This window comes from Ammospiza caudacuta, chromosome 16 (assembly GCF_027887145.1).
Source record: "Ammospiza caudacuta isolate bAmmCau1 chromosome 16, bAmmCau1.pri, whole genome shotgun sequence".
NCBI classification, from domain to species: Eukaryota; Metazoa; Chordata; class Aves; order Passeriformes; family Passerellidae; genus Ammospiza; species Ammospiza caudacuta.
The window spans coordinates 7,738,458-7,807,615 of NC_080608.1; the positions used below are offsets into that span (position 1 = coordinate 7,738,458).

General features: G+C 48.2%; 4 protein-coding genes across 6 annotated transcripts in view; 2 read left to right on the plus strand and 2 right to left on the minus strand.

Annotated features, from left to right (window-relative positions):
* Positions 1-320: 320 nt before the first annotated feature.
* SOWAHA (sosondowah ankyrin repeat domain family member A) lies at positions 321-3,383 on the minus strand. The gene is made up of 2 exons (XM_058815462.1): positions 3,135-3,383; positions 321-3,071 (listed from the first exon to the last, which is right to left on the minus strand). Exons 1-2 carry the CDS (start codon positions 3,381-3,383, stop codon positions 2,028-2,030), a joined length of 1,293 nt encoding a protein of 430 aa, XP_058671445.1. The 3' UTR covers positions 321-2,027.
* Positions 3,384-12,939: 9,556 nt separating this feature from the next.
* SEPTIN8 (septin 8) lies at positions 12,940-47,817 on the plus strand. Of its 3 annotated transcripts, none has more exons than XM_058815616.1 (10): positions 12,940-13,058; positions 29,292-29,406; positions 30,692-30,887; positions 31,534-31,720; positions 37,177-37,338; positions 38,726-38,822; positions 39,119-39,287; positions 39,538-39,670; positions 40,331-40,521; positions 46,817-47,817. In XM_058815616.1, exons 1-10 carry the CDS (start codon positions 13,029-13,031, stop codon positions 46,869-46,871), a joined length of 1,335 nt encoding a protein of 444 aa, XP_058671599.1. In that variant the 5' UTR covers positions 12,940-13,028; the 3' UTR covers positions 46,872-47,817. The 3 variants fall into 3 exon arrangements, with proteins under 3 accessions (XP_058671599.1, XP_058671600.1, XP_058671601.1); XM_058815617.1 differs by lacking the exon at positions 46,817-47,817 and adding an exon at positions 42,364-45,185; XM_058815618.1 differs by lacking the exon at positions 46,817-47,817 and having other exon boundaries at positions 31,540-31,720; positions 40,331-40,525.
* Positions 47,818-51,999: 4,182 nt separating this feature from the next.
* CCNI2 (cyclin I family member 2) lies at positions 52,000-58,574 on the minus strand. Its single transcript, XM_058815591.1, is given in 9 exon segments — positions 52,000-52,120; positions 52,823-52,875; positions 53,698-53,928; positions 54,950-55,090; positions 56,186-56,257; positions 57,196-57,239; positions 57,242-57,301; positions 57,304-57,328; positions 58,458-58,574. Coding segments are annotated over 9 exon segments (864 nt in total).
* Positions 58,575-62,271: 3,697 nt separating this feature from the next.
* The window catches only part of KIF3A (kinesin family member 3A), an 18,953-nt gene continuing 12,066 nt past the window's right edge, over positions 62,272-69,158 (plus strand). The window contains exons 1-9 of the mRNA XM_058815659.1: positions 62,272-62,299; positions 63,524-63,806; positions 64,451-64,595; positions 64,850-64,934; positions 65,401-65,506; positions 66,260-66,399; positions 67,098-67,295; positions 67,662-67,836; positions 68,825-68,914. Of these exons, the coding sequence (XP_058671642.1) occupies positions 62,294-62,299; positions 63,524-63,806; positions 64,451-64,595; positions 64,850-64,934; positions 65,401-65,506; positions 66,260-66,399; positions 67,098-67,295; positions 67,662-67,836; positions 68,825-68,914 (1,228 nt within the window). The 5' untranslated portion in view covers positions 62,272-62,293. The remainder of the gene's footprint in view (positions 62,300-63,523; positions 63,807-64,450; positions 64,596-64,849; positions 64,935-65,400; positions 65,507-66,259; positions 66,400-67,097; positions 67,296-67,661; positions 67,837-68,824; positions 68,915-69,158) is intronic.

A 69,158-nucleotide genomic window follows, 5' to 3' on the forward strand; every position in this document is an offset into this window, starting at 1 on the left:
CAAACTGGAGTGTTTGCAATTCCCACAGAAACAGAACGCTTTCACCAGGCAGTGTCAGTGCCTCAGAGGTAACCTGAATGTACACACACACTTCTGTGGTTTCAGGGGAGAAAAAAACATGTTCTATGTCTGTACACTTGGAAAGACTCTTTAGAACAGAGCCCTGTTTTTCCCAGAACTCTGCAAGCTGGCAGAGTGCAGCACAAATCACAGCTTCAAAGGACCACGCTGGTCAATGGTTACCAACAGCTAGAGAGCAAATTGGATTTTATTTTTTTAAACCCTACTCCAGATATAGAAGTCATGAGGTGCTTGATCATTAACCTCTGCTTAACAACTTAATTAGTTCAATCCAGAAGCAGACCGGTGCAGAATAATCCAGCCTCCTCCCAGAACAGGTGCATCAGAGCTGGCTGCAACCTCTGATCACACCCCCAACGAAGGTCACCAACTCCAGGAACTTCAGGGAGAGTGTTCTGAAGGGAAGAGGGCAGTGCCTTCATCTTCAGTCCTGCAGCATTCCTTGTGGGTGTTTAGGACAAGCCAATTAGAACCAATTACAAGTACTGGGTTTAATGCAAGGCAGAAAAAAACAAACATTCCTCAAGTCACTGACCTGGAACGAAAGGCAAAGCATGCAAACTGGTGTTTCAGTGCAGAAACCCAAAGAGAGCCAGTGCAGCATTGCTCTCACCTTCAGCACCTCTCAATGATACAGGTTTTTATCACAGTTTTAGAGAAAACATGCTGGTTTTGCAGACTTGCTCCAGAAGTCAGACATTCTGTTCACAGCTCTGCCTCTTGGCATTAACTTTAACCAAGCAGTAATTAAAACAATAATAATCTCACTGCAAACCTAACATGCAGTTAGCATGCTTTTTGAGCTATGTGTAGTTCTATATATAGAACAATTATGTTTATCATTTAAAAGAAGAAGAGTTCATTTTAGGTCAATGATTCTGTTGAGATAAACACTGCTTCAAGAGGTCATGCAGAGGTTCTATCATGAAACACCTAACATTACATATAGCCCCATGTTTATAAATATTTATTGTAAATAGGTCAAAATGGGCCAAGTTTTAAACAATCAGACATACAAGCCTAACTTTGTTTCCAGTTGGCTACTCAGAAACTCTGACAGATCCAATTTCCAGGTTTTCAGTTCAATTTTTCACTATCAATAAGGTTCTTTATTCAGCTAAAGTTGATTGAACAACAGTGAAGTTTAAATGTTCACAGTATCATCCAGACATGGTAAGTACCACCTGGTAAAAAAGTCCTTCAGGAAGAGAGAAAATCTTCAGCCACTAGCCAAGCTGTCAAACTGAGGTAGACAAGTCATGGTGACGTGAGTGATGAAGGTCAGGGTCTATCTTTTTAAGTAATTTATCTAATAAAATGCATCAGGCAACAATTGAGATTGTTATGTTAGTATTTCTGATGCGAAATACTGAGTGAGAAGCTCTCAAAGTGAGAAACTGTTTTGAAAAAGTATACCATTTTTGTAAATAGAAATATCCTTCTTCTACTACCAAAATAATCAGAAACATCATAGAAAACTATGCATCTTTCCTCTGTTCATTTAATCCCATTAGATAACAAGCCTTGTTAAAGTAGCCAGCTACCAGCTTGCTGTTCACAGTGTACAATATGCAATCCTTCATCTTGCTTCTGCTCTCCAGCTGAAGAACACAGATCAAGAAGGCTGTACCTCAGGCATTTTGACCTGTCCACACACACATATACTGTTTCAGTTTTTTAACCATTAAGTATAAAGTTTGTGGTCTCCAGCAAGAGATTGGCATGATGGTACATACAGCATGGATAGCACCTTCTGGCAGCTCCCTTTCCACAGGCACCTGGGGCTGGGTTTCATGCTGTGGCCTTTGGATGTGGACCCTATCACTGATTCAGCTAAAAATCCAAAAAGACAGACACAGAGACAAAAATATCCAAACTGCTTCTGCAAGAGAAAGCTGAGACAGCAGCCGTGCTGTTAAACCATTTTGATCACAGTAAGGCAGAGGCTAGTGGCCAAAGAACAGCTCAGAAACGGGTCTGCGTTTCACGACAACCTCTTCCTCCTCCTCTGCTACCTCAGAGAGTGAGGAATACGAAGGGAAGCCCCCTCTGATCTTTGGCTTCCTCCTCGGGCCCGTAGTGGCAGTCAGAAGCTTGTTTAAAGTTGAGGGCCTCCTCAAACCTTTGGTGAGATCATAGAAAGCCATGTCATCGGATATGACTCCCAGGAAAGTGCTCGTGGAGCTCAAGATTGAAGCCGCAAGCTTTGTAGATTTCTTGATGGGCACGGAGTGTTCCGTGTTTTGGGAAAGGCTGGGGTCCCCCAGCAAACGTCTAATTGTAAGGGATGTCCCTTCCTTTAGGTACTGGTGCGGCTTCTTCCCACTGTAGTCCCTCAGGTCAATCTTGGCATGGTAGCTGTAGACGAGCATGTTGATGATCTTCTCCTGGCCGTGAATGGCAGCCAGGTGCAGCGCCGTGTAGCCACCATGCGACCTGGCATCCACATTGACACGGGCGCCGCCCTTCTCGGCCGCTCGGATGATGTTGGTCACCATGTCGCAGTTGCCGTTCTTGGCGGCCCAGTGCAGGGCGGTGAAGCCGGAGATGAAGTCCCTGCGAGCCGCCAGGCTGGCGTCGCCCAGCAGCAGCCCGTGGAGCTGCTGCGTCCACTGCCCGTCGGCCGCCAGCACCAGCCACTGGTGCTCCGCCTGCTCCAGGGGCACCACGGTCTCCTCGCTGGCCCGGTGGTTCTTGGGCCCCCTCCGCAGCCCCGGCGAGCGGGACCCGGCCTCCTCGTCCAGCGGCGGCGGGGACAGCGGGCTGGCGGCCGGCTCGGGCGGCCCCGGGGCGGCGGGGGTCGGCACGCAGCGCACGGGCAGCATGCAGGGCTTGGGCGGCGGCTCCCGCCGGGCCCCCGCCGCGCCCCCGGGCAGGGGCACCCCGCCGCCGCCGCCCTGGAACAGGCCCCGCAGCTCGGCCACGGCCCGCGGCCCCGGCGGCTCCTCGGGGGGCGTCCCGGCGGGGTCCGGCTCGGGGACGGGAACCGGCTCGGGGACGGGAACCGGCTCGGGGATGGCAACGGGAACAGGGGCGCCGGCATCGCCCCCCGCCGGCGGGGCAGCGCGGAACTGCCGCTTCAGCACCACGAACTTGACGCCGTCGGTCTCCTTCACGATGGCCACGGCGTTCACCGCCGCCTTGAAGCGCTCCCGCCGCGCCGCCCGCCCCTCCGCCTCCCCGGCCCCGGCGGCCTCCAGCAGCGGCCGGAAGGCGCTCACCAGCTCGGTGTTGCGCACCCGCCCGCCGCGCTCCCTCAGGAAGCCCATCACTGCCTCCTCGCTGATGTCGAGCTCCTCCATCCCGCCGCCACAGGTGGTGGTGGCGGAGCCGCCTCCGCTCCCGCCGCCTCCGCGCGGTTCGGATGCCGGGAGCCCGCGGGGGTGGCCGGACTGGCGGGCCGGCGGCACCTGCTGCGGGCAGCGCGTCCCGCGGCCGCTCCCACGGAGGTGCTCCGGCTCCCGCCCCGCCCCGCACACCGAGCGCAGCGCCCCGGGCCCGGCCCGCCCCGCCCGCGGGGCGGCGCTGCCGGGAGAGCCCGGCCCGGCCCTGCCCGGCCCGGCGGTGGGAGCGGCGGCGCTGCCGGGAGAGCCCGGCCCGGCCCGGCCCGGCGGTGGGAGCGGCGGCGCCGCGCGGGGCCACGGGCGGGCGGCGGCGGATGCGGTCCGAGAGTCGGTGCGGGCACGAGGGCATCGAAGGCTCCTCGGGCACGACGAACGCTTCATCCATTTACTCGTCTTCCAGCTTCCTAAAACGATTTGTTGTTGTTGTTGTTGTTTGGGGGTTTTTGTTTGGTTGCTTTTGGGGTTTTTTTCAGTAGCAAATAGGTGGAGCAGCATTGGGTAGAAATCACTCTGCAGAGTTTGGTCTCCATCCCTAGAATAGCCTCAGGTGTTCTGTTGGGACATTGAGGACATTGAGCTCCTGCTGGGCAAGAGGCTGATGCCTCAAAATTAGCCAGAAGATGGTTGGATGGCTCAGTCTTTTGAAATATACTCACCTCTATGTGATACTATATGTTATCATATATACATACATAATCATATTATCTGTGTCTTTTACCTATATTGCATCTAAAATGTAGACCTATGTGTCTTTTTAAACAATTAAAGATTTACAGTATGGCTGCATCTGTTCATGTCCACCAGGAGAAGAGAGAGCTTCTCTTTTTATAGAGAAGCTGCCTCTGCCTCTTATCAATTACTTGTGCCTAAGCATTTAACATTACTGTTCTCTGTTCTACAGGAGAAAAGAAATCCCAGAAAAATGCTTTTCTCCAGGCAAGGTAGGAGGACTGAGGACCTCTTGGAGGGATGTTCAGCCTGCAAAATTGTTTCTCCTCTGAATGCTGCAGTTAAGATCACTAAATTGGTGCCTGAACAGTTTGTCTAGGAGAAGAGCAGGAGCAACTGAGAACAGAATGAACAGTCAGTGTGGTTTGAAGACAAATAAAAGTAACTGTATGAGGATGGGTAAGAAAATGCAAATAGATCTGGAGTTGTTTTCAGTGTGAGAACTTAATAAAATGGAATATCCTTTTATGACCAAGTGACTGCCTAGTAGGGAAGTCTGTGCATGTAGTCTGCCTGGACTTCAGCAAAGCCTTCAATACTGTCTCCCACAGCGTTCTCCTGGAGATGCTGGCAGCCCATGGCTTGGAGCCCACTCTTCTCTAAAAGGTTAAAACTGCCAGGATGGCTGAGCCCAGAGAGTGGTGGTGAGTGGTGCCACATTCAGCGATGATTGGTCGCTAGTGGGGCTCCCCAGGGCTCAGCATTGGGCCCAGTCCTGTTTAAGATCTTTATTAATTATCTGGACGAGGGGCTGGAGAGCACCCTGAGTAAGGTCACAGGTGACACCAAGCTGGGTGGGAGTGTTCATCTGCTGGAGGGTTAGAATGCTCTGCAGAGGGATCTGGACAGGCTGGATCAATGGGCTGAGGCAGGTGCCCAGCACTGGTGAGGCCACACCTCGAGTGCTGTGTTCAGTTCTGGGCCCCTCAATTCAGGAAAGAGTTTGAGCTGCTGGAGATTTTTAGCCTGGGAAGACCTTATCACTCTACAGCTACCTGCAAATAGGCTGTACAAAGGTGGGGTTTGGCCATTTCCCCGAGGTAACCATGACAGGACAAGAGGAAATGGGTCAAGCTGCACCAGGGGAGGTTGAGATTGTGCATCAGAAGGAATTCCTTTACAGTAAAATTTCAAACTCTGGAATGGTCTGCCCAGGGAGGTGGTGGGTGGCCATCCCTGAAGTGTTCAAGGAATGACTGGACACAGCACTTAGTGCTATGGTTTAGTAGACAAGGTGGTGTTTAGTCAAAGACTGGACTTGGTGATCTTGGAGGTCTTTTCCAACTTTAATGATTCTCTGATCAGTCTGTGTCAAAGTCTCTATTTTGAAGGCAATGTGAGGTGTGCCCTCCTTGCTGATGCTGACTTCCCTTCTGCCTCTTTCTTACCTTTACTGAGGATAGAAGGGCCTTTTCCCACAGATGGCATTTGGCATTCTTTCCCCTTCTCTCTCCATCTTTGTGCAAATGTCTGTAAAACTATTTCATGTTTTGCTAACGAGCTGGCACTGAACCAGCTCCTCAAAATAATTTTGCTGCTCTAATGCTCTTTCACATAATAATAGTGTGCAATCTTGTATTAGTTCTGTGTTTTTATGAGAATTGCACACCTCCCATTACTGCCTTTTCACATGGCCTGAACAGCAGCCTTGCCCTTGCTGAGGCAGCCACTTGAGCAGTGCTCTGCAATGCTCTATAGCTCATGGCATTGCCTGCCCTATGTAGAGAGCTAAAAATGACCCTGCATCCAAATACTAATTGCTGTGTCTTGTTTTCACTGTTTAGATCCTTACCAGAATCCCTTGCAGGCATAAGAAAATCTCAGCAGTCTGTGATTTTTGCATTGCAAACTTTCAGCTGTACCCTGGGATTATAGTTCATATCTGCAAATGAGAGCGAGGAGGAGGGAAAATGATTCAGAAGAACAGGCACTTATAAAAAACATTTTATGTTACAAATGTTAAAGGGAGAAGTTGCTCCAGTTGCTGAATTGGCTCAAGCACGGGGGTGGGGGAGAGAGGAGAATCTCAGGCTCACTGCAGTCTGTCCCTGTGTGCACAGCATCACACCCCTGCCTCCCTGTATCCTTTGAGACCCACAAGGCTGCTGTCACATCCCACCTGTGTTATCCCCAGCCAGAACCATTCCTGCAGAGGGATCTCCCTGCACCAGCCTCCCAGGACACCTCACTGCTCCACAGCCACACAGCCAAGCCTCTCTGAGCACTTGCAATGGGTCAAGGTCCAAAAAAAGGGGAGTTACTGAGGCTGTTCCCTCTGCAGATCCTGGCAATCCCCATTGCTGCAAAGCAGAAGAACACATAGCCAGGAGGTCTCAGAAGAGGAGACAGGATGTTTGCACATGCACCTGGTGCCAAGCAAGTCTGAACTGGCTGCTCTGGTTTAACACAATGACCTCATTGCCCAGGTAATGCCTCCAGCCACCTCTTCCACATATAGTCTCTTCATGGGCAACCCATGGAATGTGGTTGTGCTCCTTTTCACAATCTCAGTGGGTTTTAGTAACCTAGCACATTAACACATTTTTAGTAACCTAACACATTAACGTGGTTGTCCTCCTATTCACAATTTGTCAGTGGGTTTTAGTAACCTAACACATTAACCTCCTATATTATTTGTAATAAAGAAGAAAATAACACTTCTGGCTAATCACCCATACCAGTTCTGACCACAAACATCCTGTTTGCCAGTCTTTCTCTTTATCTGTTGATGCCTTTTGGTTGCCCACCATTAAGGATGGTGGTTCCAGAGCACCAGCTCCCAGTGAGCTCCTTTTAGTCTGCTGAGTGCCGGTCACACCGATCACATTGTGGAGCAGAAATTAAACCCTTTGAATGAATTTTATTAATATAGATAATAAAATCCTGGAACATTATGGGTGTTATATTCATCAGTCATCCAAAATTTCCAGCCTTAAAAAAACATGAGAAGTTTTGCCTCTTTCTGTGTCACCAAAAACCTACAAAGCAAGTATTTCTTGTTGGGCTATTTACAGAACACTGTGGGCTGCTTCTTAGGAGATCTCAAGCCAACTGTCTTGATATTTTTCATTATTGCCTGAGACAAAAACAATATACATGAGCCCATGATTAGATTAATTTACTACTACTTTTTTAAACACAAATATTGCAGTATGTTATTCCTGCATCATAGGCTGTAGGGAGCTGGCCTCTATAACCATGTGACTGATGAGAGTTAGTTACCTTTCCTGGAAGAAGTATCCTCAAATTATTACTATTATTATTATTATTATTGTTATTGTTATTGTTATTATGGTGAAGTAAACTGCACAGTGAGCCTGGGAGCTTTTCCCACCCCATCAGAGGAGGAAGGTGAAGGTTTTATCACTGCAATTATCCACACCACACAAAACCAGGAAATAAAGTGGGAGATCAAGCACAGTATCTAGTCAAAGCAAAGAAGTTTCTACTGCCCAAAACCGAAGCAAATGGTCCCCTAGGTCTCACTCTTTCCCACATGATATTCTCAGAGCCACAGGGAAGGTGAGATGCCAGGCTGGAAGCAAAAGGGGAAGAAAAGGGAATGTGAAGGATAGTCCCAGTCGGGATGCTGCTGCTTTGTAGAAAGGCAAAGCTTAGCTGCTAATGACTACAGATGGGACTTTTACCTCAAGGAAAACTTATTTTCCTCCAAAATAAATCAGGATTCCCAGAATAAATAGGATGACAAAGCCAATGATTTCCTACTTTTCTTGTTAATATATTCATGTGAAACAAAGAGGGCACATTGTGCGGGAAAATAGCTGTTTCTTTGTTCCATGGAGAAATGCAGTAACCTTCCACAGATAAACAATTGAGCAAAAGTCTGTGAAGGGGGAGGGGGGAAGGAAGGCGGGGGGGGAAGGGGAGTGGAGATTATTTACAGATAAAAGGCATTTTCTTATAAATGAGAAGGATTCAGCTCTAACTCAAGGACCTCAGTAACCAGTTCAGATGTTTCTTAACAGCAGCCATTCAAACACAGTTTTCTGTGTATCTCAGACTCTGTATTTATTAAATACTACTTGTTCTCACAGATGAGGCAAGAATTCATCCCAAGCATCCTCTGGTTTTCAGATGATGCCTGTGAACTTGATGGGATTTTAGCAGGATAATGCAAACCTGTGTGAGGTTCAGTGTGGTAAAAGAATCATCAGCTCACAGAATTATTTGGGTTGGAAGGGACCTTAAGGCTCCAGCCATGAGCAGGGACACCTTCCACTATCCCAGGTTGTTCCAAGGCCCATCCAGCCTGGCCTTGAGCACTTCCAGGGGTGGGGCAGCCACAGCTTCTCTGGACAGCCTGTGCCAGGGCCTCACACCCTAATGGGGAGGAGTTTGCTTCTAACAGTTAATCTAAATCTGCCCTCTGCTGCACTTTAGCATTAGGTGGCAGGGAAATTTTGGGTCTCTTTCTGTAAAGAAATGAATTTACAGCTCCTATTGATGTCCAGCTTAGAAAGATAGCACTTCTGTAGAAATACCTTATAAGCTCCATATATTGTCAATATAACCAATGAAAGTTTATAAAGTGCTTGGTGGTGTTGATGCTAAAAGAATAGCTATAAACCATTTGATTTCTAGTAATCCTTAGGACACGTAGTGAAAAATGTACAGTCATCCAAAAGCTGCTTTGTCTGGCCTGTGTTGAAAACCCTGAAGGAGATCTGTTTATATGCACCACCTGGATTTAAAAATCAAGGATTTTATTTAGCCCTCAAAAGGCCTTGGTCTTGTTTCTGTACTCATGTGGCAGGTGGGATGATCTCTTTCTCTCTGTGTCTGCCTAGGAAGCCAAAGGGGCTGTGTGATAGCATTTATTTCCACTTTCATTGCCTATAGCTGTGCTCACAATGTGAAGAAGTAAAGCACCTCCTGCTGATGTCCCCAGCCATCAGAACTGTGCTGCTGCAATGCCACCATCCATGCAGACAGGGGCATTTCCCCTGCTCTCCTCAGGACAAAGAGATTCCAGGGACACATCTGTGCCTCTCCAGCCCTTTGTGCTCTTTGGCCCTTTTTCACCTGTAAAAAGCCCATAGCTCATTTTAAATTCACTGGGGTTTTAGCAGGTACAAATATTCCATGAAATTTAAAGTCCTTGCAGGAGCATCCAGCACTATAATATAAATTTAATTACGGAGCCATTAAGAATAATTTGCATAACAATTAGCAATTAAAGGAGTCACCAAATCCAAGTCACTTCTCTTGAAGCAGTTTTTGTGCAACTGAACCTTTTGAAAACGGCAGGGTTTCTCTTGATTTGCCATTAGAAACAGTGTGCCTTTTGAAATAACAAGGTGATTAAAAATAACTGTGAGCTTTTGTACAGTGCTCTGTTGTCACAGAGACCTGCCCCATGATGGTGGCAGCGCTGCTGGACAGAGGGACAGAGGACTCCAGCTCCAGGAGGTGTGAGCAGCACAGCTCAGAGCCAGGAGGCAGCAGTGCTGCTCTTGATCTGTTCCAATGTCTCACAATTTCCTTTGTGTTGTGAATCTTTGCAGCTGACCTGCAGCTCACAGAAACCAGCAACTGTTTGGGAATGAAAGGAACAAGAAGGAGATGTCTTAACAAACAAACTGTGGGCCTGATGGGACATAAGGCCAGATACAGAGAGGTGAAATTAGCGATGGGGGAACCATAAATTCCATAGGAATTCCACTAATTGACACAGACTGTTATTCACTCGAAACTGTGCAAAATCTCTGGATTTAGAGAAAAGAACAGAGATATGAGGAAAAAGAAAAATGGGGGATGTACATTAGAAGGGGTCTCAGGCATTTCGGGAAGTTTGTACCTCTCAAGTACTTCAGCCAATGGGGAAAGAGAGAGGGAAATGAGGCTGGGAAATTAGGATAAAAAGGAGACTGTGTCCTCTAAAAATTTTGAGAGATCCCAGGGGAAATGCCCCATGGCCTCTCCTTTTTTTCAAATAAAGTTACAGGACTCCTCTGTCTCCTTTTTGGACATAAACTTCTGGTAGATTAATTTTCCTGACAGGAATCAGCTTTTGTAACCATTGTCTTGTTACACTGTGCACTTTATTGTAACAGAATAGAGCTCTGAATGAATCAAAACCAATTGCTTCTCCAGAAGTACCTGGCATTATGGCATTCAGGTGTGTGTTAAGCAAGAATTTTACGTTGTCTTAAATAAGGACTCACAAAGCTGATTGTAAAGTAAAACAAACAAACAAACAAACAAAGTTTGTGCCTTCAAGACTGGCTCTGAAGAGTGAAAGTTTTGTTTTGGTTTTGCTATCAGCCGCTCCCCCACAGCTGGTGGGACACAGAAACAGGGCAGTACATGATGCTGCTTTTGCTTTTCGCTTGGCTTTTCACTTTGCTCTTGCTCTTGCTTCTGCTTGCTCTTGTTTTTTTGCTTCTGCTCATTAGGTAGTTGCTCTTAGCAGTCCAAATTTTTCCTCGACTGTTTCTCCTTTCCCTTTTTTGGACCTACTCGAGCCTGCTCCGGACTGGGACCTGGGAACACCGAGATTTTGCACCTTGTGGCTGCAGCAGCTGCCCCGGCGGCGGAGGGACTGATAACAGAGCGGTCACCCCCAAGAGAGACTTTCTGAATTTGTCATCTTGTTCAGAGCAGTGACAGAGTGCTGTCATCCGGTATTGTTCATTTTGTGTGCTGGGGGGTGCTGTGCCTGTTAAATAAACAGGTTCTTTCCACTTCTCTCCGAGGAATCCTTCCCAAACCGGTGGGGTGGAGAGACTGTGTGGGTTTGCTTTCTGGAGGGGTCCCTTTTGGAGGTTTTCTCCCAGATTTGCCCTAAACAAGAACAACTGTTTGATTTGCATCTGTACACCAGAAATACCAGATTTTAGCTTCCACTTTTTTTCTGAGGGAGCCAGGGAGCTGCCCGGGCACAGCCGTACCTAACTGCGACCCCACCGGCCTCTGCCGTAGCACCAGCCCGAAGGGAACGACCTGTCACCGCCGCAGCCGCGCCCCTGCCCCGCGAACCTGCAGCTGCTCGGGAGTGTGCCCGTGGCCAGGGCAGCCCGTTCCCGGCTGATGGAGGCACACTCAGCCTGCAGCTGCTCGGGAGTGTGCCCGTGGCCAGGGCAGCCCGTTCCCCGCTGATGGAGGCACACGCAACCTGCAGCTGCTCGGGAGTGTGCCCGTGGCCAGGGCAGCCCGTTCCCGGCTGATGGAGGCACACTCAGCCTGCAGCTGCTCGGGAGTGTGCCCATGGCCCCGGCAGCCCGTTCCCCGCTGATGGAGGCACACGAAACCTGCAGCTGCTCGGGAGTGTGCCCGTGGCCAGGGCAGCCCGTTCCCCGCTGATGGAGGCACACGCAGCCTGCTGCTGCTCGGGAATAGCGCCCAGCCCGCCGCGGGAGCCACGCACACACCCCGCGGCTGCAGCACGCACCTTCCACTTGCCGGGCTGATGCTGACAGACGACCAGGGTTTTTATGGTAACGCTGTCCCTGTCTTCTGTTTCCTTCTCTCTTTTTCCCTCTCTGCTCCTTTTCCTATCCCCCCTTAGTTTACCCTTTTTTATCAACAAACGATTCTCAGATATAATATTGCTGGGTTTGCGCTTTATTTTCATCTGAGAAATCTATCAAAAGAATCCTTCCCGAGTCCCCCTTTTTTATAGTGGAACGGGACAAGTGGTAGAAGGAATTATTTTCTTGAGGGGTTAAAAATGATCCTCGTGACTCCCTTCGTCTCAAAAAGCATTGTAGGAAGAAGTATTTGGTCTCTTTGACCAAATTCAGCTCTCCAAATGTACGGAGTGGATTGCTCCAAGAGAGAGGGTGAGGAGGAAAGGTGAGGACATAGCAGGGACAAAGGGGAAAGCTTCAGACGAAACCAGGGAAACAGAGAAGATGAGCGGTGCAGGTCTGGTCTAGTGGCCCAGCAGCGCCGGGAGCGCACATGGCTCTGGTGAGCTGCTCCTGGGAAGCTGCACTGCAGCAGAGGGCACCAGAAAGCAACAGAACCCGCTCTGTGCTAGCAGCTCCTGAAATACCAATGTCTGCCTTACAGAGACTGGCGGTGGCCTTGGCTCTGTGCCCTTAGGTGGGAAGGAGCGACGAAGAAAGACTCCACAGCCCTCTGGTGCATACTTTAAATCAGCATAAACGCGGGCAGCGTTAATGGCCGTGCGCGCTGCGTGTCCCGGCTCAAACCCACGCTGTGGCCGCCACTTTGGTGTGGCTGCCGCGCGTTACAGAGGCACCGCTGCCCTGCGGGTTGCCATGTCCTGGGTCTGTGATACGGAATGCCATGTCCCGTGTCTGTGCGACCGCTGCGGGATGCCATGTCCTGAGTCTGTGCGACCCCTGCGGGATGCCATGTCCCGTGTCTGTGCGACCGCTGCGGGATGCCATGTCCCGGGTCTGTGCGACCCCTGCGGAATGCCATGTCCCGTGTCTGTGAGACCCCTGCGGGATGCCATGTCCTGAGTCTGTGAGACCCCTGCGGAATGTCATGTCTGAGCCATCCCTGCGGAGGATGCTCCCGGCCCTTCCGCAGTCCTTTCCCCTCTCCTCCCAGGGCCACCCGTGCCATGTGCTCGCCCCCAGACCGGCACCTGACCCCCGGCAGGGAACCCTCCGGGGCAGCCCGACCGCTCCTCCCCGGTTCCACTCCCCTCCGCACTGGGAGCGCCGGGCGCGCCCCGCCGGCCGAGGGGAAGCTGTCCCGGCCCTGCCCCGGCCCGGCGGGGCCCGTCCCCTCGGCTCCCCGGTCCGGCGGGCGGGCGGCGCCTGCGGCGGGCGGAGGGCGGTTCCAGGAAGTGGCCATATTGGATCCATTCAGCCGCAGCCACTCGCGGCGGGCAGCGGCAGCAGCGCTCCCGCCGCCGGAGCCGCGCCAGCCCCGGCCATGGCCGCCACCGACCTGGAGCGCTTCTCGGTGAGCGCCGCCCCGCTCTCGGCCGCGCCGCTTGCGGTCCCTTTGTCGCTCGGGTGCGGGGGAATAGCCCAGCGGGTGGCGGGTCCCGGGCACGGCGGGGGATGCGCGGCCGCTGCCCCGCCGGCGGCGCGGGGGAGCCGGGGCGGGAGCGGGCGATGCCGGTGCCGGTGCCGGTGCCGGCGCTCAGCCGCGGCGGGCGCGGGGAAAGTCCTTGCGGGAAGGTCCTGCCCGCGCCCTGGGCGGAGGGAGCAGCCGGGGAAGGGTTCCGGGGCCTCGCAGCCGCCTCTGCTGCTGGCACGGCCCCGGCACGCTGGGGAGTCCTGCCGGGATGCTCCTGCAGGGTACCGGACCGTGTGTGTGCAGGCACGCATCGCCCCGCAAAGACAGGCGGCAGGAAATGGGGTCAAACAGCGATTGTTTACATACCGCTGGTATCCAAACACTCCGCAGTAGTAACTTAGCGGTGTGTATATAACACAGGGAGAGGCACGCTGTTTGGAACACGGGTAAAGCAAACCCTTGAGGCTGGCTGCTCTCTGAGCCAATGTATGAGGAATGCTGTACAGCAAATATGGAGCGTGACCCGTGCACTGCCGCCTCTCTGCAGCTCACATGTTGTATAACTGCTATCGGAAGTCAATCTGGCTAAAATCTGTCGGCCCAAAACTATTCTTTGTCTACAGCTTGAATTTTTTGTTGTTGTTGGAAGGGCTGCTCTCGTTAAATAGCTCGGTGTTGTGTCTTGTACTGTCTCAGAGCTAAAAAACATTTTTACCGCATTAAATAGTATAGCTCTCCAAAGTTAAAATAGTCTGGTGTGATATTACTAAATAAATGGGAACAGCAGTGGTGGCTGTCTGAATTATAGGCATGCCCTTTGAGCACAAACAAGTCCCTGCTACTGTTTTCTCTGTAAGCTACTTTTTGCCAAGGAGCTCAATCCCTGCTTCATTTCCTTGAATCCTGGCCCAAAAGTTTCCAGCTCAGGAATGACTTTTCAAGACTGTAACTTACTTGAAATTTGCATAAAGGAAAATTGAACCGGGGCTCTCATTTAAGAAAGCTAATGTTTCTAGGCTCTGGGAGGAGTAGATTAAGGTAATGACAGTGACAGAATGAAAACACCAAGACTCTCTCACTGCAATTATTTCCGCATTTGTATCATATAAAAATACTTTTAATGTTAATTTGCTGTGCCTGCTGTTGCCTGTGCAGGCTTTCATAGGCATTAGAGGAATCCAAAATATTGCCTAGTTCTGGAGAAAAAATAATTAATTTGCTTTTTTGTGTACTTACATCAATACTCTGTCACTTTGATTTTAAAAGAGGAAAGGGGAAAAAAATCCTTCAGATGGTGTTTGGCTCTCATTTGGGCACCAAAGGGAAATGGCTGGGCTCCAGCATGGCTTGAGTGCCCAACTCCATTAGGAAAAAAACTGCTTGCTTTGTGCAATGGGTAGGGATGGGTTTATAGGGATTTTGAGGGTGGGAGAGCACCCTCTCATTTCCATTTGATGTGGGGCACACATCTGTCCCAGCTGCTGTTTCCTTTACCCCTAGCTTCCATCTCAGCTGTTGTTCCTCCAGCATAATGGAAACCTCATGATTCAGGTGTTCTGAGTTGTTCTTTCTGCAGGGCTTACAGGTTTCTTGTTGCCATTTTATATTGCCATACCTCAGCTCCCTGAGCATGAAGTCCATGTGGGAGTAGCTTGTCACTGCCAAGCAAAGGTGCTGATAAATTCACTTATTTTTACCAGCTGTTTGTATTTGCAGTAGGAAGTAATGCTGAAAAAGCCTCTGAAGTGGGGTTTTGATACACAATGGGTCATGATTGGTGAAGCTATTTATAGGTGTCCAGCTGACAATGATATCCTGAAATGTAATGACCCTTAGGTTTGGATAATGTGTTTTGAAAACTCCCCAGATGCACACTTCCCTTGTGCAGTCCTCCAGATTGCCTCTCTCTCCAGCACAATAAAGTTCCCTTCAAGTGCTGCTGTTGGAAATGACCAACAAAAACAAATGAAAGGAAGCTCACCCATGGAAAACTGCCTCTGAGGCAGCAGGATCAGATCAGTGGTGCTCAACACCACCTTTGTTTTTGTGGCTGCATTGTTGTGAGAGAGATTTGCTTCAACCCCTGGAGACTGAAATTTTCTGCTCATCTGCTCTGGTAGCCACAGCTGTGTTCAGGACTTGGGCTGCAGGCATCACTTCTGGGGCTGCTCACCACCAGGGTGGAAGGAGGACTGATAAAGTTTGGTTCATTTATGAAATACGTTTATTTTGTCATTAAAGCTCACAGCTTCTCCATTGCCTGGGCTGGCCAGTGCTGAGTTAGCACATGTGGTGACTGCACTAGAGCAGACACAAGCAGTATTAGCAAGGATGTTGGGATGCTGAGTGGGAAACAGCCCAACCACCTCGTGCAAGTGGAAGCCAGAAGGTGCTTGAAATGCAGGAACTCTGAAGGAGCTTGGAAAAGCTGGAAGGAGAAGAAGTGACTGGAGATGCACTGGAGAATAAATGAGATGAGATGTGAGACTGAGACTGTAAGACTTCTGCTTTCCCAAATCTGTTGCTTTCTCTCTTTTTAAATAAAGCACATTGAGATCACAAAACTGTCTGCACTAACTCACAGCCTGACATGGTGGTGCAAAGGCAGTGAGCTCCAAACTGAGCAGTTCTGGGAGAAGAAGCAGGTGTCCTCAGTCTCAGGGTTGGGCTCAGATAAGAGTTCAACATGAAAAGCTAACTTTGGCTGATTGCTGTGTGTGGACACCATGACTGCCTGCACAGACAGGGGTGTGTGAGCATTGCTGCCCAGGGCAGAGAGCAATGGACACTTCACCTGTACCTGGCAGTGTGTGAGCTGTGGCTGGGGACAGCTGTCTATTAGCAATCCTGAGATTTCCCTTCATGTAAGTGATTGACAGCTGGGCTGGTACTGGCAGCTTTTTGATAAATTAATGTCCCTTGGAAGGGAAGATCTTGGAGAGAAAACACTACTTTATACAGAGGAAAGCTGAAGAGCAATTTCTTTGTTGGAAGTAGATGATGGGATTTGCTTTGTCTCAGAGTTGCTGAGTTTGGGGAGGATCTGACAAGTTTGTCAGCTGTGTGTGAGTGTTACCTGTTTACACACCACTGCCTTCTTGTCACCTGCTCCCAGCTCTGTGGAGGAGAGGAACCTTTGGATGGTGCCTGTTCATGCCACAACTGCCATTGTGATAAACTTCATGTGTTGCTGCTGCTGCTTTCTGTAAGCACAGGTTCAAACCCACAGCCTAAACCTGCTCTTCTTGTAAGGGGCCAGTGTGATGTGATGCTTTAGTCTATGAAAGATGGGCTTGAGGAGAGAACAGCTCTGTGTTTCATGACCAGAAGTCTTATCACTGCAGGTCCTAAGCGCAGGGTTACATTTTCTTCTGAACGAACTCTCAAGGAGACCTTTCCATGGCTCAACTCCAGTGGAAAACGGGGTTGATTTGAATTCAGACATTCCCTCTGCTCTCTTTTTCACCCAGGCAGTTGGCACTATTTGGGAGTTCCAGTATTAAATCTCTTTATCTTTTTCTGTTATTCAGTTATTTTACCTTTTGCCTGGAAAAACTCAAGTGGTCCCCCATGCAGCGTGGAGCACAAGTGACAGATTTTTCTCCAAGCTGGTAGCAGGCACCAGAAAGCCAACCCAGCAGGAGCAGCCCTTCTTCTCCTGTGCTGGCCGGCTCTCCTGCCTGTAGTGTATGCTTTTCTGGGAGGGAACGATGCAGAAAATGGCTTTCCACTGGAGGGGACAAATTGCTGGTTGCGTCTCCAAGCCTGAGATCCCTGCCCTGGAATTTTGCCTGTCCTCACACAGGAAGCCAGCTCTGCCTCAACCACAGAATCAATTACCTCAACCACAGCCCATGGCAGTTCAACACTTACTTTCAATGTATGCGCTGGGTACAAACATTGCCCAGAATAAGATGGTTTTTAGTTCTTTTTCCCCTTCCCCGCTGTGGTGCTGTCAGTGCTGGTGAATCCAGGGTGTCTCCTTCCTGCAGCATGTTGTTGTGCGTGGGAGCTGCCGAGCTCTCCGGAGCTCTCCTGCCTGCAGTGGGTGCAGGCCGTGGGTGGAGGGACGTGAGCTGGCGGAGCCCGAGGCTGCGTGTGCCCTCAGCACCGGCAAAACAAACGCGGGCCTGAAGAATGGCTCCCTTTCAGGAGCCGGCACGGTGTCAGGCCTTGTCAAGAATGGCTCCCTTTCAGGAGCCGGCACGGTGTCAGGCCTTGTCAAGAATGGCTCCCTTTCAGGAGCCGGCACGGTGTCAGGCCTTGTCGTCTGTGCTGGGGTGGCAGCTGTCAGGCAGCCCCCAGCATTGCTGGAAGGCCAGAAGCTCCCTAAATATTATCTTGTGTGGCAGAACAGCAGGGCTGTCTCCAGCTGCGGGGAAAGGCACAGCCCTGGCTCTGAGTGCCCCGCTGTGCCCAGTCCTGTCGTCTCAAGGCACCACTGTGCAAAGCAGGGCCCATCACTGGGCTGTTTTTCTGTCTGCAGGAGCAGCAGTCACGCTCATCTCCTTCCCTTCCCTCTGGCTCCGAGCTTGGGAGGGGGAGAAGCTGGCATGATGCTGAATTGGCTTTTCCGGGGTTGTGCAATGAAGAGGAGGAATTTGGGAGGTGATGGGACTGAGGGAGACGTGCAGGGCGTGGGCAGGCTGCACACTTCGCCCCACCTGTGTAGGGTAAGGTACGTTTGTGGGATTAGTTTTGATTATTCAGAATGTTTTGAACACACTTCAGGCTGTGGATGGGAGAAGCTGCCCTGTTTGTTTCAGATCCCCTGTTTGTGCAGCCTTTGGAAGTAACATTGTCCTGTCCCATACTTGTTTTGTTGAGATGGGCCTTGTGTTTATGCAGAATCTGCTTGTTTCTCCTCTTCCCCACATCTACATGACTGCAGCAAGCTCTGGGTTGGTTTATACCTGAAGCTTTGCATTTGTATTCACTTATCATAAAAGTGTCAGACAGCTAAGAGAGCCCAAGTGAGGAAAAAAAAAATCCTGAAAGTGCTCTTTGTCCTCAGTCCCAGTCACGTGCTTTCCTTCCAGAGCCTCTTCTCTGGCATAAGTATCCATGCTCATCCAGTTTGTGACATTGGGATGCAGAAGGTAAACCCAGACAGGGAATCAGCATCCTGCAAATGGGGTGATGGGAGACTTTGAGAGAGGAGTGGGGTCAGTGAGAACCACAGGATTCTTGGACACAGCCCTAATCACCGCTCTCGGCTTGTGGCTGACCAGGTCAGCGCTGTGAAGGCACCACTTTTAGATGTTCAGATTCCTTTGTGAAACCAAAAAGTGTCTGTCTCCCACAGGCATGAAATTCCAGGGATGTCAGACAGCTGGAGCAAGGTTCCCATCGAGCTCTGTCTCGGGGCTCTTGCCCTCTCTGGCTGCACGGCCTCAGCCCCAGACTGTCACAGGAGCCAGAGAGGCTGGGCTGGGTTTCCATCCAAGGCTTGGGGTTCTCCCATCCTCATCACCATTGCATGAGATGCTGTGATGAGTCTGCATTTTGTGTGCAAGGAAACATGTGGGGAATGCATCGAGTCCCCCACAGGCAGCCCTCAGCTGGCTCTGGCTGTGGCAGAGGCAGGGCTCAGCCCTCAGCTCTGCTGAGTTCATGTCTGCCTGCACAGGGCTATACAGGCATGCCTTCAGCTGTGGCTGTGTGCAGCATGTTCCCTGAGCTTGTGGTGATGCTGGAAAATGGAACCTTGCCGTGTCTGCCAGGACCTCCCTGCAGCCCTCAGCTCTGCTGCTGGGAGAGGAGACCATCCCTGCTGGGTGCCTGGGCTCTGGGGCAGCTGGGGGCACAAGGGCATTGCCAGGTCTCTGCTCCACACCCTGCTCACAGCAGCCTTCCCTCCTGAGCCACGCTGATCCTGCTTTCAGCTCTGCCACGGGGAAATGCTGCCTGGGGAAGGTGGCAGCTGGCCTCCCAGCAACATTCCCCTTCCCTTTTTCTGCAGCAAGGTGCTTCCAGCTCACATTCCTAAATATAGATTTATTCTGTATTTTCATACAGAACAAATAGTGCTTTCAGCTTATTTTTTTTGCTGTGAGGGTTTTTCAAATAGAGGGTTTTTTTTCCTTTTTTCTGTTGCCTTGATTCTTCAGATTAAAGGCGTTCTGTGCTAATACACTTGGAGGCTTTCGGGAGGCATGTGTTAATAGGATATATAGCAGTCAGCTTATTAGTATGGTGACTCTGGTGTAGCCCTCAGAGGAGCTGAGTTGCTGTGGTATATTCTGGGATATTCTCTTTCTAATGTCTTCCAGTTATTATTACAAGAAGATGTGGTCAATAGCTGGAAGATCTGTTGGAGGAGATGCTGTGGGATGGTTGCATAAGCCAAACTGGGAAAAAGCATACAGTGGTGACCAAAAGCTCTTGGGTTCCCATTATATCTCTGTTCCCTTCTCTAAAAATATACTGGATAATAGTATTTATTGTAATTGGGCAATAAATTCTGGAAACGTATGTGGGAATTAGCCATGTTTATTTTAAGTGGTAACTAAAGCAAATAAGCTTGGTGACTGCTATCCAGCATGGCTTGTTTGAGTGATGGAGATCCAGATCCTTTTTCCCCTCTTCCACACTTCTTTTAAACTGCTCCAAACCTTTCTCATGCCAGTCCTTAAGGGTAGGCACTCAGTTTATCTCCTGGCTTTGTCCCACAGCCACTTGTGTTTGTCAAGTGTCTCCTTTTCCTCATGGAAGGATGCTGGGAAACCAAAAAGATTCCTCAGCTTAGAGCAGCTGAGTAAACTGGGAATGCATCACTGCCTTGGGTGAACTTGGAGAAAGTCTGCACTAGATAAGGTGCTGAGATTAGGCCCTTGACAGGGTTAATTGGGAAGTCCATTAACTGAAAAGCCTCAGCAGCTTCTGAATAAATAATTTTTAAAAGAAACTAACTAGGGCAGTGTTGGGTGGCTTTGTTTGTATTTCAGGATCTTTTTTTTCGGTCTGTTTAAAAAGTTTCATTTGTGTTTTGGACTTTGCTTGGTTTTGAATAGCTTATGGGGGATGGAATTCTCAGGCTACAGAGAAGCTGAACTTTCTCATCCTTTAAGGTCATTTTGGAGGAAATGTCTTTCATTTTTGGTTCCATAGCTTTCTTTATTTTTAACCAACTTTCCTTATTCTCAAAGGCAGCCTTCATGTTTGCAAAACACTGTATGCATAATGCCTGGTAAATCCTGCTTTGCTTCGTTGTAAACTCCCGTCCAGGACTTGTGATAGAGGCAAAATGCCCATTTAATCCTCTCTTGATTAAGAAAAACCTCACAATTAATTAATTAGGCTTTATAAATGTTATGGGGAAATCACTAAATAACAGCTTAAGAAAAGAAGCATGTGGGAATTTTGCTTGTGGTGAAAAAAAGAGAGGAATTTAAGCCAGAAACAGTCAGTTTGTTTGCAGAAAATTAAAACTGATGTTGCATTCACAGGTTGTGAATGGATCAACTTGGATGTGTGTGGTATAAGAAGATGAGGAGCTTTACTCTCCCTTGAGACTTGACTTTGAGCATCAGCAAAAACTGTTGTTTTAAGCCTTTGCCATTTGATGCTGCAGATGCGTGTAGGATTTTTATTTTGTTTTCTGTGGTTTGTGGTGTTTCTCTGAAGGAGGAAAGGCTGCTGGGGCTGAAGTGATGCTGAAGGCAGTGCCCTCAGCTCAGCTGTGTGCTCACAAGTGCTGAAGGAACACAAGGGGAGCAGTGAAGGTGCAGGTCCCTGCTGGGAGTGCCCAGCATCCGGCTGGTGCTGGGACACAGCCCAAGGTGTGCCCGGTAATGGACACAGCCCAAGGTGTGCCCAGCAATCCTGAGTGCTTTGGCACCAGCCTTGGACACAGGAAAGCAATTAAGGAGTTTGCCTAAGGAGTTCCTCGCTTAAAGGAGCTTGGCTTCTCGCTGAAATCCTTGTCCACCTCCTTAGGGAGGAGGCTGCAGTGTGTGCTCAGCACTGGGTTTTGCTGCTGTGCAACTGAGCCTTTGCTTCCCGAGACTGCCCTGGGGCACGTGGGGCATTGTGAAACCTTGGCACTGGCCCAGGGATATTTTGAAATATTTGTTTTCCATAGGTGCTGAGCATTGCACTTCACAATGCACTCGCTGGTCACTTGCTGGTTTGTGAATAGCTCTCAAAAATGGGTGCAAAAGTTAAAGGCAAAAACCTCAGCTCTTGACTCTTCTTGCTTCTGTAAAATAAAGTGGCTCTGATTTTTACTTGGCATGTCTTGGTGGTGACTCCATATGTGGTTTCTTCAGTGATGTTTTTGCCTGCCTGCAGTGCAGCTGGGAGCCAGGAGGGATATGAATAAAAGGCTTGAGTGTCTGGGAAAATTCTTGGCATTCTTAGAGGAGCGGTTTAACGGGGAGGGGGGCTGGGAATTGTGTTGGTTTAGTGGGAGGTTTTTTGGGGGGGACTCCAGTGTGGGCTGGGAGCTTATTGTGAGCATGCAGCAACTGGAGATGGCTGGCTGGCACAGCGGCCCACGCACCGAGAGCTGGCTTGGATGTGGCTGTGCTGCCTGTTGGAAAACAGAAGGAAGGAAAGGCACTTGGCATTGCTGGAGGGAAGAGCAATGCTAGGCATCACCATGTTACCTTTTACAGCTCTTTGGGGTTGCTACAGCAGGGAAAATGACAGTTGCCCTCCCTGCACAAGCGTGGAAGGCTCGTGGTCTCAGGTGCATCCTGGCTGACTGACCATGTACCACCACCAGAGTGGGCAGGAGCAGGAGGCGGCAGAGATGAAGCTCTTCATCTTCTATTGTTGGTGTCGCGGTAAACCAGCAGAAACCCCACATCTGTGGGCTTGCTTTTTCTTCCTTTCTTCTTTCCTCAGCCTATTATTAAGTGCTTCATGATGGGGATCTGAAGTTTTAAACCCATGCTTAAGATTAATTGAAAGCCTTCAGAACTGGCTGTGTGCTTGCATTTTGCAAATCTCCTTGAGATTAGGTGCCATTTAGATGTGACAATCCACTGGCCAGCCCTAGCTGAGTGTGCTTCGTTTTGTCTCCAGTGCCAAAGGCACCCACAAGGTCACGCCTACTCCACCTCTGCTGAGCGCTCTGCTAAGACTGACTATGCTCAGAATCCTCTCACAGTCAAATCTGTCTCATTACCTCTCTTGGACCATCTCCTTCTGCTTAACAGGCTGCAAAGTGCAATCTCATTCACTGGTGCTGTTATACATCTATCTAATAGTCATTAGCCTGTGAGGACAAGACAGGTAATGTTTTCATGTGTGCTAGTGAGTGTTTTGAATGTTGCTCACACCACAGAGGTGTTTTCCTTACATGGGGTGTGGTGTTGCTGTTAAGTGCCCCTCAGCTCTGAGCTAGGCAAGAGATATTTTCTTCATGGAAACACGAGTCCTGCTCACTGCTGTCGCTTTGCAAATGTCAAGTGGCATTTATTGAGCCAGCATTCAGAGATGGAGAGATTCTCCAGAGAGAGGTAAATTGTCAAATTTCTCTGCATTGATCCAGAAGCTGGGCCAAGCCCAGGGAGTGCCTGCTTGGACAAAGAAGCTGAATTTGGCATCTGACACTGTTTGCCCAAAGGTCTCTAGGCAAGTACTCAACTGCTCCATGACTCAGTGCACTTGTGAAACGATGATAACTACAAGTGCCCTTGTAAGGGATCTTGCAGCAGGGGGCATTTGGGGGAGGTTGTGGGGCTGGGCTGGGGACCTGCCTGTGCTGGAGCCTGAAGCTGCCCCTCTGTGTTTCGTGGTTTGTGGAGCTGCTGCCCCAGGTGCCCAGGCTGAGAGGGGCCAGGCAGTGCCTGTGGCTGGCACACATGAGCCTGTACCTGGGACTGGATAAACAGCCCCATACCACTCAGTCCTTTCTCTGCTCAGTTGCAAAATGAGCCTCCCTGCACCAGGATGGAATGGTTTCCTGATTCCATGTCTTTCCATGCAGGAGACAAGGGAATAGCATCCTACAAACACCACTGGTGCATGTATTAATCTTTGTATTGCACACACTGCTGTGGATTGTGGATGGGGCATCAAGAGGGTGAAGTCATTGTTTTGTGCCCAGCAGCAGTGCCCAGCTGTGCCAGGCCAGCCCCTGAGCTCTGCAGCATGGCCATGCAGGGTTTGGGGAGCCTCCCTGCTCTTCCTCCTGCTGCTCTCTGAGTCACTCTGCTCAGGAACCTGCAATCTGCTAGCTCTGGATTTTCCTTCTGCTTTGATTTGACTGTAAATCAGAAGGGAGAGGATCTGTGTGTGCCTGGCACTCCATGTCCACATGTTCCCTGCAGGACAAAGCAGTGCTCCCCTGGGAACAGCCAGTGCCACAGACCTGCTGCAGGGCATCCGTGTGACACAGATGATGCCTGGACCCAGCAAAGCACTGGAGGATTTGTCATGGTGTAAGGTCAGGGTGACATCCAGGATTGAGGAATTTAGAAACAAAAGTTTGCCTCGGCAGTGGGAATTGAAGTGCTGTGGAAAAGCACCATGCAGATGTTGTGTTGTTGCCTCTTTGTGTTTTCTAAGTGTGTGTGTAAAATGTAAGTGGGAAGACTCTGGGAAGAGAAGGATCTGAAATACAGCTTCCTGGTGAGCTCCTGGAAGACACAAGCTTCTTCTCTCTGTGTGGGGCTGGCATGTGGAGAGCTGCAGCCTGGCCACAGATCCCAGGCTGGTGGTGCAGAGGTGCTGGAGGCAGCGTTTGGGAGCAGCAGAAACCTTTGGGTTGAAGGTCACTGCTCCAGTGTAAGCCCTATTCATGTAGCAGAAAGGAGAGAAAACTCAATTTCCTTCCTTCTTGCCCTGTAGATCTTTGCTGTTTGGCCTTGGAAAATGTTCATCTTTTTCACTTATGTTCTGTTGAGCTGTAGAAATGGGAAAGGGCAGCTCAGATACAGAAAAATTCTGTGCTGTCCCTCAGGGTATATGTCCAGAAATCATCACTGTTTATCAGCTAAACCATGTGATGTTTTGTTTTCCCTCTTAATTCTATTCACCAGTTGCTTGCACACTGATGAAGCAGGGCCCAGAGTTTACATTACAAGTCCCATCATGCCAGCTTCACCATTTAACAAAAATAAGCATCACCATTTATGATTGTGGCATTCAATTACACTTCTGTTTACCCATATGCTTTCACCTGCATCATTCAGGGAAAAAAGCCCGAGGGTTGTCTCAAGCAGGAAACACAAGCATATGTCACTAAGGAGAATTTTGTGGTGGGATTATTGAAAGATGAGACTTCTAGAGAGATTTTTTTTTTTAACCAACTGATATCAGAATGATCTTCTCTATAAAAGGCCCACTCTGTTTATAGTGCTGCTGGTGAAAGCAAAGGAAGCAGGGGCAGCACATCTTGAAGCAGTCTCAGAGCTGCTCTGTTCTACACCAGGAGCCCCAGCCAGGAGTACTGCAGCTGAGGGGCAGCTGGGCAAGGAGCTGGTCTCACTGCTGACATTCCCTGGGTTGTGCAGGCAGTGGTAAAACCACTTTTCCTGGAACAAGCTGCTGAAAAATGTAATGACGCAGAGTGAAACTGATGCTAATTTGGAGGTGAAGCATGAAGAGAAACTGTGATCAGGTTTTTATTTTTTGAAGAATCAAAGGCACACAGTTTGAAGCTGTAGCCTGTGCACTTCTCACAGGTTTCTTTTATCACTGTCTATGAAGAAGAGCTAAATTAGTATGTGGTGCTGTGTTGACTCTCTTATGGGGATCTGGATTTGGTCTTTCTGATTGTGTTTCTCTGCTGCTTTTTGTTTTTTGACTTGCAGTAAAGGGCCAAATAACTTATCATCTGCAGTGGATGTAGTACTTGCAGTAAGGGCCAAATAACATATCATCTCCAGTGGATGTAGTAGTTGCAGCAAGGGCCAAATACCACATGCTCTGCAGGGGCTGTGGTTTGTGGCCAGCTGCCCACAGCTGCCTGCTCCATCTGCGTGCCAGCCCTGCCGCAGGGCACAGCCGTGGTCACCCTGCTGGGCACGGGCTCGGCAGCTGATGTGGGTTTGAAGAGCAGATTTTGGTTCCCTGGGCAGCTCTGAGCTGGTGTGGCCACAGGAATGGGCTGGTGTGCCATTGTGCATCCCAGATGCACCCTCAGCCTCCAGCAGGGTGTGTCCAGGAACTGGCATGTCTGGTAATTACAGCCCATTTCAAGCACTGTGATTGGAGGTTTCATTTGAGTTCTTGTGGTGCTCAGCTCTTGTGTTATCCATCTATGCTACCAAGGACATGTCTGTCTTTCTGCTGCTAAGAAAAGGGTTCTGTGATGTTGCTGTCAAATCAGAGCTAAAGATACATAAGATATCTGATCTATCCCTCTGGGATGGCTGCTGTTCCTGTGGCCATGCCACAGATGCCATTTCTGTGCCTGTTGACTGGACAGAACATTTGTGAAAACTTAAGGACTTAGGATTTGAAAATATTTAAGTTCTACTCTGACCTTATGATGAATCTTTCATTTCCCACAAAATTCCAGATTCAAAATATGATTTATCCCCTTGGCTCTCTGCTTCAAGCCTGAAGATCAGCTCAAGGCACAGAAATCTTTGGAGAGCATGTTCAAAGACTGCAAGTAAAACCCTGGCAACTGCCCCATCATAGGATGTTATTAATGACCCAAGAAGGGATGTTCAGGGCTGCAGTTGCTATTTGAGGTTAGAGTTGCCACCTGGAGCCATTGCAGTGTCTCAATTATCATGTTGTGCAATGGTGAAATGGACTTCAAGAAAGGTTGGCTGCCTCGTGGTTGTTTGCAGCCCCGGGATGGGGTCCTGCCTGGTAAGAAGCAGCAGAGTTGTCTCTGCAGGCTGTGAGGTGGAAGGACCTGGCTCACACTGAGTGCTGAGGAGGGTAGGAATGTGCAGGGAGCAGTGCAGCTGGAAAGGGCAGGGCTGTGATCCTGCCTGCCTCTGCCCTGGCTGATCCCAGCTGGCTCTGCCATATGCCCTGCCCAGCTCCTGTCCTGCAAGGCACCTTCATTGCTGTCAAAAGTATGGAGAAAGCTCTGCTGAAATCCTTAGCTTTTGTTTAAAGCAAATAAAAACACAAACAACCCCCCCTACACTGCTGCATTAGTGCTGCCCTCATTTACTGCAGCATTTGTGTTCTGGATTGATTATTTATGCTGAGTGTGGCAGGCTGGCTCCTGCTGGAAGGGGTTCTATTTGGAGTGTGACCTTGCCTTCACTGGCAGGTGAACTTTCAGGCTGTCCTTGGGCCACCCTGGCACGTGGGAGCTGGCCACAAGGGCAGGTCATTTGGGTGCTGATTCAGGGTGCGGGCAGGCTCCTCTCCAGCACAGCTCCTCACACCAAACTCCACAAGTGAGCAGTGGTTCTATTCACAAGGCTGTCAGGTTTCTAGGCTCAATGGATTGGAGAGAAAGAAATAAAACAGAGAAAACTTTTCTCCCCCTTTCTTTATTTTCCTAGTCTTCCTACTTCCCAGCAGCTGTTGCCATTGTTTATCCTAACACAGCAAAATCCCTTTGGAGCTGAATGACAGCTGAACACACTGCAAGCACAGCAAATGGTTTTCTGCTTTGGTATCAGCACTGCCTTGAACTTGAACCAGGTTATTTCTGCTGCTTACAGAAGTAAAGGAAACTGCATTTCAAGGTCACTGGCAAAAATTATTCCACTGAAGTCTGGCTCATTGATTTAACAGCTTTGAGAGATGGCGAGCAGCTCTGAGTAGGTGTATTCCTGTCCTGTAGTGAACAGCTACTGAGTGCCAAAAAAAGAAGAGAAAAAGCCCTGTGTGGATGCATTTGGGTTTCCTGCAGCCAAGGCATGACTGAGTTCTCAATGCAGCCTTGCCTGGCTGGAGCCTATTTAAATGCAGCCTTGCTGAGCTGGAGCCTATTTTAAAATCTCGAGCAGTGGTGCTGCCTGTTGCCTGGAAACCTCCTCCCAGCCTCAGGCACTTTCAGCCCAATCATAGCCATCGGCAGCCTTTATTTATTTCCCATCCAAAATGTCATTCCAGGCTTCTGGTTTGTGTTTTTGTTTGCTTGTTTTTGTTTATGACTTAAAATGAAAAGACACAAAGTGTAACCATCAAAACCCGGTTCCTTTCTGTGGGAACAGCCTGCCCGGCTGTCACTGCATTGCAGAGCTGGGAGCTGGCAGCTAGAGCTCTGGGAGGTGCTGGGGAGGATGAGGAGTGGGGGCTGAGAGCCTGAGGAAGCCCCCCGAGCTCAGCTGGTGCCTGCAGTGGGTTCCTGTGCCTTGTGCCAGCCTCTTCCTCCAGGGCAAAGCCAGGGCTCATCAGCTCTGGGTCTCTGCCCAGCTCACACGTGTCCCGGGTTCCCCTTTCCAGTTGAGGTTGTGCCACCTCATGTGAGATCCACAGCTCAGCATTTGGCTGACTGGAGCAGCACAGATTCACCTTTAAAACACCCTGTGTATCCTGGGGTCTGAGTTGTAGCACCTTTAATACACCCTGTGTATCCTGGGGTCTGAGTTGTAGCACCTTTAATACACCCTGTGTATCCTGGGGTCTGAGTTGCAGCATCTCCCTGTGCTGACAGCTGGATGGAAGAGAGTTAAACTTGGAGATCTCCCTGTCTTAGGGGCTGGTTTTATTTTTAATTCACCTAAACTTTGGTCATCTCAAAACCTTAATTGCTGACATCAGTTACACATGGAAACTTTAAATGATTGCTCTTTCTGCTAAGTTAGTGAGTGTGATTGATCCTGAATGGACAGAATAGGATGGTGGATCACAGGAGCCCAGCTATGATTCAATTTATGTTTTTTGGGAGAGCACTGGGCTAAAATAATCTGAAAGTGGGTAAAAAATGCTAAATGAAACAGCTAGAAGGTTTGTGTGTGAGGCATGGAAGTTGTTTCAGCTGTTCACAGGTTGTTCTTGTGATTTAAATGGTTTATTTTACAAGACTGAGAATATTTGTTTTACCAAAGGCAGAGCTAAAGGGGGCTTTGACTCAAGATGCAGTTGAACAAAGGTTTGTGTTTTGTTTAGCAACCTTACTGCAGGCACAGAGGCTAGGCTTATCACATCAATTATTTTCCTCTTGACTTCATTTAAGTTTGACAGGCAGCTTAGGCTCTTCTCAGGGATGCTCTTGTCTCTCAGTCTTAGTGCTGGGACATTAAATTCCAATTGTCAGGAACAGACAGAAGAACCAGTGCCAAACCAAGGGCAGACATTTTTCCATTCCCATTTTCTGTGTGCTGGTGGTTAAGAAAAAAGCAATCAATTGCCAAAGAAATTGTGAGTGTGAATTAATCACAATTCATTCTCTGAAGTCCTGTCTCCTTGCTTTTCCTTGGGTGGGTAAGAGCCTGAGGGGCTCCAGGGAGGGTGGTCTGGTCCCTGGGTTCAGACATCATTTCTTAGTTGTGCAGAGAGGTGTGCATCTGTTAAAATTGCAAACTTTCCTGGTTTAGCCACTAGAAAGAGAAATTATCTTTCTGTCAGCTCCTCTTTGCTGGACTTTATGTCTGCTCTGCTCTGCCTTTCTGTCTAGCACAGGTCACAGAGCCGCTGTCTCCTCGGATTTGGTTTTCTTAGTTCCTAAGCAAAGCCTCTACAGGTGATCAGCTTCTGTGGGGGAGGGAAGGAACAGAAGGGAGAGCAAAGTGCACACGGGGGAGGCAGGAACAGGAACAGCAGAGGAACAGAGGGAAGCTGTGTGCTCACAGATGGCAAAGCAAGAGGGTTCCTTGCCCTGCCTGTGCCAGCGGCACCCCCAGCGCCGAGCGAGCAAACCTTGCTGCGTGTGGCCATGGCAAGGGGCAGTGACAAGTACTCAGGGAAAATGCACAGTCTGTCAAGCTGAATTCTCTGCTGGAGGGTTTGAGAAAATGAAATACAAAAAAAAAGTCCAAGAGAAATGAGTGCTAAAACACACCGTGGTAGGTGTTCCTTTGCTAATCTCTCCCAGCTGCATGCAGTTGAAGCTCACACTAGTGTTTTCTTTACTTTGGAGCCTGGTAGCTTGGTTCCCCCAGCCCCCATGAAGATCAGTGTTTCACACCCTCTCCTGTTGTTAGTGGCTGCTGGGGGGTTGTGCTGGGGTGTGCCAAACACAGGCCCTTAGGGGCACTACTGGGCTTTGCAGTGCCCAGGAGGGTGGTGATCTTGGTCTCATCAGCCTGATCTGCCATCTCAGTGCAGTTTGCTAATCTGGCTTCTTCTCCCTGGCAGAATGAAGAGAAGAGGAACCTGTCCCTGGGGGGCCATGTGGGCTTCGACAGCCTCCCGGATCAGCTGGTCAGCAAATCTGTCACACAAGGCTTCAGCTTCAACATCCTCTGTGTGGGTGAGCACTGTCCTTGCAAGCAGCCATGGGGGGAGGCTGGGACCAGCATTTATTGAGTGTCCTGCAATGCCACCAGCCTTGGCAGTGACTTCAACAAGTCAGAAATGCCAAACTCTTATAAAACACACTGAGTCAAGGCAGGAGGATTTCTGTAATCAGTGGGTTATTGCTCATCATCTCTGCTGCAATAGCTCTGCAATAGGAAGGATCAAAGGAAGGCTGTATATAGCAAGTTAAGTGTTTCCATATGCTGACTGGGGTGGCTGCATGAGCAGCTTTTGCTGGGTATGCTGTCTAGGTAGATACAGTCAGATGCACCATGGGTTATGTGGGAGCTGCTCTTGGTAACTTGGTTATTTCTGAGTGTGAGCCTGCACCCCAAATCTGGGCACAAGAGGTTTGTGTCTGAGCTGTGCCTAGTCCGTGCTTTCCAGGTGTCAGCACGGGCATCTCTGTGCTTAGAAAGGGAGGGGGACTGTTCCTTACTGACTTTAAAATAACCTTATTATATTCTTGGCTTTTAATTTTGATATTGATGTGATCTAGCAGGCAATGCTGGCTGGAGTACTGGAGACCAATTCCTTTCAGTGATGAGATGAGCATCATTTCTTTTTTGGCTGGTTCTTGTATGATGTATGAGGTCTGAAGTATTGTAACCTGCTAGACCAGCAGAAATACAGCAGCTCCCACAGCTTTCTATAGACTGTGCAGGGAAGGTTATTTCCTCAGATTTTGCCTCTCTTCAGCCCTATGACCAGTAGGGCTGTGTGTAGTGAATAAGGAGTTTAAATGAGGAGTGAATAAGGAGTGTAAATGAGCCTCCTTCTAGGCCAAACTGGAAAATATCACTCTTGTTTCATTACCAGGAACAGCATTTCAAAGCCTTTCTGCTCACAAACAGCTTGTCAGCCAAATATTCTGGGACAGAGGTTTTTGTGATGTATCCCAGGTGTCCTTCAATGGCTGCTAAAATTGTCTTCTGCACAGCTTCTCTAGTGCAGAATCCCAGGCAAAGTCAGAGGTCATGGAAAGGAAGATGGTGTGCTTTGCTGTGCTGCTGTGTTTTGTGTGATACTGGGAAGATCCAAGTGCTCTGTTCTGTTTGCATTAAACATGGGAGCCCTTCAGGAAGGCAGACACTGTCTGTGTGACACCCGTGTGACAATTACACGTCTGTGCACAAGCCACTCGTGGTGACCTCCCACAGTGTCATTCAGTTCTCTAATCAACATGCTTTGAAGTGGCAAATTCCCAGTGCAGTGAGCTGCTGGTTTGTGCTCCCCAGGTGAGACTGGCATTGGGAAGTCCACGCTGATGAACACCCTGTTCAACACCACCTTTGAGACGGAGGAAGCCAGCCACTACGAGAGCGCCGTGCGCCTGCGCCCGCGCACCTACGACCTGCAGGAGAGCAACGTGCACCTGAAGCTCACCATCGTGGATGCAGTGGGATTTGGGGATCAGATCAATAAGGACGAAAGGCAGGTCTTGTGCCATCTGCTCGGTGTTTCTGCCTCGTGCTTAGACATCAGCTGCCTGCAGTTCTCCTCGCAGCGCTGCAGGAGTGTCTGTGTCTCCAGTAAAGGAGTCGCTGCCTGTAGGGGTTCTGGGGACAAAGGGTAGAGGGTGAACAGCCAGAAAGAGAGGTCACAGGAGGTCTTTCCAGCAGAGATTGCTGTCCTCCAGGAGTGTGAGCTGTTAACCAGCTGTCCTCAGAGCAGGGTCAGGAATTATCTGTTCTGAACTGGTCTCATTTAACTACACAGACATCTTGTTCAAGCCCCAGATAAAGGCTTTCTGGGATCCCTAGGTGTCTCCTTGGTCATGTTACATTGCTGCACACAGATGGCTGAGCCCTGAAATGTGGGCAAAGTTTGATATGGGGAAGTAGTCATCTTTCTGTGCTCCACTGTCCTTAGACCTGCAGTGCAGCCTCAAGAGTCTCCAGCAAACTTTGGATTATAAGGTCTGTGTGCAAACCCCAAACTTTCCCATTGCAAAGCTGAATTGTTTGAGTCTTATAACTTGTTTTTAGAGATATCATGGAACATCTAAGAGAATTCCTTCAGCCTTTAGGCAGTTTAGATTTGTGCTGCAGTGGCTGGTTTGCTAATGGGCTGGTTTTAGTTACAGGCCAATCGTTGAGTACATTGATACGCAGTTTGAAAACTATTTGCAAGAGGAGCTGAAAATCCGCCGGTCTCTGTTCGACTACCACGACACGAGGATCCACGTCTGCCTCTACTTCATCACCCCCACCGGGCACTCGCTCAAGTCCTTGGACCTGGTGACAATGAAGAAGCTGGATAGCAAGGTAGGGCCTTGGAGACTGCAGTCCCTCTTGCTGGAATGCTTCTGTTAGTGCTGATTGTCCTGTGGAAGGTTTTGTCCCTTCTGTCCAGTGCTGGACTCCTTCCTGCGTGGCAGCTGAGCCATTCTTAGGACTCTGGTTGTGATCTGTCTGGCCTGGGGGTTGCTGAGGTCCTGTGCTTGTTTTCTCACTGACTTTCCTGAAGAATGTCAGGGAAAGCCTGTTTTCCTGTTGGTTGTGTAAATTCCAGTGTCCCTCTACTGTAAGAATCTCACCTAGATGAGCTGATACTTATCAGAGCCATCAGCTGCAGCTCCATTGGGTGTGCAGGTGAGAATGCTTTCCAGCTCCAGCAGTTAGATTGTGGAGTCCCCTTTGCTGTCCTGACTTGTCAGCAGGGACAGAGGGGCTGAGAGCCCCCAAAACTGCAGTTGTTCTAAGGTGGTGGTCAGTGCTGAAGAGACAAGGGCTGAGAGAAGTGTTGGCTGTGTGTGCTGGTGCACAGGGAGTGTGTGAGCTGTCACTGCTGGCAGTGCCACGTGATCTGGCTAGGAGATCACAGTGTCTTCTATGGTGAGGAATTCCCAATGTCATAGGAATCCTAAAAATGGATGATGAGAGGGTCTGCTGGGGTTCTTTCTTTGTGCATAAGCTGTTCTGCCTTAGGGGGCAGGGTGTTACCTAACCAACAGCTTGCTTATGTTCCTGCAGCTGGGAGCAAGTTCCTGACATGGTTTTGGGTGTTCCAGCTGTCTTGCAGGGAGCTGCAGGAGGCTTCAAAGGTCACTAGTGGCAGCAGAATCTCTTCTTTTCTTCTCAATGGTTTCCTGTCTCTCAGAGTATTGTTTTAGCAGCAGGGTGGTTCCTTTGAGGTGGCAGGTGCTGTTCAGCCTGCAGAGGGACAGGCATGGGACCCTGCAGGACCTGGGGATCCCCTGGATTACTGAGGGAGCATTCTCTGGCTGTTGTTCACGTGCAGCTCTGTTAGACTTTGCTGCTGGGTTGAGTTCCCCTGTGCAGTCCCTGCTGCTTGTCCTTGCCACCCTGGGCTCAGGGCCTGCTTTCCCTTGGCCCCAGCCCAGAGCAGGCACTGGCTTCCTGTTGCAGTGGGCTGTTTGTGGCTTTGGCTGTTACACTGATTTCATCAGGAATCTGAAAACTTTCCCTTAATAAACTTTCGTCTCTTGGTACAGTGCCAGCATTACATATTCCCAGAAATATTTTTGGAGGAAAGCTTTTGCACTGTTCCCCTTGGTGCTGGTAGTCCCACAAAGCCTTTCTCCCTTTTCCTTCTCATTCCCTACTTTTCACATCTCCCTCTGGTTTCCTTTAATGTGGTCCTTTGGTAGTACCAAAATAAATCCTTTGTGCTTGTGCACAGATGAAAACTTTGTGCGCAGGCAAACTTTTTATATTTCCGAACTTCCACTTTAATAGCCCTCTCTGGAGTCATTTTACGCCTTTGTTCTCATCTCCCTTCTTGCCACAGCATGAGAACATCCTGGATTTCATGCTGTGGTGGCCTCACACAAGTGGGCACATGGAAATGAATAAGCAAGTGGAGCCCATTGATATTTTCTGGGCATCAGGGATTTATGTTGCATTTCTGCAGTGGTGTCATCCCAGGACATGGGAGCGCTTCCCAGGCACTCCCTGAGGGGTTGTGCAGTGCTGTGCCCCTTTCCCACTGCAGATGAACCTTTTGTGCTGGGTGAAGGGGGTGTCAGCAGAGCCCAGGCAGTTCTGCCCTCTCAGTGGGAGCAGAGGTGATGTGCACTGGCTCCTGTCTGCTGCTGTGTGAGCACACTGGTGTGGTTATTAATTGTTGTGGTGTTGTGGGTCCCAGGAAGAGGTGAGAGATGAGAATTTGACTCCAAGTTCTCAGAAGGCTGATTTACTATTTTATTATATTATATTATATTATATTATATTATATTATATTATATTATATTATATTATATTATATTATATTATATTAAAAGAAAATTATATACTAAAACCATACTAAAGAAAAAGAAAGGAGACATCAGAAGGCTCGACAAGAATGAATAATAAAAACTTATGACAGAGAGTCCAACACCTCTGGCTGTGATTGGTCATTAAGTTAAAACAATTCACATAGAACCAATCAAAGATGCACATGTTGGTAAGCAACCAACCACATTCCAAGCAATCAGGTAATTGTTGTTTACATTTCTTTTCTGAGGCTTCTCAGCTTCTCAGGAGAAAAATCCTGACAAAGGGACTTTTCATAAAATATCACAGTGACACACCTGAACCTGCTGTTCTTGAGAGCTTTGTGTGGCCCTTGTTTTACAGTTCAAGAATGGAGCTGTGGAGATGGAAGGTACATCAGAGGCAGTGCTGTGCTCTGCTGCAGGACTGGTTTAACAGGGAGTTTGTAGGACTGTGGCTCAGTTCCACCTTTGCTTTAGCCCACAAGTGACATGATGTGTGGATGTGTGGTCCTGGGCAGGCTTTTGGCTCTGTGACAATTTCAATAACCAATCTTGCTTTTAGTGTAAAGTCTACAAAATCCCTTCTGGGTAAAGCTTTGTAAACAAAATCTTCCATTGTGCTGTAAGACAATATCTGTTTGGCTGAGCTCATGGCCAGCTGTTATCTGGGGTATTTAGTTACAGCCAGGGAGCAGAAGCATCTTCACAAGTGGTTGTAGATAGGTGGAATTGGCTGGCTGGCTGCTCGTGGGAAGCACATAGGGCCTGACAGGTGTACACTTTCCACTGGGTTTAACCTGGGAAAAGGAGATAAATCATGGTGCATTTGTATCAGATGAGAATGTGATTTATTGATTTAAAACCCAGCCCTGTCAGGGAAAATGTGCTGCAGTGTGTGCAGCCATAAGGGTCCTGGAGCTCACTGCTTGTCCTGGATGGTTTTCAGTCACCATGTGCTGCTTGAGCTGTGGCTGAGTGCCTGCCCTCTGAGAGATGACACATCCTGGGCAGGTGGGGATGCTTCAGGCAGCCTGTGCCTCAGCTCCTTGGCTTCCAAAGTAGGATTTGCCTCTTGGCTTCACTGCAGCTTCCATTCAGGAACAGTTTGGAGATGAAGAAAAATTCAGCTGTGTTTCACAGGGCAGAAGTGCCTACAGTCCTATTGCATCAGCAAAATTATTTTCTACCAAATGACAAGTTCCTGTAAGTTTTATTTTTGGAGGTGAGAAGCAGCTCTGGTCAGAAAGACTTGAGAAGGAGGTGCATTTTTGTGTGTGCATGGGAGCTCCCTGTCCTGTCTGAAGCACAGACTTCCTCTGGTTATAATTCCAGCTCCAGCAAAGCCCTCCAGGGCATGGCCTGACAGACAAGGGCACACTGCACCCCTGTCACACTCAGTGGGGTCACATGCCAGTAGTCAACTGTATGATTTGATTACTAGATCTTCAAATAGAGAATATTACTCTTCCACCATAGATAGAAGAATGTTGTTCTAGGATTTTGCCTTCTACCCAAGATCAACATTATGTTCTGGCATTCCTTCTTTCTATTTGGGTTTTAAAACCTGTCCAGGAGAAGAGGTGGCTTTTTTTCTCTAGCTGGATATCTATCAGTTTGTCACCAATCTCTGTGCCACAGGCTTGGCCTGGGCATGGAGGTGGGTGTGTGCAAGGGTCAGACATGCAGTTCAGTAACATCTCATGTCTCACTGGTTTCTTGTTTCCAAACTCTTCCATCCTTTCCCTAAGTTGTGAAGGAATGAACCCATTCTGTACTTAGGACACACTCAAATGACACATCCATGCCTCCCCAGTATGGATGTGGCTGTTGATTATTGGAAACACAGCTTGTAAAACCCCTTTGTGTTGTGAGCTCCGTGTCAGCAGGTGTTCACTGAGTTGCCTTTTTAAAATAAAAGAAATCTGGTTGAGGGCACTCCAGCCAGCCTGGTTTGTGATTTGAGAGGTGCTGAGACCACAGTGGTGACCACAGAGCAGAGCATGACTCCTCTGCTGCTAGAAAGCTGCTCCAGGCTCTGCACCCCTGCGTTGCTGTGAGCGGGGCTGAGCTGGAGTCCCTTGGAAAAAGAAGGGGAAGTTGCTTGGGCTGACTGAAAAGGGATGTGAGCCCTGAGCTGTGAGCTCCCCTTTTCCTGTGGGAGATGGTGAATCCAAGCCTCCTCAGGTCTTAGCAGGTCAGGGATTCACCCAGCTGTGGTCATGGCCCTTTTACCTTTGCAGTGAGGACATGGACCTGCTGAGCAGGGGAGGGAGCAGCAGGCAGCCTTTTCTGTGTGGGCTCTGCTCCTTGGTGAAAGAGTCCCGGTCAGTGCCTGAGAAAAAGAGGAATTTATTCTCTCAGATATGTTTGCAATGAGTAGATTTAGACTATTTTTATTCAAAGTAAATGCTTTTGTGTTTAGTGAGCACTAAACCACTAAACAGAGACAGGGAGGGGGAGCAGGGAGAACCCAAGAAATGTGGAAAAAACACTGACTTATAAAGAACTTGTGCTGGGAAAGCAAAGCCTTTTATTTTAATGGGCACCCACTGGAGACCAACTGGTTGCTGTGAATTTCAGCTCTGTAGGACAAAAAGCATTGACTGTAGGGAAATGTTAGATGGCAGACCAGACTTTCCCCTTATTTGTCTAAATTCTTGTGTTTCACTGCTGTGAATTTGGCTGCTGTTCAGACAGATGAGTTCTGCTGTTTGTTTAAGCAGTGGTTTCAGTATCACACATGGCTTTTCTGGGCACAGCAGCATTGTCTAGCACAGGTTCCTGTGATAGATCCAGCCTCACTGTACCTCTCTTAAGCATGAGGCCATAATGAATCCCATCACTCCTGATGGATATGGGATGTGGATCTCATTTACTTTTGATCTTGAGCACAGGGAGACCTCCCCACTGTGCAGCTGGTGGGTGGCTTTGAAGCCCAGGTGGATGAAATTGTGTGGGGTATAGTGCTGCTGGCTGATGTGAAACCAAAGCTGAGCAAGAACAGCATGAAAATAAATAAATCTGCTGTGTGGCACCCTGCCCCTTTCTCCATATAACCCACATGGCACAGCCAGGCTCGTGGAGTCCTTGGGGAGGGTCATCAGCTGCTGTCAGAGCATCTGAGGAGTGCCTGCTCTTTCCACTTGAGCACAGGAAGGCTTCACATCAGCTCAATGTGCGTTTCACCCTCGTGCTTGTCTTGTAAAACATCCTGTCAGCACAGCCAGGCGGAGGGGTGACAGCTCGGGTGTGACAGCTACACTGTGTACAAAACACAGCGAGGGGAGGGCTTTGATTTGCTCCTTGTGTGGTTTATCTGAAGCTGTGTAGCCAAGTGAGTGCTGGAGAACTCTTCCCTCTAGTGTTGAGCCGAGCTCCTGTGCAAGCAGAGCTCCAGGGTGATTTTGGGAGCTGTAGAACCCCAGTGGGGCAGGATCTGGGTCACCCCTGTGCTCAGCTGCTCACTGGGTGTTGGTCCTTCCTTCCTGCCCTGTGCTCCAGGTGAACATCATCCCCATCATTGCCAAAGCAGACACCATCTCCAAGAGCGAGCTGCACAAGTTCAAGATCAAGATCATGAGCGAGCTGGTCAGCAATGGGGTGCAGATCTACCAGTTCCCCACGGACGACGAGGCCGTGGCCGAGATCAACTCTGTGATGAATGTGGGTAACGCTGCCTCTCCCATCCCTGCCCAGATCCTGACCACTTAAACTGCTGCCCAAAAACACACCTGAAGGGCAATTTCATTGGGAATGTCCAGACACTGAATCTGTTGGAAAGCCCAGTTGTGGATCTCACAGCTGTTGCATACAGAATTAATTAAAATGTGGCTTGTGTTTAATCTGGGGGCGCTCTGGAGAAACTTAGCTCTAGAATTTATTTTATTGAATTTTTGAAAAATGCTTTCCTCAAAATTAATTCTGTCTGTCCTTAGGCTGCTTTGCATTTGAGGAAGAAGGAGCTTTGAATAAAATGTGACAGTTAAGATTTACATTAGTCTTTTGACTTAAGGAAGCTGAAAAGGAAAACCCAATTTAAAGTAAAGAAGAAAAATCTTTAATCTCTATTTTGTCTTTTTTGAAATTCAGAGATCAAATTCAGACCTGACTGAAGCACATGCAAAAACACTTTTAAGCTTCTTGTCTCCCAAATCAGAGTGCAGCTATGGCAGTAGAAACAACTGAAATGTTTCCATGATAATTTTATAAATCTAAAGTAGCTTTTTCATCAAAATGGCCATTTTCCTGCATAGCTGTTTCTGATTAAATGCTTTGTCTTTTCTTTCACCTTTCGCCCATCTTTTTTTTTTTTTTATTCAATCACCAGTTTATTTCTGGGTGGACTAGGTACATGTTTTCACTCTAATAGTACTTTTTTTTTTGCTGAAATCATGAGAACTTTGGAGGATTCACTTTTGCTTAAATTTTGTGTATTGGGGCGAAAACAGGAGTCATGCTTGTTTGGCTTTTTTTTCCCCCTTCCTTCCTCCAATGAAAATATTTTTGGCCACTTCCTTATGAGTTCCACACTTCTGGCTCCATTTCTTTTTAAAAAGTGAAGGATTTTGTCAGCCTCACCATCCTGAAGCCCCCAGTCCTGGTTCCTCCCTGTGCCTGCTGCCATGCAGGCTTGGCGAGCAGTGGGGCCATGCTGTATCCTGCACATGTCCCTCAGTGCCCACACACTCTGTGCTGTGCCAGGGCTCTGTGGGGATGTCCCTGCTTTCAGCAGGGCAGGGAGTGCCCCATTCCTGCTGTGTACAGCCTGGCAGAGGAGGGAGGGCAGCACTAATCACCGTGCTGTTCCTGCAGTATTGCCCAGCTGGTGCAGCCCAGGCAGCACTGCTGGTAAGCTCTGCTCTGCCCCTCAGCACTCTCTGCAGAGTATCCCAGTTTGTTGTAGACATTGCTCTGAGTGTCAGAAATTGGCAGGTTCACAGAAGGGACTCAGGGAAGCAGCTGCTGTGCCTGGGTGAGGGGGAGCTGAGGGTCAGGCTGATCTCTGGGGGTTACCCCAGGCACTGAGTCCCTGCCCCTGGCTCTGTTTCAGGCTCATCTGCCCTTTGCTGTGGTCGGCAGCACGGAGGAGGTGAAGGTTGGGAACAAGCTGGTGCGAGCTCGGCAGTACCCCTGGGGAGTGGTGCAAGGTGAGGGGCCAAGCCCACCCCAAACCCTCCCAGCCCTGCCCTCAGCAGCACCTCTGCATGAAGGTGCCCTGTGACAAGCAGCAGGCATGTCCCCTGCAGCTCTTGTGGGCTGGGCACTCTTTCCTTTGGGTTGCCATTCCTAGGAATGTCAGCAGGAATCCCTGCATGCAGGGTTGTGCTGTGCCCTGAGCAGGACAGCAGGCTCCTCAGGATGGGAGTATCTGCAGCCAGTCATGAGTGCCTTGTGTTCCCCCACCACACCTGCAGTTTGCTGACCTGTCCCTTCCCTCTGCCAGTGGAGAATGAGAGTCACTGTGACTTTGTGAAGCTGAGGGAGATGCTGATCCGGGTGAACATGGAGGACCTGCGGGAGCAGACCCACACGCGCCACTACGAGCTCTACCGCAGGTGCAAGCTGGAGGAGATGGGCTTCAAGGACACAGATCCAGACAGCCAGCCCTTTAGGTGAGTGGCCTTCACATCTAGCAGTGGTTTAGAGTGAGGGTTTGGTACTGATAGTCCCAAAAAATGGGAGGTTTGTAGGTAGATCTACTGTGCCAGGCTGGGAAATGCCAGCGCTGGGTTGGAGCTTTGCAGCTGATTTGGATGTTCCCTTCCCTGCCTGTTTTTCCAATAGCACAGACAGACATGCATTTCCCCATCACTAACTCATCAGCATCCAGAGAGTCTGGATTTCATTTGCTTTCTTCCCCAGCCTCCAAGAAACATACGAGACCAAAAGGAAAGAGTTCTTGGGTGAGCTCCAGAGGAAAGAGGAAGAAATGAGACAAATGTTTGTTAACAAAGTCAAGGAGACAGAGGCAGAGCTGAAGGAGAAGGAGAGAGAGGTGGGTGTGCCAGAAATTTGCAAGGAACCCAAACTGCAGCCAGCAGGGAATGTGGGTCTGGGCAATGCATGAATCCTGGAAAGCACATTCCAGCAAAGCTCACCAGCCAAAGCACAAACACATCACTGGTGTAGGTGTCTCAGAAACTTGTCCTGTGCCACGTGGAAATGCAGCTCTGCCTGGGGAGTGACAGCCAGTGGCAGGACGTTTAGGTGAGCATCCCTAAACGTCACAGAGATTTCCCTTTTGTGGCTCACTGCACAGCAGAGTAGAGGGGGCAGCTGGGCTGGGGTCTCCAGTCAGAGTGAGTCCAGTGGAGTCCCCAGTGAGGCCTCAGTAAGCAGCTGTGACTGGAATTTAATGGGCCATCCTCAGAAAGAGTGAGGAACAAAAGATCCTGCAATGTCCCCCGCCCCTGTGCAGAGCCAAAATCCCCTGTGCTCATCTCCAGGGCCCATGCTGCCTCTGGTTTGCTGTGTGGTGTCAGGCAGAGCTGAATTATTATATCTTCCCTGCTTCTGGTGGCCCTGGGTGCTGTGTTCTGCCAGCAGGTTGGTGCCTGTGGTGGGATTGGTGTGGGAGGTGTGGCAGGGCCCCTGGGGCAGGGAACACAGCCAAAACCAGCTGAATGCCATTCTCAGAGGGTCTGTCTCCTGCCAGCTGCATGAGAAGTTTGAGCACTTAAAAAGGATACACCAGGAAGAGAAGAGGAAGGTGGAGGAGAAGAGGAGGGAGCTGGAGGAGGAGATGAACGCCTTCAACAGGCGGAAAGTGGCAGTGGAAACCTTGCAGTCCCAATCCTTGCAGGCTACCTCACAGCAGCCACTGAAGAAGGACAAAGACAAGAAAAAGTAAGTGTCTGAGCTGGAGTCTTGCTCCTCTGCCACTGGAAAGCTGGGAGTCTGCTCACATGCTTTAATGTTTGGTCAGTTGTTTAAACATCATACAGAGAAAAGGGGACTTTGGAATCCTAACTCCCATCCTTCTGATTCTTTGCTTAAAGCAGAGGAGAGATGAGCCCCTCCTGTGCCCAAGCACTGCCCAGAGAAGCCTGGGAAGCTGGGGGTGGGAGGGATTTGCAATTTGGGGCCATTCTCTAAAGGCTGATGGGCCCATGGGTTCACTCTTGCTTCTGTGAGAGCCAACTCAGGTTGTGGAATGGGGCTCCAGGGCACAGTTCTGATTACAAGAAAATTCTTTTCCCCTAAATGCAGAGTTCTTATCTTAGCTTGCTGCACTTTAATTGACATTGCTGAAGCCAGCAGGAACAGGGGTATGTAAATATTGTTGTTCCAGCCACCTGATTGTGTAGTGATAGGCCAGTAATGGGACAAACAGGTTTAAAAAGAAAAGAGTTGGGGAGGTTATCCTGCTTCCAATTGAAGCCAGTCTCTAAGGAACCCTGGCTAGGGACCAAAATGGAGCACTGTAATGCAAACTGGTAATTCTGCTACTGCAGCATTTTTTGGTACTTCCCCTTGCATGAAGGAGCTCAAGAGTCAGAACTGCATTCTGTCAAACCCAGAGCAGGCTGGTGGCAAAGGCTCTCTGAGCCTATTAATGATGGCAAGAAAACAAGACCATGAAGAGCAGCAATACCCAAGTTTGTGCTTGACAGCACAGCATTCAGCTCCTCACTGCTGATGAGATCTTGTGGTCTGTCATTCCCCTGCTGGGAGCTGCAGCGCCAGAGGAGCTCATTCTGTGTACTGACATCCCAGCAATTTGTTTCTTCCTGTGGAAGATAACGGGGTAGATTACTTGAGTGTTTGCTTGGAATGTAAATGTGAAAAGTGCTCTCTTCTGCAGGCTGCTCAACATGCTCTGGGTGTGGCCCACCTCACACACAGTGAGTTTTACAAACTCTAAATGGTTTGTAAAATGCTTTGCTGAAAATAGGGTTTAATCTGAATTAGGAACTGAATCCTAGGGCTTTCTTGGACCCAGGACTGCCTGGGGAAGGTGAGCACAGTGGTAACTTGTGCAGGTGATGCCAGGGGCAGGCAAGGACTGTGAACATGGGCCAAGAAATGCTGCAGCCTCCCCTCTGCTCCTTCTGGCTGCAGCAGAAAAGGTTTTCCTGCACTTTGCTGGGTGTAGCCCACCTCCAGCTGTTAGTCTGGACTGTTCCTCCTCGGGATAGCAATAGGAACGAGCTGTGGTCAGGAGCAGGGCTGGGAGGCAGCTCAGTGCCGTGCAGAGGTCCCAGGGGCACCCACAGCCTGGGCTGTGCACTGGGACACCCCACATGGAGCTGGGGCAGGGGGCTCCAGCTCTGGAGCACAGCTCCACCATCACCAGGATGCTTTTGGATTGGGGTTTTTTTTTTTTTTGTTTTTGTTTCTTTTCAAATCTGTGAGATAGCTCAAAATGTGGGGTTTTGGGATTTCTGCTCAAGTGAAATACTGAGGAGAGCTTGTTGAGCTCTTGATCATCTCCTGGTTCAAGGCAGCGTCCTTAGTAGCTTTAATAAGTAAAAAATTGTGATGGAAAAATTGCAGAAGCTGGGGAAAAGAGAAGTGTTTGTGGTGCTGGGCAGGTTGTGCCCGGCTGCTCTCACCTGAAGCCTTCAGCTGCCCCAGCAGTGTTTGTCCTCCTCCTTTTTTTGTTTTAACATACTTGGCTACACCTCACTTTTGTTTGATTTTCATAACTTTAATTCATGCTTTTTTTTTATGTTTTGTTTCTTTCAGTTAATCACACACAGACTTTCAGGCCAAGAGTGGACTTGGTGCTTTCATGTGTTAAGTTGCTTGAGTTTCCCACCCTGAGTGACCCTTCTCATAACATTGTGTGAGTGGACCAAAGTGACAATGAGCATCTCCGGTGGTTGCAGTGTTCCAGCCTGCTGTTTTCTTTTCAGAATTATCAGGAGGTTTGCAGGAAGTAACCTTACATGTACATTTTGTTAAACAAAGCCAACTAATCCCTCAAGTAAGATGTTTTGTTCCAAACCCAGTGATGGAGCAGCTGTGTATGAAGTGACCATGACTGAACTCGTCTTCCCACCAGCTAAATAATTCAATAATTGCTTTCTGCATTTTTTTTAATTGGCCAAGGTGACTGCTGGAGGCTCATTGACCTCCCCTGTAGATGCACAGTGAGAGGAGTGGTCTGAAGAATGCTGAAATGTTTGTTTTTCTAACAAAATTCTCAAGTATTTTTTAGAATGGGTGGAAAAACACAACATTTAGGCTTTCTGCAGGAATCTTAGAGTAATCCCTCATTCCAGTAATTCTGTATTAATTCCTGAATTACTCTAAACACTATCTACATCATTTATAATAATATATATATATATATATATAAGGAGAGAGAGAGAGGTTAATAAAATTAATGGGACAATGTTTTGAATTTTCTTTACTGCTAAGAACATTTATAGAGAGGTCTTTCATAAGAGTCTGTTGTACAAAGTGGAACTACAGGATTTGTGTAACATTTCAGTTGTCGCTTACCAATGTATTTACTGTTGTGGGGGAACTATTTAAGCCAACATCTTTTTACTCTTTAACCTTAAACCTAATATGTGCCTAATAAGGAGAATCCCCTGCTCTTGAGCTGTGCCCTGTGTTTATGCTGACAGGCTCTGTCCCTCTTAGAAGGTGCTTTTGTGACAACTCCTCATGCCTAGAAATCACAGCCTTGTTTTCCTGGGCAGCTGAGCTTAGAGGAATAGTTAGGATCAATATTAATTTTTTCCACTCAAACCATTTTGTGAATAGGCAGGGCAGTAACTGAACAGAGAGTTCCAAGCTGTGTTGTCATGGAAAAATAGTTGGATCCAATTCCATCCACCCATCCATCCATCAAAACCTAGGCTAGATGAAAGGAAATATATTAACCCTCACATAGTGTCTTTATAGTTTATAAAAACACTGGCTGGCTAAGTGTTAGTTGTGAGTGTGTGTGTTTTTATTTAGTTATTAATGTTACAGGATTTTTCTGATATGTTTTTTGTTAAAGACTTGTCTTTAAGCTGGCAGCAAATTCCTGATGTGCTGTGCAGAAGGAAATGCAGGGCCTGGGTCTGAGCTGTCACAGGGCAGCATTCTGCTGGATTCTGAGGTTCTTTAGATGTCATATTCCATTAAAGCAGCTTTTTTTCACCCCCTTTCTAAATACATGCTCAGGTATTAAACTGTTTTCCAATGGACATTGGCCTTTTCTGTGGATATACTGACAGTGCTGCTTCATGCTTGTGGAAAAGAACCTCACAAAGATCTCACTGGTACCTTTTAGAGCAGGCTTTTGTTGAAAGAATAAAAATTCTGCACTTGTTGGGAGTCTGCTGAAAGCTGGACATTTCATTTTTAAGGCTGTGCCTCCAGGTTAGATGTATTTTAAAGAGTAACTGTCAAATGTTAGGAGGGTTTTCTCAAACACAAGGAACCCAACCTTCTGTTATATGCAAGAAGACAATTCCACCTCGCCTCTGACTACAGACCAATCATGTAGCAGATTATTTTTTTATTGATCTTTTGCTAATGGAAGAAACTGTGGTGCACTAGTTGCCTGAGCAGGCCATGATTTTGGTTCATTGTTTGCCTCCCAAGGCCAGTGCTGGGATGCAGCAGTAACTGGTGGTGCTGGTGTGCACCCAGCTGCCTCACCAGTGTTCCCAGTTCTCTCCTGATCTCGTGCTGCAGCCAGCAACATCTATGCAAACAATTTCTCTCTGCCCTGGCTCGTCAGAGATCAATTATTTTTTCCTAGAATAACAGATAGTTAAAAAATATTATTATAACAAAGAATAAAAATCTTCAAATCCATGGGCATTGTGGAGAAATTTACAGCATTTTCTGAAGAAGACATTCAGAATGTATGTAACAATATTTTCATGATGATTATTATTATATTACTTTGATTTTATGTTGTGACAGATATCCCTTGTCCTAGTAGTTCAACATCATAACCTCCCCAGGGGGACTCAGTCATACTTTTTTCCCTTGAGTATTTGTTATTTTCTTTTGACTGAGACAAGATTTAAGTATTGTGGTAGGGTAGTTCTGTGTCTTGTTTATATTTAACAAATTACAAATATGTTGTGATGCTGATCTCACCCAGTCTGAAGACTTAAAATCTTGTAGGCTAGAAAAAGTGAAAGAAATACCCCTCAGAAGTCATTGAAACCATCCAGCTACATGTCTTTCAGCTGTTTTATATATTTATCTGTAAATGATTGGTATTAATGGGAAAAGTTATCAATTTTTTAAATCATTTAAATGTTTATCGTCCTGTATGTTGTCTGCTTTCTAAATTAAACTGTGTTTGGTGGGTCTCTGGGGGATCATGCCTGGCTCAGGTGTTTGCCCAGGGGTGTGGAGGAGATGTTTGGAGCCATGGAGGCACCTTGGGGACCTGCAGGGGGACAGAGCCCTCTGGGACCTGCTGCATCCCTTTGCTTTGGCATTCCCAGCGTGTTGGGCTTCATGGTTTGGTTTGGTTTTTTTTCTTTCTTTTCTTTCCACTCACTTTGTACTTTTTTTTCTTTTATTAAATCTCACATGTATTTTGAGTTTTTGTGGTGTCATTTATTTAGTGGTGCATTTTCTGTGCAATCTAGTTATTTTCTGTATTATCTGTCACAACAATAATGTGTTATGATTGCAAGCTCACCAGTCACAGGCTGTCTTTATGACTATTTGGGACATTCAGGAATATAATTAGCGAATTAATTAACAACTAGCTAATCATAGAGTATGTGGAAATGTACTTCCTATGTAATCTGGGGAGAAATTCTTAGACATTAACCCAAAAGCTATCAGTGTTTGGCAGAAGGAGCTCTGAGGATTGTTGGTACATCTCCTTTGTGAGATCTGGTGGCTGAGCAGGAATGTACCAGCAGCTTTGCTGATTTCATGGTGCCCAAAGGTGATTTAAAGGTAGGGCGAGAAGGGAGCAGAGGTGGAGATGTTTCCTGGGGTGCATCCAAAGCTGTGTTCCTTGTCTGGAGAGGGTCATTATACACTTAGGTCATGGCCAGCAAAAGAGCACAGCTTCAGTTTGGTGCTCTGCTTTCAGAAAGATGTTCAAGCTTTTCCCAAAGGTTTGTTCTCAGTGTCTGATCTGGGCCATTGCTACATACCAGGTTATATTCACTCAACTTTGGGCCCTTCTGGGGTTTATTTGGTATTGTGCTGAGATCAGTGCTGCACTGCAGACACTGCCAGTGTGGGGTTTGGCTGATGCACAGTGTTTGCTGTAGCAGTGCTGCTGGTGGGAGGTTTCTCTGCAGCCCCAGCTTGAGGAACAAAACCAGGCTGATGATCCTGGCTGCCTCTCCAAGCTTTTTAGGAATATGTATCTGGAAACTTTTTAAGCAGAAACTTTAGTAAGGAATTACCAATTGATATCAAGTGGTTTGTATGAAATACTTACATCCTTCTCCATCCCAATACATTTTAAAGCCAGATCTGGGAGACCGGAGAGGAGCACATGCATTCAGAATTCAGGGAACCAAAGGTGGTGGAACAGCTGGTGCTTTTAAAGGTGGGCCACCTGGTGATTCAGATGATGTGCATTGGCAAGTCTCTTTCCAGAGGAGCAATGTTAAGAGCATTCATTAATACTTGTGCAAAGCTCCTAGAGATGCTTTGAGGAGGAGGAGAAATGCATAGGTTTGTTAGAGAAGCAGTTCAGCAGTAAGGTAGGTGCTGCCCATGCTTTGCAGTTCCCAAGCCCAAGCCTGGTGGCCAAGGCCCTGAGACATGCTGGCACTTTCCTTCAGGAGACAGCCCCACAAACCCAGCCTTGTCCCTGGCTGTTCCCTCTGGAGAACCCTGCAGCTGTGAGGGATGGAATGGGGCAAGGACCCTGCAAAGCCACTGCTCCATCTGTGTGGGTGGTTGGCTGCTCTTGGGGGTCTCCATCACCTGGGATTTCTCCTGTTCCACCAGCAGTCCTTTCTCCTGTTCCACCAGCAGTCCTTTCTCCTGTTCCATCACCAGTCTTCTCATTAAAATTTTAAATCAATCCTTTTATTACCAGTTCCAAACAGATGTTGGCAGCTGTGAGAGCTTCTCCAAGTTGCAATGGGTTAAACTCAAATGTCTGTACAATAGATTGGTGCTTTGACCTTTCATGCTGTCTTTACTTAATGTAAATAACTGAAACTTAAACACTTATTTTCTTTTGTTCTTTCTATAGCTTCTTTAGTCTTCCCAGTGCGTACTCCATAACAACAGGAAGATATGTTAATTAGAAGATTTATTAAGGCCAAAACATCTCATGCAGAAGAAATTAATTGGTGCTTACACCTTTAAGCTTTCAATATGTTGCACAGAAGAGAATATGTAGCAAGGACTAAAATTCACCGTGTCTTTTGATGGGGAGAAGTTTGCTTAATCAGGTTTCTTGGTAAAGTTGAAATCCAAGATACTTGCAAAAGGTAAACTGCTAATTACACTGCTGCACGGCTGGCACTAAACCCAGAATGCTTTTGGGGCTCAGCCCAAGGGAGTTAACACTGACTGACTCCAGAGAGGTGAGGGATAAAGCTGGGGTAGTGTGAGGAGCTTCCAGCTTTGCTGCTCGAGCTGCTGCAGTAACAGGGTCCTGCAGGTCCTCTCCTCACTCTGGTTTTGGGGTGTAACTGGGGAACCCGATGTCCCTAACCTGACATCCCTAATCTTTCAGCTGGATTCTCACCTTTCATAAAATAACTCTTCTGTGCAGCTTGCCTCTGCATACTTACAGGTTTTATAACCAAAATGCCCCAACCTTCATCTCTTTGGTTTTCTGAGGGCTGCACTTGGTGCCTCACACCATAACCCCTTCCCCAGAGCTCCCTGCCCACCTCCCCTCTGCTGCTTTGGGCCAGGTGACCCTGCCTGGCCGGTCTGGGCTCTGCTCATCCTGCTGGGATGTGATGGGTGCTAAGGGAGCCATGTTAAAGCACAACTAAATGTTATTTATTAATGGAGGAGAAATGGTTTAATGCTGGAGACTCGGCGTTCCTGGTGTAAGTTCTGTGTTTGTAACAGACTGACTTCCCCTTACACAAACACTTTTCTTTAAGAAAAGGAAAGGGGAAAAACAAAGTGTGATGTCTGTGCCCCAGTAACTTCACACAGGAACAGGGAGAGGCCCCAGTTTATCTTTGTTTTAAACAACCTTGTAAATGAATCTCAGGAATGACCTGTACCAAAGCTGGGTTTAATAAAAACAAAACTGACTTGTTTAACAAACATCTGTTAAAACCATGGTTTGTGCATCAAGTATAACCAGAACAATGTCCTGTGTCCCTCTGTGATCCCAGTTTCCCCTCATTAATCCCGTTGCCCTCTGATTAAAGTGTGATGTCCCCTGTGCACCCCTGTGTCTTGGCAGCTGCTGTCCCCAGTCTCCCTCCCTTTTCCCCACTGCCCCAGGCTGGCAGGGAGGAGTGGCCAAAAGCCAATCTTTGGCAGGAGCTTTGAAGAAATCTCACCCTCACCCTGTGCCCCTACCTCATGCTGGTGGTGTGACCACAGTGGGACAAAGGCTGAGAATCAGAGTGTGGTTGTGTGTGACAGGAGCCCCGAGGCTCCCGTGGAGGACTTTGTGTCCCTGTAACCCCCCGAGAGACAGAGAGGCTGCTGTAGAGGCTCTGAGGGTGTGGGACAAGTGACAGTCTCTAAACCCTCTGGGTGCCCTTAGCCTGACTCAGAGCTGGGAAATTGCAGCTGTACCAGGTATGTGGCCTGAATAGGACTGAACTGGACACGAGGAGAAGCTGTGGAGGATGCTGCCACTTGCAGGCAGTAGGAATGAAACCCATGACAAACATTTTCACCCCATGCTCGTCACCCCTGCTGGTTCTGCTGCCACAGTGGGCAGGGATGAGGCACCACTGGTGCCAGGGGAAGTGGGACCAGGTGGGCAGCACCAGTGTGACACAGCTGGGTCCTGGGGCCATGAATTCAGAGCTGGAAGGCTGCTTAGGAGGGCTCTGTCTGTCTTCCCTGCATGGACTGTGGGACAGCTGATGCTGTGTGTGACCATCAGCTGAGCCATTGTACAGCTTTGCTGTTGCTTTGAGGACTCTAAACTTGCTTGTGTTCTCTTTTGAGGCAGCCACTCTAATTCCTTTGGCAAAGCTTTCATCCAGCTTGGAGCTTTTGTCAAGTTAGATTCCCAGCAGGATAAGTGAATTGGGAATAGAAGCTTTTTGTTCTTTTTCCAAATTGCTCAGATTTGATTAAGTTCTGTTTGTCATGACCATAGTTAGGTCACCAGGGAGATTCCAGTTGCATGTCTTGCTGAGGAGGAATGGGAGGGGGCTCTGAGACCTGCCAGAAGTTAATGCATCTCTCCATCTCTGTGCACTTTTCTGCCTTCCTAAAGAATTGAACTGTAAGTACTGCTCAAATTCAATTTAACACAGCAAAGTCAATTAGCAGGAGAAAAAAAAACAATAACTGTATTGCTGCAATGCCACAAATGAGGTATAACTATTGCATTACTCTTCCCTTTGTAGTTTTCTTGTCTCTTGGTCAGTTCTCTGACCGCAGGAGTTTATTTATTTGTGCAGCATTTCTCCTAGGTCATCACACACCCTCCACAATTAGTGCCCCTGAGTCAGGTTTCTTGTCAGAAACCCCCAGTGAGTGCTGTCTTGAAATGGGGCAGCTCCCTCCTCACCTGCAGTGGCTCCTGGGTGACTCCATGAGCTGTGACATGGTTCCTTTAGCTGGGGTTATGAATGGGGGCATTGTGGTGGGTGGGAGGATCTGAAATGCTTTGCTGTTTCTGTAGGTGGTTTAAAACAGCCACAGAAAATAGTTCTGTGGATGTTTACCATAGGGGATTTCAGGTGTAATTGCAGCTTTGTTTACAAGGTGGGGTAGCTTCAGGCATCTGGAAATCTGGTCTGAATTGAGGCAACAACAAGAGGAGTCTGGGTTTGAGAAATATGCCTCACCTGGACTGAGATCCCCCAAGGGAAGGGACCTTACCGGGTCAGAGCTCTTTGAAAATACTTTATAAGCATTCTCTGTAGTTCTTCTGGGAGTGAATATTGCCCAAAACAACAATCCTCACAGAGCTGGCCATAACCACATCAGAGCTGTGCCAGCACTCACTGAATCTGGCACATTCTCACCAGTAACTGATGTGGAGCAAATGGGATCTGCAGTGGTGAGTTGAGCTGCAGTTGGAATAAACTCATGTTGTACACACAGTCCAAACAGGTAGGCACAGGGGTGAGATGTCATCCTCTCTGAAACTCACTGGGCAAAACAATTGTTCCTGGCACTGCTGTGTGTGGGGAGTGTTCATCTTGTCACTCATTACTTGTCCAGGCAGGGAGGGAAAAGGTGTTGAAGCTTCTGACCCCGTACTGCTAGAAAAAGAAAGAGGATTGGTGCTATTCTCACTATCCAAAAATCTCCCTGTGTAACAAGAATGGTCCTGTGCAAGAGCAGCTCCTTCCTGTGCCTGGCAACTCATCCTTTGGGGTAGGAAGCTCCACTCTGAGCAATGGCAGAAGGAAGAGGTAAGTGACATTTTTAGCCTGTGGAAGCCAAGACAGAAGTGTTTGTTCCCTCATGGTAACTGCAGTGCTGGAGTAGGTGTGTGGAGGGAGCTGTGCTGCCAGAGAAGCAGCGGTGTGTCCTGGGAGCACAGGCAGCCTCCAGGTGAGCTGTTCCCATCCCAGTGTGGCATCTTGCACCCTGATTGGGAACATGGAGCCCTGAGGGGCCTTCCAGCACTGCCTTTATCTTTTGGGATTAACCCCTGTTAATGTGTACTTTTGCATGTTGATCATAGAGATGTGCAGAGACTTTGAAAAGCAAGTTTGTTCATGGGTTTTAACACCTCATCCAGCTGCAGGCAAGAGCTGTGTCCATAGGCTCACAGCTGTGAGGAGAAACATGAGGTTGGGATTGTTGTGGTTTGGAGTTACAGCATGTTAATCACCGTGTGTAGAGCTCTGCTGCTGGTATTTCCATGGGTACACACAGCTGGGGACAATGCTTGAGACAGGGCAAAGGGATGGGAGGGAAGCAGAGCCCATCACACAGCCACAATCTCAGTTTCCTGCAGGGATTGGTGTGGGCATCACCTTTCAGCTGGGCTGTTCCAGGGCCACAGAGAACAGGCAGACCAAGCTGAGGTTTTATGTAGTGGAAACTATAAAAGACAACTCCCCTCCTCCCAAAAGCCAGGCAGTCAACTCACAGCTTATGAGAGAAAAGGAAGGCAATGCTCAGGGGGAGGGAAGAGCCCTAGCATTAAATGAGAACCTTTCCTGTGGTAGCATGAGTAAATACCATGTTCCAAACATGCTGCTGCCTGACCCCTGAGTATGTGGGGGCCTCACAAACATCATGTGGCCTAAACCAGCCCCAAGTCCTGCTCCTGCAGCATCCCAGGCCTGGGCAGGGCCCTCCCTCACCACAGCATCCACAGCCTGAGGTAGCTTTGACCTGGCTCAAGGGAATTCTGTGGCTTTCACTGCTGGTTCAACTCATGTCTGTTCACACAGGTTATTTGCACTAAGTCTCCATTACTGGATGTTACTGGAACACTTGAGGGCCTCCTTTGTGGTTTCAAGAGCTGCATGGCTTTCTCCCTGCACACACAGAGCTCACTCTGGCAAATTTAACATTTGAGAAAGCATGAACAGCTGCTCAGCACATCAGTCCTGCATGGTTAGTGCAGGAATTCCTCTCCTACAAGATCAGACAATGAAGAAGGGGGGAAGGCCAGCAATGTTCTTCTTGCACTGACGAGTTCTGCAGTTGCACAGCTTTGTCTCCTTGCTCCTGTCCCATCTCTGTCTCAGTTATTTATCCTGTCATTACATGAGGCACCTGCTCAGTATTTAGCCTGTGCCAGTCCATATGAACCCCCTCCTGTTCTGTGACAGGATGGCAGGTGTGGTGCTGTTACCCATCTCATACTGGCTGGAATATACCCTCAAACTAGGGTAACAATCACCTAAAAATGCCTATTGGTTAAAACAAAACCTCCACTAATTTAAAAGGATTTGTGAAGCTGGTTTTTAAAAGTGCAAGAGTGGTTTATTCTGACCTTTGTGAAACTAGTTTGCTATGAAGATGAAGCAATTTGTAAGAAATAATGTGGTTGTAGTGGTGGAGGGGAATTATTAAAGGCATTTTATTTTGTCTAGGCTGGTAAGACAGAATAAATTTTAAAAACCCCGACCAGCATGTGCTGGTTGGTGAGAGCTCAAGGCAATGGTGATTGTAGACAAGAAGTGATTTCCCACATTTCATAGGAACTGTGACAGAGTCTGTAATGGCCTAACCAGGAAAAAGCACAGATCCCAGCCCTGGATTGCAAGGTAAGGCCTTAAGGAAAACTGGAGGTTTAATTCAAGCTTCTCAGTGCTGAATGAAAGCCTTGGTTCCATCTGGGATCTCTTGCAGAGGCAGCAGTGGGGGCTGCCCATTCCTCGACAGCAGCAGCTCCTGTTCAGCTCCCTTGGGAAGAGCCAGATCAGCTCTAATGAGAGAACAATGGCATGAGCTGGATGAAAGGCTCAATCTGTCAAACTTCATCATGGCTATTTTAAAAATAAACTCTGGGGCATTTGGTTCTCCATGAAGTTTGTAGCTGCCTGCCAACTGGAACCCTGGGCTGCAGGACTGTGACCAAGTCCCTTCTCTCCCCAGCTTTCTGTCTTTACATAATCTTAAACGTGAGGGGTAGCACATACTGCTTAGGGAGGACATAAAAATAGACTGATAATACCAAGTGTCTTTGTCCTCTGAGAAGCACAGTGACACTTTTGCCCTGTTGTTCTGGCTGTTCTGTTTGCTGGGACCTGCTGGTTCTGCAGGTGCTGCTTCCAAGGCAGTAATTCTCCATAAATCCTTTCTGGGTGGCTGTAAGGGAGGACAGGAGCAGCTCAGTTGAGGGCAGGATCATCCTGTGTTCATCCTCCCAGCACTCACATCCCCATCCTCACTGTGCAGGAGTGAATCCATCTCAGCATTCTTCAGTCTCAGGGGTTTGATCAGGAATTTGGGCTGTAGTAGGTGTGAGAGGGGCTGAAACAGGCTGGGCTACAGCAGCCCTTAGCCTCCCTTGTTGGGAACTCTGCCATTCAGAAGGGGCTGGCAGGGTAGCCTTGCCTTGGGATGGCCCTGCACAGCTTGGCTGATGGGATAGGAAATATGAACAGAATTGGGTGCCTGCAAGCACATTAACTCCAGATCCACAAGCTCTTTGCAGTGCATGAATTCAGTGCTGTTCACCTGTAAAGAAAGATGCAGATTTATTTTAAGTTCTGGATATGTGACTCTCTTGTCTGGCCACTGCTCCTGTCACTTTGTAATCGGGGGAGGGTAGGGACAGGCTGCATGCCTCAGCAATATGCTGCTGATCCTGATGGAAAACACTTATCCAGGAGCTCCTGATAACTACTCCTATAACTATGACTACCCCTTCTACTACACAGAATGTGGGCAATTGCTTCCTCTTTGCAGGAAACAGCAGGCAGGAGGGACAGCAGGAGGCCAGGTTATTTCAGACAAATTCAAGACCTCAAAAGGGTGGATGACAAGTTGACAGCCTGGGTCTTTACCCTTCTAAGTGTGCTTTCTTAAAAGGCATGTGTTTTATGAAACCGGGGAAAAGCTTAAAAAAAAAAAAATACAGCTTGTCTTGAATCATTAGAAGTCAAACTGGTTATATTTTTAGAGCTATGTGACTATACTAAAAAGTTTTCTCAGTGTTCAGAGGGAGGCTGAGGAAACTGGGCAGATTTCTAGGTGCTCTCAGACTCTCCCATCATGAGAGAATTTCTCCTGGCTCAGGATGCAGGCAGCTATCTGTGGCCAAGAATTTGGAACCCTCCCTACCCTGCCAAAGGGATGTCCCGCTCCTCAGTCCCACCCCTGAACTGCACTTTTGTTCCCTTTTGTTAGCACCAGCAAGGTCTGCAGCAAAGGCAGGACAAGAACACAAGTCTCAGGAGCTGCTGAAGTGCAATACTGGCTGTAAATACATGTGCCTTTATTCTTTATCATGTCCTGCCTTCAGGATTTGTGATGACCAAAGGCCATTTTGCTTCCTACCTGTGCTTTTTTTAGCAGATCAGTAGTAACAACAAACCAACCAGGAGTCTGCCTCTCCAGCTCCAAGGTGATGATCACCAAAACCAACGTGGAGCCCTTAAACTGCACAAGTTGGTGGCAGGCCATACAGTGCTGCAGCTGCTTGGTCAAGAGTGCAACGTGGAGGGAAGGATTCCTCTGAGGCAGTCTGGGTGGGAGATGGGGCCAGCTGGACATCACCATGGCATGGAACTGCAGAGAAGACCAAGTGTACATATATATATACACACATATATATATGAAAAGAAAAGCAGAGGTTAGTGAAGTTTATATGTTTTCATGTCATCACCCTGAAGTACAGATGAATTTCATCTCATATCAGGAAACCTGAAGGCTTCCCCCACCTTTTTTTTGTGTTTTGTGTTCGTACTTGCCAACCATTGAACTGTTTTTCTGAGGTGATAATGAATGTACAAGGTCTATGTTTCCTAACAATTTCTGAGATTTCTACATTATTCAGATTGCTGTCCAGGAGATTCAGTTCAGGACAGCAGCTCCAAATCCAGTAAAACCAGTAATACTGAACTCTGAATTCACCAAGGAAACAAGCACCTACGAAAGGCAGTTTTCACAATCAGCAGCCTAAAATGGCTTAATATTTGCACATAATTTTAAAATAGGGATCCAGGATATGTTCATATCACATGAATTTTGCCTTACTAGTACATGATCGTTTCTTGAAGACAATTCATTGTTTCTATTAAATGTTTAGTAACTGCAATGTGAACTAAGTGCCAGACCAGGGTAGTCTCATTGCATAAATGAATAATTAGTGGGATGAAAAGGAAAATGGTTAAAGAAAAAACCTATGTGGGAAATGTAGCAAAACTCTGACAGCTTTGTATGTACAGTATTAAGAGAAGGGAAATAGTTAGAAATATTTTTGCAGCTTGTATTTAAAAAAAAATAAAGAAGGCATATAGTGCATTATGAGAATCTTTTTAATGTCCTTTCAGTTCTCCTATAAAGACAAGAGTAAATTTTTTTGAGCAAAATAGAAGGTTTTAAATAGTAGAAAATTTTAAAAAATTTAAAAAATATTATTACTGTAATATTCTTTAAAAGGCTTGAAGATAGGTAGGAATAGGTAGTTTGCCAAGAATCTTGGGAAGGATGTGTGGGTGGGTGTGTGTGTGTGCATCTGTGTTTTTTAGTCTTATTTGATAAGGAGTTGTTTCTTTAAACAAAAAACATTGCAAAACATAGTGCTTACAATGTTTAAGAGATCCATTGGTGTTTCTGTGTAAAGATCCTACTGAAGCTTATCCAGTATAATTCTTTCCATTCTCAAGATCTCGGCTGGAGAGTGTTTACATCTGCTCTGCACTGCTAGCGTCTGCACTGATGGTATTACCTGTAAAAAAATTTTTAAAAATTAAAAAAAACAATAAAGAAACCAACGTCCTATACAGTGCTGTGTGTGTTTCTCTGTATTGTGAAGGGATCTGACAAGTTTACACAAGTTTATGTTAAGCAGAATGCTCATTCAGAAGATCCTGTCCTAGGTACCTCCCATCCTAAATGAAGGGTGGTCCCTGCTCAGCCCAGGGCAGCTGCTGCAGATCCAGCCCACAGCAAGGATGATGCCAGGGGCCTCCCCAGTGTGGCATCAGTGATGCTCCTTCCCTGCTACCACTGGTTTTGCTCTGAGGAGGCTTCCTGTCAGACTGTTTTACAAGGCCTGCTGTGATTGTCTTGTTTCCTGTGGTCATTGATACAGCTTATTCTATGTAGCTGAGGGGAAAAGAACAATAACCTCAGTGTAACACCACCTAAGAAAGGCTGTGAAGAACATTTCACTACCACAGTGGCTATTTGAAGAGATGTGTATGTCTGACTCCAGCTCCTGCCTTTCCTCTTCTTTTGCAAAGCAGAAGGAAGAAAGGAGCAGGACTGCAATCTGAAATGCTTTTAGCTAATGCTTGTAAATGCCTGCAGAAGTGTATTTGCCATGAGAGCTATCCTGTGTAATTTCTCACTGGCTGCTGACTTTATTTTCTAATCTTGAGGTGCAGACATGAGTCAGTACCTCACTGGGTTCAGAAACCAGTTTTGGCTCCAAGCAAACTCATCTATTGAAAGCTTCCTCTGAAGAGCCTCTGCTCTGTCACACCTGCTGTGCCCTCCCAGGAGGAATGGGAATTACATTCTGATGGGCATCTTGCCTCTCCCCTCAGACTAAGCTCTACTGTGAGTCACAGATTCTGAAAAGAGGAGAGAGGTTTGGGGACAGGACAGAAACACATCCATGACATAAACAAAAACAAGTCATCCATAAAGGTCACAATTCTTTGGAGCAACAATGAAACAGGACTGAAAATGCTACTCTCACCTCTTTAGGACTACTTAGGGTAAACAAATTAGCACTCCTTCATTCATTATGTTCAAGTTGATGAAAGATCTGGAAACATGAACAACTTTTAGTGTGTTTAAAATGAAACACACAGACCTCATATTCATTGGTTTCTGCTGCAAGGACAAGGCAGGAAATTGCAATGCACTGCAGATATTTTAATTGGGCCTGAAGGGAGAAGAAGAAAACATTGATTAAAGAAGATAAGAGTCTTGGGGGAAATAATTGTCAATCTATGATACATACACAAGTTTCAGACTTTCATTTAAGTTACAGTTGCTTCTGAATTAATTTAGCTACAGAAGCTGGAAATAGAAGAAGGAAATTCAAAATGAAGCAGAATAAATCCTCTTATAGGTGCCATTTTTATTCATGTCTCTCACAACTTTTAGACTCTGCAATGTCACAATATTTACACTGCAATGTTGCTCCTCACTTTCAGATATAGGTTCAGATTGGACTTCTTCAGGTAGTGTTTCTTCATGGAAAGGGTTATTAAATATTGGAACAGGCTGTTCAGGGAGGTGGGAGAGTCAGCATCCCTGGGGGTGTTCAAGAAACTAGATGTGGCACTTAGTACTATGGTTTAGTTGATAGGGTGGTGATCACTCAAATTTTGGACTTGATGTTGGAGGCCTTTTCCAACCTAAATGATTCTGTGATTTTATATGCCAGTATCAACCTAAATAGAATGGGGAGCTGCAAGGCTCAGCTCAACTCCTACCTTTGTTGTAGTTTCAGTGGCAGAAAAGCTCAGCCCCACAGTTTAATTTAAAATTGTAGTCTAAAAACCAGAATATTAAAAGTGATAATGCGAATAATTTCTGTTTAGCAGAGAAAACCAGATGAGTTCTTTGTACTTACCACAGCAGTTGGACTGAGTTCACACAAACAATTCTAATGAGGTCAGTGGAACCTCATCAAACACTCTAGTTCATACATGTGTGTATATATATATTTGCTTAATGGCCTTCCCCAGCAACGACCCTGACTGCTCCCTAAATCTGCTGCTGAACATCATCCCTGCTTTGTGTATAAACTGATTACATGCTCCTTACATTCCCAGTCAGTAATCTAGCCAGGGAAAAGCTGACAGAGATCTTTACCTTTACTGATGCCAACAGCCTGTTGAAGATGCTGGTGGCTAAGGAAACGTTTATGGGTAAAACTGGAACTGGGAGCTGATTTCTGGAATCCAGAGAACTGCTTTTTGTAACCTGGCAGAGAGAGATCTGTGCCCTGAGGGGAAGGAAAAGTTAGAAGAAAAATACAGTTAGTGCTTTGATGATTTTGTTAACATATCTCCAAAGGAAGACTCAAATCCTTTTAAGTGCTCTAATTAGCATTTTAGATGGCTGGAGGCTTGAAATTAAGGAAGTTGTCAGCTGTGTCCACAGAGGGAGGGCAAGGGCACGTTTTGGGGCAGTTTAAAGCACATGTTCCACTCACCAGCCTCAACAGAGAAACTGGAGTCAGGAATAGGTTTTGATTTACCCTGCAAGAGTTTTAACAGCCCTTGGATTTGCTGAGTGTTGGGACCAGAGCCAGGTTTGTGACTCCCCAAAGGTACATGGCAAAATGTACTGAGATTTTCTTTTTTATATCTTATTTGAAGCTGCATTGAGGTGAAAGGGAGGACCATGGCTGCTGTGAGAACAGCACCCAGGAGCCATGGAACACACCTGAGCATTGTTGTAGGAGAAATAAAAAGGCCAAGCAGCTACACAGAACTGACAAAATTAAACATCAACTTGTTTAATATTACTCATCCCATTATCTGTTCCACTATTTTGCTTAATTTGGTAGTAAAGGTACTAGGTAAAAAGTAGCATTTCTAGACTATTTCAAAGAGACAAAGCTGTTAAGGCACTTCTGTGCATTCTTCCATGGTTCTGCTGCACTTATAGAAGCAGCCAAGCAAAACTGTTTTGCATTGTACACAGAGGTGTCCTGTAGCTTCCTGAGGCAGCTTGGAATGGGGCTGGGTTTCTGTTAGGCCTCAGTGAATTCCATCTTCTCCCACCTTAACAGATGGAATTCATAGACAGTGCTGAACACAATTCATATGTCAAATTTATGGTTTTACCATCAATTGGCTGCTCTTACCTGCTCTACCACATTATCCCAAACTATTTCACATTTCCCAAAACTACTTTTCTGACTGAGCTAGAGCAAAATGCAAAGCCCCTGCTTTATATAAGGCATCAATAAAATATAAAATGGGATTAATACAGACCCTCCTGCCCCTCCATTCCTTAAGCCTAGCCCATGAGGGATGACTTTTGCATTCAGGTGAATCAGATGGCATGATCAGCACTGCATCTTTGCAGGGTCCTTTAGGGAAGTCCAAAGAGGATGGGGAGGATACCTTCACAGTGGGATTCTGGAAAACTGGCACTTTCCAAATGCTGGCCTCTCTGGCTAAGGCATTTTCCAAAAAAAAAGAGGCAAGTTGTGACCTCTCTATATGTCCAGGATACTTCATGGCAGCTGTTTGAACCAGTTTCCTGATGGGAGCCACTGACAAAACCAAACAAAATTGTGAAACAACATCCCAGCTCCTTGTGCTAAGGATGATTTCCTCTTTTGATGCCTTTCCAGTGCTGAGAACTGAGAAGCAGCCACAGGACTTGTTTGTTTGCAGACAGAGCAATCCTGATATTCATATTTCCCCTGGAAGTTCCTGATGAAAGAAAACATGTCAGATGGCTGAACAACAACACAGCCCAGCTTCCTCACTGCTGAGCTGTGCAATGGCTACAGAAACCTTGGGTCAAGCAGTCCAGGCTACTCCATTTGTCCTGTTTCACACATTTGGCTCTCCATTTGCTGAGCTATTACTCTGCAACCTGTTAACACCTGATTTCAAGTTTCTGATAAAATAGAGGCTTATGGTTTCCATACAAAGGGTCAAAGATGACTGTTCTTAGGAAGTTTATGAATTCCCAATTAAGTTTCCCTCAGAGCAGTTTAATATTTGGAGATACCACTTTGGAAATTCCCCTTTCCAGACTAAGGGGAATATTTACAGGAAATAAACATCTCTGAATCATATCAGTACCAAGTGAATGAGAACATCCAGCCTGAAACTATTTCAAGGCTTACATTTAAGTGTCTCTTTAACAACAGAAATGAGATGTTACTAGATATAAAATTCTTGCTTTTCTTTCCAAGGAGTGGTGAACGTGGGCTTCCTCACAGTTTTTTTTCTGGAAGCTCACACCATTATCTCTGCAGTTCCATTAAAAAACCCAAAAGTGACATGAATCCTCTGGAAACTGCTCTTCATTTCTAAAACTGGAGCTCTGTGAGGTTTTCCTGAAAGCAGGAACCACCTATGACTAACTTCAGCTGCCACTGGATGTCAGTCAGGGCATCCAAAGCCGGACCGCTTCACAGAGGGAGAGCTGGCAATGATTTATCTGACGGCTTTGATTCACGGAGAAGTTTACTCTTGTGTAGCTGGGGGGAAATAATAATAATTACAATCTCGCCCTCTGGCTAGTTTCGACTGCCCTTGAGAAGGGCACCGAGCAGCTCCCGCACCACCAGCGCTCAGAGAACCCCTGCAGCCCTGCAGAGCGCCTGGGGGGCGATGCGGACCCGTCCCTGGCCGGGCTACCGGGTACCGGGCACGGGGCACCGGCGGCGCTCAGAGAACCCCTGCAGCCCTGCAGAGCGCCCGGGGACCGATGCGGACCCGTCCCTGGCCGGGCTACCGGGTACCGGGCACGGGAGCTCGGCGAGGCTCCGCGGCGGGACCGGCCCGGGAAGGAGGAGAGCGGGGCGATCCCTGGCGGAGAGCGGCCCCAGGCTGCTGGGGGCCTCCCCCGGAGCTGCGGAGGCCGATCCCCGGGGCACGGCCCGGCTGGAACGCCCAGGGGTCCCTCGGGGTCCGTGTGGCACAGCCCAGGTGAGCGCTGTCTCAGCCCGTGTGGGTCTGTCCTACCTGTACAGAGATCATGGTGCCAGGCAAAGCGCTCCCGGGATCCCGGTGAAATTCTGCCTCGGTGATAAACACTGTAACCTTCAGCACAGCCCCCAGATCCGCTTGCCCCCTTCTCTGGCACCGATCATTGCCTTGACAGATGCGCTGTCTCTTGTCTTCGATTTGCCCTGCTCCAAAACACACATTTGCTGGATCCACGCAATCCCAGCACCTGCCAGGACCTATTTTCCTTCCAGTCATAGGAAGTATCTTTTCTCTGTGTTTTTGTATGCACTCTTGTCCCCTCCCAGGGCTGGACCGCTCTGCCAGCATCTGTGTTTCACCCCACGTTTTCTTACACCCAGGATCTCTCCATGTCTCAAAGGCACTCTCAGCTTTCCCCTCAGATCCTGGACCCCTTTGTTTTCCTCCTGCAGCATTTTCTGCAGGAAGCTGGTTGGAACATTTCATGCTAAACCTTTTCTCGTTCCGCAGCTTTGCCTGCCTACACATGACTCTGCTCTCTCACCAGCCCCTTGGGCTATACATTTTCTGGTGCTAAATTATAGTCCACGAACCTGTGCGTGCAGCACAGCTCTGAGTAACACCGCGGCAGTGTCACACAAAGAGACCTTGCCGAATAGCTGGTCTTCAATTTCCTGACTCAGCTGATTGCACACACCTGGGGCTGAGGGAATGGCCCTGTGCTGTCATTACCGGTGTGTGCCCGCCCTGTGACACACCGGTCAGTTTGGTGGGGGACGTACAGACCAGCTCTGTCCACATTCCTGCTCCACATTCTGTCCACATTCCTGCTCCACATTCTGCATTTCTGCATTCCTGCAGGAATGCAGAAATGCAGAATGATCCTCCCTCTGACAAAAATACAGCACAGCCCAGGTACAGCCCTTGGTTTGTGTCTGTGCCTGGTGCTGGGGATTCCTGGCCTTGCCCAGGGTCCTGGTGGTCCACAGCAAAGGCAATGAGGGGAAGAGCGGGGCTGGAGCAATGCTCTGTGACCTGCCAACGGGATTTGGGTGTGCAGGAACACCTGGGGGGGAATGAGACAAGTGTAATTCAGGGCATCAGGTACTGGGGAAACTATTCCTGGACCTCTCATGTTGAGTAAAATTGTCTTTGACTCTTAAGGACATAGATTATGAAAGGACAAAGTCAGATTGTTGGAATAATTTAATTTAATTCCTTTAAGTAACTGACACATGGACAGTGTGATGTTGGGAGTAGAAGAGAAGCAGGTGAGGCTGTGGAGGATCCCAGCAGTATGCTGTGAAACTTTACACTAAATTACAAATAACTTGGGAATGTGCTTCATTAGTGCGGGACTAACTGATTTATGTGCCACTTGGACTGTATTGCTTGTTTATATTTAAGTTATTCTGCAGTCCCTCTATTTCATCAGCAAGGAAAAGGAGATGGATTTTCTTCCTTGTGTGGAGAACAGGCTGGGGCTTGCAGCCCGGTCAGAAATCCAGAGCCTCCTGAGACCCCCTGGAGCCCTTCCAGAGCTGCCGGAGCCTTGTCAGAGCCTGTGGAGCCCTGTCAAACCCGCTGGAGAGCCCTCAGAGCCCCGTCAGCCCCTCAGAGCCCGTCGGGCCCCGCTGTGAGCTCTGTCACCCCTCACAGCCCCCGCTGTCCCCGCTGTGAGCCCTGTCACCCCTCACAGCCCCGCGCTGTCCCCGCTGTGAGCCCTGTCCCCCCTCACAGCCCCGCGCTGTCCCCGCTGTGAGCCCTGTCCCCCCTCACAGCCCCGCGCTGTCCCCGCTGTGAGCCCTGTCACCCCTCACAGCCCCGCGCTGTCCCCGCTGTGAGCCCTGTCCCCCCTCACAGCCCCGCGCTGTCCCCGTTGTGAGCCCTGTCACCCCTCACAGCCCCGCGCTGTCCCCGCTGTGAGCCCTGTCACCCCTCACAGCCCCGCGCTGTCCCCGCTGTGAGCCCTGTCACCCCTCACAGCCCCGCGCTGTCCCCGTTGTGAGCCCCCTGTCCCCCCTCACAGCCCCCGCTGCTCCGGGCCGTGCCCAGCTCGCCCCGCCCGCCCGCCGTTCCCATGCCGACGGGACGCTCCGCCCCCCGCCGGCGCTCCGCCGCCGCCATTGGTTGCGCTAAACTCGGCCCCGCCTCTCCCCGCCCGCCGTTGGCCGCGCGGCCGCCGCAGCGCGCGGGGGCCGGCAGCGGGGCGGGTCGCGCAGGCGCGGTGCTGTTATTGTTCCGCGGTGCCGCCGCCTGGCCCGGCTGCCGCGGCCGCCATCGCCATCGCCATGCCGGTGAGATGCGGGGGGGACGCGGGGTGCGGCCCCCGGGGCCGTCCGGGCACTGCGCACCGCTGCCCGCCGCGCCCGGGGTTCGCAGAGCCCGTCGGCTCCGTGCCCATGTGCGCGCGGGAGGCGCGGGGCGGGCGGTGCCTGTCAGGCCGAGGGGGCCGGGGGTGATGAGGGGCGGCGGCGGCACCTTGGCAGCGGGGAGCGGCGGTCCGGCCGCCCCGGAGGGTCCCGTCCCGTATCCCGGGGGCTCGTGGTGACACCTGCATCCCGCTCCCGGTTTTGGCTGGCGCCTCGTGTGCCGTCCCTCCCCCGCCCAAGCGGGGCTGAGCCGCTCTCTGCGTTCAGCAGGACGCAGAAGCCGCTGCTGAGGCCTGAGAGGAATGGGGGCAGGTGGCAGCTGCAGGGAGAGGCGCTTGGAAAGGGTTTGTTTCGGCTTGACAGCCAGCGTAGCTGCTCTTGGAGCGGTTAAACGCTCAGCTGCAGCACCTCTAGTCCACGGGAGTGTCTCTTAACTACATTCATCATCCGTGCTTCGAAATTTGTTTTGGTAACTACATGAAAGAAAATGAATGTGAGGTTTTATAATACAACATTCAGGTGTTCTAAAGGATTAAATTTAAGCATGTATACTGAGGGTTGTAATTAGAATGAATTCCCTTCAGCCAGCACTCCCTGGTATCTGGTTCTGTGCTCTGAGGGGTTTGAGAGTGTATAGTCAGTGTTACTGAAAAAGAATGTCGTGGGTGCACTGAATTCCAGCAAACTTCTTGCAGATTGCAAGGTGAAATTGATTCTTGAAAAAAATTCTTAGATGATGTTGAATGTGAAATGCGCAAGGTTTACTCATTCAGTTTCCATGTTGGCCAACCAAAGAAGATCCCATTGCCTGAATAAGTGTGTTATTCTCTCAGCTTTAATTATAAACTGGTCCTAGTTTTAAATTCCCAAGTTCATGATCCTCTGGAGATGTAGTTGCCCAAGCTGATTCAAGAGTATTTGTGCTTAAACACACAGTAGTTATGAGGCTGTGGCATAGGTTGTCCAGAGCAGCTATGCTTGTCTAATCCCTGGAAGTGTTCAAGGCCAGGCTGGAGCAGCCTGCTCCAGTGGAAGGTGTTTCTGCCCATGGCAGGGAGTGAAACTGGATTTCTTGCACCCCAGACCTTTCTGTGATTCTATGTTCACACTGGTGTTACAGGCTGTGTATTTTTGTTTGAATGATTACAGATTAACAAGGCTGAGAAGCCGGACAGGCCGGAGAGCTGTGACAATGTCAAGGTGGTTGTGCGCTGCCGGCCTCTCAATGACCGGGAGAAGGCCACGGGCTACAAAATGGCAGTGAACGTGGATGAGATGAGGGGAACCATCACTGTCCACAAAACTGACTCATCCAATGAGCCTCCCAAGACATTCACATTTGACACAGTGTTTGGACCAGACAGTAAACAGCTGGATGTCTATAATTTAACAGCGAGACCAATTATTGATTCTGTCCTAGAGGGATACAATGGTAAGTCCCTTGTTGTAAGGGAAGGATCCCATCCTGTCTCCTGTCCTTTGCCTTGTTAACGTTCCTGCTGATCTTGTGTAAGGGAGTTTCACCTTCTGAGGGCTGTAGCCTGAGATCATTTCTGTTGTGGCCTCTAACTTAAAATAGCCTGAAGGCACTGGCTGTTCTGAGTGCTCCGTGGTTGTTCCCACTGCTGTCATTAAGAGTGGTAGATGGGTGATGAAGGAGACTCCTCTGAGGTCATTTAGCTGCATGTTGTTATCCTTTATCCTCTCTTTGCAAAAGATACGTACTTATCTCATTATCAGGATTCTCAGCAGCTCCTCACTGTACAATTTCAGTACCCAGTGGAACTGAAGTGTACTAGCATTCCATGCTTTAGTCACTCTGCACTTTTAAAACAAGCTGACTTTTTATTAGACATCTTGCAGGCTGGATTAAGCAGCAGATAGGTGCTGTTTGCCCAGCATTTCTGTTACTCCATCCTTGTATTTCAGTACCTACTGGAGTGGGTGGAAAGTTTTAACTCCATGAAAATAGAGGTGTTTGGTGCTATCAGGCTAAGAAGGGATGAAGTAAAACTGCAGTTAGAGTTTAGAGAAGACTCAACTTCTTAAAGTTTGTTCTTTTATCTTATCCTTCAGGTACTATTTTTGCATATGGGCAGACTGGAACAGGCAAAACCTTCACCATGGAGGGGGTCCGAGCAGTTCCTGAGCTCAGAGGCATCATTCCCAATTCCTTTGCCCATATATTTGGTCACATTGCCAAGGCAGAGGGGGACACAAGGTAAATGCCTTCCCTTGACTGCTTCTGTTTTTGTTTTCGGTTTTTAACGTGAATCCGTGTGTAGCAGGGGCCTGACCTTGACAATGACAACAGAAATGGTCCTTCTCCCAAGATGAAAGGCTGCTACTTAGGCAGTTCTTGAGGGACAGCAGGACTGTGTTGGTATTTCAGTGTTTTCTCTGCATTCTGTGACTGTGTTTGTGGGACTTTAGCAAGTGTTTTGCTAAGTGAACTACCCAGCTGTTCATCTGCAGGTTTTTAGTTCGTGTTTCTTACCTGGAAATTTACAATGAGGAAGTGCGGGACCTGCTGGGAAAGGACCAGACACAGAGGTTAGAGGTGAGCCTCCTCTTCTGAATGTGCTGTTTGTTTTGAGTCAGAGCAATATTCTGTTTTCAAGTTCAGAAAAGCACTTGCTGGGAAGTGGGAGGTTGGGCTCCTCAGCAGTTCTCTTTCCTTTGCAGTGCAATAGCTGGGTGTCACTGCTGGCTTCCTTAAATCTCTTCCACTTGGTCAGTTGCACAAATTGGCTGTTCCACCTGAGGCAGTTTCATACCTGCAGTTCTACCCTGAATGCCCCTCAGCAGTCCTGAGAATTGGAGACTGGGATTTAAAATCCTGTCTTTACAGAGGAAAACTGTAGCATATTGTCATGCATGAGTCTTTATTCCTTGTCTGCTCTAAGTGGAGTGTTCTATGTGCAAGCCAGAAAATGGAGGAGTAAACCATTATACTGTTACAGTATCTTTAGAATTGCTGTGGGGGATCTCCTAGGGATGCTCAGTCTGAACTGTTTCTCCCTTAGGTGAAAGAGAGACCTGATGTGGGAGTTTATATCAAAGACCTTTCAGCTTATGTTGTAAACAATGCAGATGATATGGACAGAATCATGACTCTGGGCCACAAGAACCGTACGTAGCCTTGCTGTGGGCAGGTTTATAGCTCAGACAGAGTAAAGGTCTGGTTGCCAGACCACAGTAGGAGGTCCTAGTTCTGTTTCTGGGAATAGTGTTTGGCTGAACAGAACAAAAAGGGGATCTCCTCCCAAGCCCCTTTAGTGCAGGGCCAGGAAAAGAAGGCTGTGCTTCCCACATTGGCCAGTGCCAGTGGGGATCAGCAAAGGGAGGATGAAATGAGGGCAGTCAGTGTTGTCAGAACTGCTTGTGTATCTCTTGGTCCTTTTTCCACTTCAGTTCTGATCAGGATGAACATCAGCCCTGTGCTGCAAGTGGGAGGTAATTTATGTGCTGGAAGACTTCTTAGTTAAGCTCAGATTATTTAATGACTTAAAGTTCTGATTCCTGTTGCCCTTGGCATGGATTGCTGTGTTCTTATTTCCCAAAATACAACTGTTTTCAGGGATCTGCTATGAACCCCTTAAGCTATTGATCTGTAAACAGATGAGGACATTGGCTGGTCTTGGGAGTCTGTGGTTGTCTTAGAGCTGTAGCAGGCTGCAGGACCTTCTAGTCCAGGCTGGAAGTGTACTGCAACTTCAGTGCCCAAGAACAGACTTTGCTGCTGAGTCTGAGCATCCCTCTGCCATCTTCTGAAATATAGGGTTGGGTAAAGAGGTGGGATTGAGTCTCCTCAGAGAGCAGGAAGAGTTAGAAGAAGATGTGATTAACTCTGAAGACATCACTGTTTTTTTTCTCTGTTGAAAGGTTCTGTTGGTGCCACCAACATGAACGAGCACAGCTCTCGCTCGCACGCCATCTTCACGATCACCATCGAGTGCAGCGAGAAGGGCGTGGATGGGAACATGCACGTGCGCATGGGCAAGCTGCACCTCGTTGACCTTGCTGTGAGTAGGACCAGCCAGCTCTTTGGCAAGACACTTGCTTTGGGTTGTGGAGGTTTTTCCAGAGGGTGGTGACCACGTTGTTCATCACTTGCAGGTTCCTTCCCTCAGTGTCACACTTTGAACCATGTAATTGTGCTGGTAAAACATGGCTTTAGCCCAAGATTTACACTGAGGTACCTTTCCTTGGGGAGGATGCAAAAAAAGTGAGACTAAAGGCATTCAACTTACTTAAATGCATTTTAACTTATTTACATGATGTGTATATAGGATGCTCTATGATTTACATGATGTGTATATAGGATGCTCTATGAAACTCTTTAAAATAATTGCAGTGTTGCTGTTTGCTCTTTCTCTGCTGATAGGAAGGGCTGTAGATGGCAGTTGGCAGCTCCAGCTGGGGTGCCTTTTAACTGCTGACTGACTTCTCATAACATTTTTGTTCATGGGGAGGAGAATCTCCATTTTCCCAGCTGCATTGCTTTAAGCAATCCAGAATTTCCTGGCACTGAAGGCTTCTATTAAAGACTTGTTTGCCTTGTCTCTTTAACAATGTCTGTGATACTTAACCAGGTTCTCTAATAATGGATGAAGTGGTTAGTGACATGACTGCTAGCAAGGTTTCACATGTAGCTGATCCTGTTTGGAGGGAGATGTATTAGGGGATCTGTTTTAATTCCTGCTTCATGTTCCCTTTGCAGGGTTCTGAAAGACAGACAAAAACTGGAGCCACAGGGCAGAGACTGAAGGAAGCCACTAAGATCAACCTCTCCCTCTCCACGCTGGGCAATGTTATCTCTGCCCTGGTGGATGGCAAGAGCACCCACGTGCCCTACCGTAACTCCAAACTCACCCGGCTGCTGCAGGACTCCCTGGGGGGCAACTCCAAAACCATGATGGTGAGCCAAGAGATGCCCTTTCCACTTCCAGCTATTGGGCTGCATTTTTGCAGGGATAGCATAGTGACTTGAACAGCCTGACATTTACCTCACTAATCCTAAGCTGTTTGCAGCTTAGAGAACCTTCTGTGTGCATCTCTTTCTATCTTTTCTCTTTGCCTCTGTATGGTGAGGTTCTAAACACAGCACATGGGTACATACATGCATGAGATCAAACAGAGCCTGTGCTTGGGTAGTCAAAAGTGGCTTCAGTGTAGGAGCAGCAGGAAAGCTTGGGTGAGAGCAGCAGTGTGATACTGTCAGAGCTGAGGCTGGGTTCCTGCAGTGCCTTGTGCTGGGTCTGACACTGTCATCCACGTGTTGCAGTGTGCAAACATTGGACCAGCAGACTACAACTACGATGAGACCATCAGCACTCTCAGGTATGCAAACAGAGCCAAGAACATAAAGAACAAGGCCAGGATTAACGAGGATCCCAAGGATGCTATGCTCCGCCAGTTCCAAAAGGAAATTGAAGAGCTTAAGAAAAAACTGGAAGAAGGTGAGACTGTCCTTCCCCCTTGTGTTCCTCTCTGCGCTATGCTTGTTCTGTTTGAATGGGAACATTCAATGGGAACTTGAATATGTGTCAGATGAGGTTGGCTGCTGGCGCAGGTTGCTGTTCTGCTTTTGTTTGCCCTGCTGGATGCCAGGGGAGGTGTCTAAGGCTGCTCGTGGGGGTCCAGCTTTCCCACTAGGTGGCACTTGGCACTAGGGTGAGTGGTGGCCTCCAGGCTGGGATCAGTGTGCCCAGGTTTTCCTGGGTTTCCCTAGCAAGCACAGCTGACATGGTATAGGGAATTAAACTGAACTGTAACAACAGATCACACTTCTTCTCTGACTGGGGAAGGAGGGATGCATTTATCAAAGGAAAATTGAACAAAATTTGTGGAGCTGGATTTCTAAGCACTGTAGAGCAACAAGAAGCCTCTTTAAGACATGTAACTTATTGCCTCATGTCTCTTACTAGTCCATCAATATGGAGTGACCCTGCTAGAGGGATGCTGCTAAACAGTGACCAGGTGTCACAACATCTCTCTCCAGAGGTACTCGCAGAACAGCAGAAACTCCAGTGTGATTTGCTGTTTGTGTCTGCCCCATTCAGGAGAAGCAGGAAGTGGTCAGTAATGCTTCTTTCTTTTTATTTCCTCTGAGATGGAAGTGTAAGGTGGAAGAGAAGGTATAGTAGAATCCTGCTAGGAAAATTTCATAGCTTCAACTGTGCAAAGATGCTCTGTTTTCCATAAAAAGTGGTCTCTTGAACTTTATACATTCACACTGACATCACAGCATTCAGTTGCTTATCTTGATTTTCCTGAAGTTTCCTGAGCCATGACAAGCTGTCTGATTGTGCAACAGCTAAGGACTTCTGCAAGTATTTATAAGTTGATGTCAGGCAATACTGTGTTTGGATAAATGCTTCTGTCAGAATAACAAGCTGATATGAGGTGAAGGAAAGCTTTTGATAAAAACCCACTCTTTTCTTCTAGGGGAAGAGATCTCCGGTTCTGAAACCAGCGATTCTGAGGAGGAGGATGACGATGGGGAGATTGGAGAGGAGAAGCGGAAGAAACGGCGGGGTAAGGCAGCAGAGATTCCTGTCAGTGCCACCAGTGTCCTCTTACCCACAGGCTGCTGTAGGAGGTGTAGCCAGAGCCAGGCAGGGACTAGAGCAATTGTGAGATGTCCTATGCCGCTGCAATTATCATGCCTCTCCTAGAAACCAAGGCCTTTGGTGCCGTGTGTCAGAGGGACAGCTCCAGAGCTGTGTAGTTCCTGCTTCCACTCGGGTTAGCTGTTGTGTAGTACCTGCTTCCACTTGGG

What these genes read in the sequence shown, in the direction of transcription:
- SEPTIN8 (XM_058815616.1), top strand. Translation starts at nt 13,029, where the DNA reads ATGGCCGCCACCGACCTGGAGCGCTTCTCG. An exon ending in CAGATCAATAAGGACGAAAG is followed by an intron (nt 30,888 to 31,533) that starts GCAGGTCTTGTG and finishes GGCTGGTTTTAG; the next exon opens with TTACAGGCCAATCGTTGAGT. An exon ending in AAGGACAAAGACAAGAAAAA is followed by an intron (nt 40,522 to 46,816) that starts GTAAGTGTCTGA and finishes TTCTTTCTATAG; the next exon opens with CTTCTTTAGTCTTCCCAGTG.
- SOWAHA (XM_058815462.1), bottom strand. Translation starts at nt 3,383, where the DNA reads ATGGAGGAGCTCGACATCAGCGAGGAGGCAGTGATGGGCTTCCTGAGG. An exon ending in AGTTCCGCGCTGCCCCGCCG is followed by an intron (nt 3,072 to 3,134) that starts GCGGGGGGCGAT and finishes CCCGTCCCCGAG; the next exon opens with CCGGTTCCCGTCCCCGAGCC.